Here is a 72089-nt window from a genome sequence, read left to right as displayed (position 1 = left end):
CTCTGGGTGAAATTCCCAGGGTGGCGTTGTCGGTTCCTTTCCCTAATTTGGTTGTTGGTCAAATTATTAGGTTTATTTTCACCTTCAGAATCAGAATGATGTTCAGCTCAGCGTTTAATACAATCGGGGCACCTCAGGGCTGTGTGGTCAGCCCCCTCCAGTTCACGCTGTACACCCATGAGACTTCATATCGGGAGGAAATCAACAATCTTGCAAAGGGGTGCACAGAAAACAACCGTCTGCTCAACATCAGCAAAACCAAGGAGCTGATTGCTGATTTTAGGAAAGAATAGGGCAGATAGGACAGCTGAAAATAGACAGGAAAGGGAGTAAAGAGAGGGGATGACGTGCAGCAAAGGTCAAATTCAAGCCAATGGCCGCTGCAGTACAGACTACTTTGTAGCCTCGGCGTGAGGGGAGCAAATTAAATTCAGTATGAAGGAGATGTTTAGTGTCACCAATGATGATATAACTTTCCTTTATAGAGCTGTGCTGTAAATGTTATCCATTGACTTTTGTTGGCGGTATCTTTCCTGCTGTTTTGACAGTCCTTGACAGCTAAACACAAGAATACTCTGTATCAGGCTGACATACATTTTTTCCAAGATGTTATAACTGAACCCAAACCCCTTCAGTTTGCTAATTAAAAACAGTCTTTGACTGGCTTTCTTCTGTATGGAATCAACATTGTTACTGGAACTTAATTTATCATCCATGTATGTTTCTAAATATTACAATTGATAATTGCCACTAATTGACCACAAATGTAAGCAATAGAGGTGGGTCTGCATGATTTCTAATGAGCTCCTTTGTTTTTAGAGCATTGATTGACAGGAAGCTGGGTTTACACCAGCCTGGAAACCTGGGCAAAGTAATAATCATTTATATGAAAAGGCAGTTCATACATATTTTATCCACCATAAAAAACAGAATTTCCTTTGTATTCTTTGAACCTGACTTTTGAACTCAAGTAGGCAACTCTACCCTAATGTCACAGCCAACGGAATAACTAAAATCTTGTCTCGATCAGTTCGCAAGTTAATAATAGCAAACCTGTAAGCATAATGAAAGCAAGCATAATGAAAGCAACCATGAAGGCTTTATCCAATGCAGTAAACACCCAAAACAATTTTCTCAATCAATGGTCGCATTCAAATTTGCGTAAGCAACAAGCACACCTCAAAATAAACTTCTGGGAGAACGGAACCTGATTCTAGTTTTACATTTTCCATCTCACTCCCACCATTCCCCACCCACCTGCCCAACTATTCCCAGAACCAGAACCACCAATCAATCCCACGTTACACCTGTTCTTGTGTTCCTCCATTGGCTTCCTGTAAAATTCAGAAACAGCAGCAAGATCTTGCTGATTACATATAAGGCATGAACCTGCTTTACTAACTTCCTTCCTTCCTTACTTACTTACTTACGCATTAGCCTTGCAGCATATCAGCCTGTTCCCATTCAGTCTCCATCAGATCATCTTAAGTACTTTCCAGCTCTCATCTCTGCCTGCCAGATTCTTGCCAGCATGAACTGCTGACTGCTTACAAGTTTGCCTAACCCTCCTTTGCTGCCTGTCATCTCCCTTATTCTTCCCCCTGTCAAATAATAATGAATCAGATTCCTGACATCAAAATACTATGTGAAGTTTAGAGTATCAGTAGCAGTCATTCACCCTGTCTTCTGTCCTTCTCTGATGTCTGATGTGATTCACTGCCTGCAAGTAGTATTAGAGAGTGGAGGGAATAGTTTGTCTCAGACAGCAGCTCAGTTCAAAAGTAAAAAAAAATTAAGATATGTGTTATTCTGCAAAATAGATTAGGGAACAAGACCCTTTTTTACTAGAGATATTACAGTTGATTAATCCAGTGAAGCCGAGCCGACTCCAATGTGCTTCACTGCACTGTCAGAAACTTCTGAGAGTTAACATAAATATGACGTAACATCCCGCCTCCCGCTCTCAGCACGTTGATGACGTGCTGAGAGCGGGATTGCAAGCTCAACGTACACGTTCAAAACAGATAACATCACAGCAATAGCATGTCTTCATAAACCACCCTTGTTCGTCTTCATAAAATATGTTGGGAAGTTGCAATAAATATCAATACAATATGTTCTATATCCCTTTGTGTTGTGTCTCCTTCGTCTGTTAAGATAACTGAACATTTTGTGAGTCTCGAGGCATTGTCAGCCTTTATATCTCATTTGTAAATGCTTAATAAGCCATAGATAGTGCTCACTTTAGATGAGCTCGTGCAAAATATTTAATTAACGAGTAGTAAGTGCTTTGTAACTGCCTCAATTCATGAATTCCTGCATTAATAACTGTTTATAGGCCATCATTAGAAAATTAATTTGTTGTGAGTTTTTATAGAACATCTGCTAACGCAGTCACTAATCATTAATACATGTCTGAATAGTGGATGTGCAAGTGCATGCAGAAATGTACAGTACAATGAAGAGTAAAAAAATTCTAACTGTGATTATAAACCACATAGTAATGACTATTTACAGCAGAAACATGATTTATAAATGATGAATTCAGTATTTACTAATCCATAACTAATGTGCTTATCAATGATGAATAAAACATTTTTAACTGTGTTTATAAACTACATACTAATGTGTATTCATGCGTTATAATTGATGATTTCATTATTTATTCATGCTTAACTAATGCTTAATAGTGTGTACTCATTATAAAGTGTTACCCAGTATTTCAATCAATGAAAATAGAGTCCCTGCCAGAGCTTTAGTTTGGCGGTGTTTAAAACTATCTTGTGGAGAATCCCTTACACTGCCGCCAGAATACAAAAGGACAGACTAGGGATGGTATTGGCATACAGCTGAGTCTCACATACACACAAACCCTTGTCCTTATTTTATTTTTGTGCTATAGGCTATATTGAGCTTTATTGTCCCTTGTGTTTTACCTCAGCTGTAACACAGCTGTTTTTACTCGCGAAGCCACTGTTTGCTCTTCCCAGAGACACATTTAATAGCACAAATCCAAAATCACCATCTCTCTGGGTTTTCTTTTTCTGACAGGATTCGGAGTACAACCCAGGTTTTCCCCATGTCGGTCAGTGCATCCAATCACACAACATCTATCTGGCATTTTGGCTAAACAAACATGGTGTGTGTCAAAATCACTACCATTAAGTTAACTGGCGAGCAGCAGAAGAAAGCCTTGTTTTGCCCTCCAAGTGGGTGCTCCTATGAGGAGAATGAATAGCCAAATCTGAACCTATGTGACACACTAATGCATCCAGTGATGATGTAGGTGCAGTGTTCCAGCATCACAAGTTGCAGAGAACCGCACTGTACTAACAAAGGAAACAACTTTCTGTTCTTGTGTCTCATCATTCATTGAGATTTTTGTAATTTTGGCTAATAGTTTAAGAGAATATGAGTAGTAGAGTTTTTAGACTTACTTAGAGGTTTTAGGTTGTCTTTGTTGCCTCTTGTTTTTCAGTAATAAAGACCTTTTAATTGTCAATCGGTGACATTTCTATTCAGTCACATGTGTTGCTGCAGATCAGTCACTGAAAATTAAAGGTGAGCGATAGTTACTTTAAAACTTTAGGCTGCTAAATTCTTTCTGTAAATAATCTGTTTATTTAATCCATCTGTTCAGCACCTTTGCACAGTGTCTCCAGCTACTGTATAGTGAAGGTTGTCAGATATGGTTGATGAGCACAGGTTTTGGTGGTAATTTGAACAGAACAAAGCTAGCCGTTTCCCCCTGAGTCCTCCAACTCTTTTGTTAAGCTAGGCTAACTATTTCCTGACTTTAGCTTCACACACAGATATGACACTGACATTTCTGTTCTTCACATACTTTTGGAAACAATACAAATAAGGATATTTTCCAAAAGATTGAATTATACCTCTCATGGGAAGATTGTGAGTATGAGGCTGATGATGATTCTGATTTAATTTTTGAATGTCACACAGTTTGCATTGGTCAGTTAACCAGGCATTATTCAAATTAAAACTGCACTGCACATTTGCAAAGTACTATTTTCATTATAAACCTTAAACACAAGAGCTAAATAACCCAGACTCACAGTGATAGGATCTGGGCTGTAGTTGTGGAGGATAGCCTTAATTTCCAGCTGCTCTCCACGAACAGCAGAGAACGGCAGTTTGAGATCAATGAAGAAATCCTTCCGGACAATGACCTCTAATGGATCAGCCACACAGATACCTTAAAGTCAGGAGGAAAAATAAACATGACAGAAACTAAAGGATAAGAATGAGGGGAAGATGAAGGTAAAAGTTTAAAATCTGAATCTTTATTAACTGACAAAATCTCCAGATATCAAAATCCTCCTCCAGAACCTGACAAATTGGAGATGTTACCTCTGCCCCTGGGACATTATCTTCTGTTCCCCTTCAAACCTGATGTCACTGTTGGAGCACCTCTCTCCCTGTGTGTGTATTTGTGTGTGTGTGTTTGCCTGCAGCTGCATCTCATCACCATAATATATACAACACAAGACTGGGACAGAATCAAACCAAAAACATTGCAGTTATCTGCTCCAAGAAATCCCTTATAACCACAATTAATGTAAAGAAGAACACCAGTTCGGTGTTTGTCGAGGGCAAGCAGGCAGTTTGATATCTGTCCACAGCCAACTAGGAAGTGAAAACTGTTGTCATCCTCCCACCTAAAGTGTCATACAAAACATTTTTATATCCTGTACTGTAATGCAGAGGTTCAGTGAACATGTCGTTATCAGGTCATTTGAGCTATGATTCTTACTTCTGACATTCCTTATAGTGCCGGCTCGTTTTCTCCTGCTGGGGGATGGACACTTCAATTCTGGAATGAAATCAAAAACAAAAGACTAGTTCCTAAACCGAATGGTTTCTGTGATACTTAAAATAATGGAGAAGTCATCTGACACAGTAGACAGAGTAATGTCATGACACTAGTCAGGCATGGTCCAAAGTGTTGTGTGTAGAGATGTGACAACACTGTTGTCATTCCACCAATTTTAACGTCCCTGCATTGGCAACCTGTTTGTTTCAGAATCAATTTTAGGATCCTTTCATTGGTTTGAAAAGTTTTTAAAGGTCTTAGTCCTACTTATTCATCAGCCTCTATGACCCTACCTTTAGATAGTGGCCTTTTAATTATCCCTAAAGTCAGAACAAAGACCCACAGTGAGGCATCCTTTTATCACTATGTCCACGTCTCTGGAACAGCCTTCCTGAGGAGGGCAGCAGAGTGTGTTGATATTTTTAAAAACAAACTCAAGACCTACTTTTGTTTTGTCTTTAATTGATTCATATTTATTTACCTATTTGTCTATCTATTTATGTTTTTTTATTTCTATTTAATTGTTATTATAATTTATTTAATTGTTTATGTTTTATCCTTTTTTTAATCTGGCATTGAGTCTTCCATCCTCTCCTCAGCACTAATCCACCAGCTCCTGGTACTTGCACCACTTCATCTCATTTGCCTGCTCCATCCAGTCCTTAGGACTGTCTGCTCAATAAGGAGCACTTGCTTTCAAGAGTGCATTATGCATTAAGACAGCACCATGTCTGGCCTCAATCAAGCTGTCCTGATGTAAAACTTGAGCTCTCCGTCTCTCTCTCCCTCTCTGTGTTTCTCTGCAAAATGCTTAAATGGGTCACTGGACATTGAAGCTGGGTGACTCGTCCAAGTGAAGTCTCAAGTGGGAGACATATTTAGAATTTTGTCACATGCTTAATTGAACATTTGTACAAAGGTTCTAAATAAATATGAGTAACAACCTTTTATCTGTTGAATATATAATAAGAAATAGGCCTTTCCCTATAGTATCTTTATTTATTCATTGAAACTACAGAAAATGTGGGTTTGGAAATACCTGTACTGGGACATGAGACTGCGCAGCCCTATGTCATAGGTCTTTGTTATTTTTACATTGAATTCCTTGAGCACCACATTGACCTGTTTGCAGATAAGGCAGATCCATTTACTGTCTCCTGAGGTCCAAAGTAAGGGTTTATTCATTTTAGCTTATTTACTCCTCAACCATACAGAATTCTGTCATTGGCAGCTTTTTCTCTCTCCAACAATAACTGTTGTTGTCCACCAAAACTGCTAACTTTAGTTAACAGCACTCGCACTGATGACAGAACATAATTCCTTGCACTTGCAATGTGCCAGTAGTTGCCATGAAAGCAGTAACTTTCTACAAGTTGTCAATCCTAACCTGACAGACGCTTGTTGACTAAAGCCCTATTCGCACAGGACTAGTATTACCTGGGGACCTCATGTGATTTAGTAATTACCCCACCACGTCTGTGTTTCGTGCGGCGCATTCGCACGGGATAAGCAAAGTCTGTGTTTTAACTCAAATTTACTGACATTATCCCCCAGATATGATGTCAAGGCTCTGTCTAACCTATGCGCAACAGTCTGTTACTGATCTGACGTTACCCTTGCTGGTACCATCGGGCCCGTGGAGCACCGTGCACTCCTCTATGCTGCCGAACGGCTCGAACATCTTTCTCACATCAGTGTCCGTCTGCTGTTTTCCCAGCATGCCCACAAACATCAGAATGCTGTCAAAACTTTCATTTATAATGGCCAACACAGCCTCCATAATTCTCGACCGGGAAAAAGGCAGAAAAAGGAGCGGAAAACACAAAAAACCTTAAAAAAAACAAAAAATGACCCCAAATCACAGAGATGCCGATTCGTACGGGACTAATATTATCACATGACCTCTGTGTTTGGCGAAATATGGTAGGTCATTTGCGGAGGGATTTTTACTTTACAAATTACGGACATGGCAGATTCGCACAGGATTAAGATCACAGACGACCTCCGCAATTATTACAAATTACATGAGGTCCCCAGGTAATACTAGTCCCGTGCGAATAGGGCTATAGTGTTTTAAATGTAGGCTATTGAAAGTGACTACTGAAATGGATTGCAAATTCAAATATAATGCATGCATTTCTGTCACATTTGGGAGCTGTACAACATTTTCTGAGGGCCACACTTTGAGAGATTATGCTACAGAGTGACTAATAAATCCTTGCTAGTGGCAAACATGGAGAGGACACAAGCAAGCCTCCACAATGTTGCAATAATATTATTATTAATTATACTTTTACTTTTACTTCTAATACTTTTCTTTATCATTTCAGCAGCATGTTATTCTGTAAAAATAAAGAAAATGTTTGACACCTGAAAAAAATTTACTAGTAATTAGTTCAGCCATAATTACACATTCTGATTGCAATACTTTTCATTACAAGACTAAAGAGGAGTACTGTTGGTGGAGCGTTTGCTTATTTGACATGTGACTAAAAGACATTTAGTTGTGTGGCTGCCACTTGCTGGCCCTTACATCCCTTAGAGACACTTTAGGGGCGGCTGTGGCTCAGAGGCAGAGTGGGTCCTCCACCAATAGAAAGGTTGTTGGTTTGATCCCCGGCTCCTCCCGCTCAAGTATCCTTGAGCAAGATACTGAACCCCAAATTGCTCCTGATGCTGTGCGTCGATGTGTGAATATGTATAAATGCATTAGTTTTCGCTCGATGGTTTGACGTGAATTTGTGTAAAAGGGCGAATGTGGCACGTAGTTCCCCCAATGTTACTTCAGGTGTAATAACATCTCACAATTAGTGCTGCACATTTAGGGGGTCCTGTACATGGTGGTTACGCAGCACTGCCACCACCATCACCACTGGCGTTACTATTTGATGTTAGTTTAGGATGTTCCTCACCTATGTGGATGTAATTGTTGCTTTTGGTGGTATATGGGAGAGCTACCATGGTGGCTGATGTTTGTCTTTCAGGCGTAAAACGACGATCACTGGTCTTTGCCTACAATAAAAAACACACAGTTCAGCATAGGGTTAGGGTTTTATATATATATATGAAGTTATAAAGGCTTTATCTTAGCCAAGCCTTGCCTGCTTTTAGCCTTTACATTATGACAACAAGTAATTGACCTATAAAGACAAATCAACACAGAATAAAATAAGTAGAGACAAAAGATTACAACACAATATAACACACAATTACATTTAAAGATCCTCGACACGTGTATGCATACATACATACATTCAGTAAATGCAGCTGAACCATAACAATGAGCTAAGGAAGCAAAAAATCTGCATAGAGCTGCAGAGTTGGATGATTGATTGGATCGAAATCAACAATGAATTAAAGCTGCAAGCAGCGTTGAGCGGGACCTCGCATTCCGCGCAACTCGGGGCGTGCTGCGGCCGCGTTGCGTGCCGTCGTAACACGTGCGGACCACAACATGAAAATCTCAAAATCAGCTCCAAATCGCCATGCAGCGCTTACTGCCTGTTGCCAGTGGGTGGCGCTATCACTATGTCTCAACATTGTCATGTAGACAAGTTCAAGGCGGGACTGTTGTAACACACGTGAAGTTTCATTGAGATTGGACCACGTAGTTCAGCCATAATTACACATTCTGATTGCAATACTTTTCATTACAAGACTAAAGAGGAGTACTGTTGGTGGAGCGTTTGCTTATTTGACATGTGACTAAAAGACATTTAGTTGTGTGGCTGCCACTTGCTGGCCCTTACATCCCTTAGAGACACTTTAGGGGCGGCTGTGGCTCAGAGGCAGAGTGGGTCCTCCACCAATAGAAAGGTTGTTGGTTTGATCCCCGGCTCCTCCCGCCACATGTCGAAGTATCCTTGAGCAAGATACTGAACCCCAAATTGCTCCTGATGCTGTGCGTCGATGTGTGAATATGTATAAATGCATTAGTTTTCGCTCGATGGTTTGACGTGAATGTGTGTAAAAGGGCGAATGTGGCACGTAGTGTAAAAGCACTTTCAGTGGTTGGAAGACTAGAAAGGGGCTATACAAGTACAGGTCCATTTACCATTTACCATTTATAGATAATGATGAGCAGTAAACTGGAGAGTGTCACCTTGTCTGATGGGAGTCCCAGAAGCACTGGACTCGAACAACAGCCCAGCATCATAGAACACACTCATGCTGTCCTTCCCTCCACCTGGTGTGCAGCCTGTGTCGTACTTCTCTACAATGTCCCACACCTGAGCAAAGTAGAGGTCATACACACACAGAAAGACAAACTTGAACTTGACTAAACCAGAGCATGTTCATTGATGTTGCAAAATCTTCTGGGAGTAAATGGTCTGGAACACACAAATTTCCAGAAGCGGGCTGTAATGGTGAGAAATCCAGTGGGAGCGGGATTAAGCAGGGCTCTGCTGCACACAGAAAGGCCCCATCCAACCAGTGGGCTAAAACAACATTGTCACCTAAGTCAACACAATGTGTGGGTTCAAAGGGGACAGATTAATGTCGGATGTTCATATTAAACGTGACCAAAGTTTCAAGTCATTTGGTAAATGTATGTAAAAGTAAACCCTGTGAGGAAAATGTCTAGGTTTAAGTCTGCTCTGAATGCAATATTTCAAACATTTTTTCTAATTTACGCAATGAACAAAGTACAGGGGCATGCCCATCCACCCATTTAGATTATAGCTGGACAGCTAACTGAGCTAATTCTAAAAGCAGCTGCAGGGCAGTTATCAGCTATAGTGGCTCACTGCTAAAATTAAGAGAAGTTATCCGTCCATCAGGATATTCCATAAATCACTGAAAGTTGAAGCAGTGCAACCAGAGGACATCAGAGAGACTAGAAAATATTTGCTCCATAAAACATGATCCAGTTTCACTAAAATCAGTGAATGAAGATAAGTTGCGAGCTTTTGTACAGTAATGATGTCTTTCCAACCTAATTCTTGTCTAATTTTTTCAAATTTGCCTCAAATTTTTCAAGTGTGCCACATGGCTATTGTCCAGGTAAGTTATAGCTGTTAGACTTTGTCAATCACACCGACAACGGAATGAAGCGGTGCTCACAATCATTTGCTGTTGACCCTCGAGAGGCTTTCAGGGAAGTTGGTCAATGAGAATAAAGTGGCCTTTTAGGGAGTGTTGTATTAAAGAGACAGGAACTAAACCGACTTGTTTCAGACAGAGGATGAACTGAGGGGCTGTATATAAGGCCAGTAAGGTAAATAAGGTTTTTTTTTGGAACGGTGAATCATGCAAAACTACTCTATTAGAATGCCAGAAAAAAAACAATAGAGCTGGAAATTAGCATAGGTTGTTCTTAAAATTATATTCTTTCAAAATATCTTAACTGAAAGAAGGTATAAAGAAATGACCTTTTTCTGTGTGAGGCGGTGCTTGTTGTTTAGGACGTAGACCCCTTTGCCAACTACCACCAGACCCACTGTGGCTTCTCAGTCTCCAGTGACCTTCAGACCAAACATCCTGCGAGGTTCATACGATGGATCGGGTCTCAATGGTTCCAGCTTCAACTAAAAGAGGAAGGAAGAGCAGATTTGTATCTTCTAAAGTAGTTCAAATTAAAATAGAATAAGGCATATTTGTAACTTCTGACTCTGCTATATCAGTGTTGTCTGTCTCACCGAGCCCATGCAGGAGTCCTTGACATCCACCCACACAGAGTCTGATACCACTTCATTGTCATTTGTATGGTAGTAGGCTAAGATGCGGAACGATGGCAGCATTTCTTTGGTGACAGGAGCTACCAGGGAAATCAGTACTTGGCCTCTCGTCTTATAACGGCCATATTTCAGCAGCTCACCTCTGTTCAGGATCTGGGAACAAGTAGTTATCAAGTATGAGTATATACTACACTGACTGCTGAAAGCAACACAAACACTCAAGCATGTATGCAAGCAAACACATACACAGGTACAAAACATCTCCTACCAGGTATGTGACGTCCTTTTGTATAGGGCTGTTGAGGATGAAGTTAAACCTCAGGTTTTCCCCCAATGTTACTTCAGGTGTAATAACATCTCACAATTAGTGCTGCACATTTAGGGGGTCCTGTACATGGTAGTTACGCAGCACTGCCACCACCATCACCACTGGCGTTACTATTTGATGTTAGTTTAGGATGTTCCTCACCTATGTGGATGTAATTGTTGCTTTTGGTGGTATATGGGAGAGCTACCATGGTGGCTGATGTTTGTCTTTCAGGCGTAAAACGACGATCACTGGTCTTTGCCTACAATAAAAAACACACAGTTCAGCATAGGGTTAGGGTTTTATATATATATATGAAGTTATAAAGGCTTTATCTTAGCCAAGCCTTGCCTGCTTTTAGCCTTTACATTATGACAACAAGTAATTGACCTATAAAGACAAATCAACACAGAATAAAATAAGTAGAGACAAAAGATTACAACACAATATAACACACAATTACATTTAAAGATCCTCGACACGTGTATGCATACATACATACATTCAGTAAATGCAGCTGAACCATAACAATGAGCTAAGGAAGCAAAAAATCTGCATAGAGCTGCAGAGTTGGATGATTGATTGGATCGAAATCAACAATGAATTAAAGCTGCAAGCAGCGTTGAGCGGGACCTCGCATTCCGCGCAACTCGGGGCGTGCTGCGGCCGCGTTGCATGCCGTCGTAACACGTGCGGACCACAACATGAAAATCTCAAAATCAGCTCCAAATCGCCATGCAGCGCTTACTGCCTGTTGCCAGTGGGTGGCGCTATCACTATGTCTTAACATTGTCATGTAGACAAGTTCAAGGTGGGACTGTTGTAACACACGTGAAGTTTCATTGAGATTGGACCACGTACGCTGAAGTTATGAGGACGTGTTCAGGGCGAGACTATTACAGAATATATTAAGTTTACTGGAGATTGGACATTGCACACTGAAGTTATGAGTGCTGTTTTATGGCGAATCCGCTGAATTCGACAAGTCGTCACTGGCACGGTCATTTCACGTAACTCAGCTCAAAATTGCCACGCAGCGCTTACTTCCTATTGCCAGTAGGTGGCGCTGTCACTATGTCTGAATATTGTCATGTAGACGTGTTCAGGGTGGGACTGTTATCAAACACGTGAAGTTTCATTGAGATTGGATCATGTACGCTGAAGTTATGAGGACGTGTTCAGGGTGGGACTGTACACTGAAGATATGAGTACTATCTGTTTGATGGCCAATCAGTGGAATTCGACACGTCGTCACGGGCACACGGTTAAACATACAGTCACAAATAGCACAAGTTTTGATAACCAATGTGTGTAGATTGAAGTGATCGAATTTGAAGTCAATCTGATAAAATCTGTAGGAGGAGTTAGTTAAAACAGAAGCCCTTAAATGCCAGAAATAGCATCACAGTTTGACATTCGATTCAACCTGGCCAACTTTGAGGGAACACCACGGACACGCCCTTTAACGTACAGTCACAAATAGCACAACTTTTAATCAGCACCATTTTATGACTGTACTGACTAATTTTGAAGCAGATCTGATAAATTCTCTAGGAGGAGTTCGTTCAAATACAACGCAAAAAAATGCTGAAAATCATAGCAAAAAAATCTAAACGTCTGACTTTGATGCCACGCCACGGACACGCCCTTTAATGTACATGCACAAATAGCACAACTTTTTATCAGCACCATTTTCTGATTGTACTGACTAATTTTGAAGCAGATCCGATAAATTCCCTAGGAGGAGTTCGTTCAAATACAACGCGAAAAATCACAGAAAATTATCAAAAAAATCTAAATGTCTGACTTTGATGCCACGCCACGGACACGCCCTTTAATGTACATGCACAAATAGCACAACTTTTTATCAGCACCATTTTTTGACTGTACTGACCAATTTTGAAGTAGATCCTATAAATTCCCTAGGAGAAGTTCGTTCAAATACAAGGCGAAAAATTCACAGAAAATGCGCACGGAATTCACTATGGCCAACTTTGAGGGCACGCCACGGACACGCCCTTCAACGTACATGCACAAATAACACAGCTTTTAATCAGAACCATTTTTTGACTGTACTCACAAATATTGAAGCATATCCAATTAATTCCCTAGGAGGAGTTTGTTCAAATATAACGCGAAAAGTTAGCTGAAAGTGAAACTTTAAATCAAAATGGCTGACTTCCTGTGGGGTTTTGGGTATGGGTCCAAGAGGCACGTGCCTACCGAGTTTCGTACATATCGGTAAAACGTGGCGCCGGGGCTGCTATTTTTTTATCCTGTAGGGGGCGCTACACACACGACAAACACGATTTTTGGTATGTGAGCTTCAGGCCCCACTCTACACGTGCCCTGTGAATTTCATATTCATAACTATTACGGTCTCCGCACAGTGATTTACCATGCCACCAGAGCGCCACCTAGAGGCGGATTGTTGACACATTTTTTAGCAAGCTTCAGGGAGCCATGGGGAAGCGTTGTACCAAGTTTCATCTTAATCACACATACCATTGTAGAGATATAAACTTCTACATTTTAAAGAGCGCCACCTAGTGGCGATGGCCTGAAATTGTGCACGATGCTTAAGGAAGACATGTGGAACTATGGACCCAAGTTTGGTGTCAATCGGACATAGCAATGTGGAGAAATGGTCCACTTCCTTTTTTGACGAAAAATCTACAGGAAGTTGGAATTTTATAGCGTTTTCATTTTTTGAAATTTCAAAAATGTTCAAATTACTCTTTTTGCCAGGGCGGTCCCCAGGTGCTAGGTGAAAAATTTCATGCGAATCGGAAAAAGTGTGTAGGTGGACCACGAAAAAGTAGTTTAAGGACATTTCGCGCGAAAAAAAATTATAGGCGGAAGTGGGCGGGGCCTATATGGGGAGATTCAGCTCCATTCACCGAACGCGTGGATATAAGGTTTATGAATGTGCGACAAACTATGCAGAAGTTATTAGCCTAAACTCACTTTTTATGATAGTAGCGCCACCTAGTGGCCAACCCGAAAGTGACGCATATCAGGGATATAATTAGTTAACAGTAACTACCAAAACAGAAAAATAAAGTGTCTTAATGACAGAAACTGTCTGATGTCAGAAATATGATATTCATTGAGGTAGCTGTATATGTCAGACCTGTCCTCTTTGATAGAGGCAGACTGGAAGGACACTCAAACCTCTATTTATTTATTGTTTTCTATGTAACGACATTCTCTCTAGAAAATTCTTATGTCCACTTGGCTTTATTCTGAACATCCTAAATAATAACTAATTCATTAATATCTGTGGATAGGAATGTAACAATTTAACTCAAACAATTGCAGATATAATAATACCAGGAAATCTTAGACATTTTTCATGTTTTAGAGTCTTCCAGAGATGTGTTTTTGTAGCACTGCTAAAGGCCAAGCTGTACAACACATACTGTTTAAGACAGAATGACCAATCAACTGACAGACATAGAGCTCACCTGCACTCTCTGAAGAGAGCTTGGAAAGCTCTTCTTTGCCCTCTTGTATAACCCCAAATACCACGTAGGCCATACCATTCACCTCTTCACCAAACAGATACCTGAAACCACAAGAAAAGGTTTAATGTTTAAGCCAACAATTAAGTAAGTCGTGACAAATAAAAACAGGATGTAACAACAACAAGGAATGACTTAAATAGGAAGAACCTCAACACAACCTCTTAACAATATCCTTCATTTTTCCTCCAATCAATGTAGCAATCAATCCTAATCTCTTAAACCACAAAACAAAAACCTTCACATACGTAGCTTTGATGTTGACTCTTCACTGTCCACATAGAAGAAGGAGCTCACAGGTATCAGTTTCACCTCAAAACTGGGCAGCACTGAAAAATTAAATACATTTTTTGGTGTGTCCTATGAGTTCAGCAGTAAGTGAATATAATATTTATATAGATTTTAACAGTGCAGTTAATGAGGAACTTACCATATTCTTTGACCTCAAATTCTGCATAGTAGCTCTGCTGCGGGTTGCTCTGAAACTTCGCCACCACCTTCCACAGTCCGGGACTACACAAACAAGAACGAAGCAAAACATTTAAATATTCATAACATTTAGAGACTAAAGGTAGCTCAGGAATCAGGCTTCAGACAGCATGAAGTAATTTATCTTCAGAATAATAATAATGAGCTGATGCAGAGAACTTGATGTTAATACTGTCCTACACAGAGCATTATCTAGAGAAACACTGAAGTTGGGAATTAAACTGGTATAGTTTAACTGTTTTTATTCAACTATCGCTGTCTCATAGTTCAGGATAAATTGAAATACCAAGATGTAATTTTATCAAAATTGATATTTTTGAATTACAGCAATCAAATTGAAGATATATTACTACTGTTTTTGATTATATCACTAATACAGTCAGACAAACTGTGTCCTTTCCCATTGAGTTCTGCTTAACCAATATTTACCCTGTTGTGAATGAATATGCTAACTTGCAACTGAGTGTGACCGTGGTTAACTCTCGTCAGAGATAACGATGCTCATGCATACAGGAAAACAGTGGAAAACCATCTCATTAAATAAATGAGCCTCAATCAATATTTATTCATTAATTCATCTGTTGGCCGGAATGAATCAACTGAAAAGTCTTGAAGGATTCAGTGTCTTCACACTTTATACACTGTATGAATTGTTTTTTAATTGTAGTCAAAACACTAAACTAACAATATGAAAATTAAATTGTATAAAACTTAACATATTGCATTTTAAAATATTGAGGAATGTTTAGAATTCAATTCACCTGTTATTCTTTTTAAAATGTTCTCTATAAACAACAACAAACCAAATTAAATTAACATTATATAAAAAACTTACCTGACAATTGCACCAAGTTGGTAACGTCCAGAGTGGATCCCTGATTTCAGAGAGACCGGATCAAGTGATAGAATTATGTCTTCAGGGGTCTAAAAATAAACAATATCTATTAAGGGTTTGAAATTCCCCAGTCTCACAACATATGGGTAATTTTGTGTAAGCCCTGTCTACTATTCAGAAAGTTTGGTGTACCGAGTTACAGCTGATTATATAAAATGACATTTATTTTGTGTTTATCAAAGATAAAATACAATACCACAATATCAATGGCAATATAAGTGTCAGCTTGGGTCTCAGGGTCCCTCTCTACAGGCTCCATACGGGGTGACAGTGCAAACATCCTGTAATAAACTGACACACGGTTCATTTTGCTGGTGAAGGAGGATCTATTTTGAGGTATGTGACTGTTAAACAACTTATGTCAAAATAAGGGTGAATTTTCCTGCATTTTACTGTCAATCATTAATTTTAAAAAATGGTAAATGTCCATGTCAAATAGATAGTGTGGTATATTTCCTATGGTAATATCTTTTCTTACATATTGAGACACCTTCTCAGAGAAGTAGGAGAGTTTTTTTCAGCACTGATGGAGCATTGAACTCACCTTTGCTGTTGGGGGTATAGAGGGTCTTGTCAGTCTGGATGAAGATATACCCAGACTGGAAGGACACTAAGACGACTTTCTCTAGCAGTCGGTCAGGGAACTGAGCTTGCAGGTACACATACTGTTTAATGCTGGGATCTTTGCTGGAGTCACCAGCAGGGATCTGAAACCAGCATGTAGAGACACAGGCAGTGCATGTAGAGCGGAACGGGGTCTGACAGGTTATAACATGTACATTTATGGATTCTAGACCTCTTGTTGGTGGTCATGATAGAAAATGAAGCCAGTAACACATACTGTACATATTATACAGTATTTCATTTACCTTTAATTGTCCAAACTCCTGGAAGTTGTTTGCTGTAGTGAGGGTCACAGATGTGGTTGCCAGTTCTTTGGTTTTGGTTGGATGATTCATCACTTTGATATCGACCCTGATGTCTCCTCCTGTGCAGTCTTGACACTCCACAAAGATGTTTTCTGGTGTTCCTACCCGCAACAAGTTGGGGGCAGACATCACCTCCCTGCAGAGCAGCGAGACGAGAGAGAGATTAAGAATGAAGTTACTGTTTTTATTTAGTTCTTCCTCTACAGTTGTTTGTATTTAAACAACATATTTGCTTCTGCTCTAGCATGGACTTCATACATAATAAGTGATCTATTGATTATCTTGACTAAGATTCTGTACTGGTTCAACAAAATATTTCATCTTCTCTGTTTGCTGTGTCTGATGTAATGCATCACTCTGCAAACTCAAGATTTAGGCCAGTTTACTGGCATAATTTAACCTTGATTTATGTGACGAAAACCTTCAAACTAGAGTTAAACTACTTTTTTACCATCAATGTACACTTTGCCAATTTGTGCCTCCCCTGAGACATTTTTGTTCCTTAGGTTTTCTTTGCCTGATGTTCTTGAGATTTGGTCATGATAGTCATGATTGTCATGGTAATGACTGTGTGTGTAGATGCGGCAGCAAGTAGCTCCATAAAACCTTGATACTTTTGTTTTATTAATTACCAAGATTTCATCAGCATGTCAACATCCCCACCAGAGGACCTAATACACTGGACTGTGCCTACACAAATATCCCTGGCAGCTATACAGCCCTCCCACACCTCCACTTTGGTTTATCAAACTATATTTCCATGATTCTCCTGCCAACTTATACCCAGCTAAAAAAAGGATCAAACCATCAGTAAAAACTGCACAGAATGGCACAGGTTCAATCAGGAAGGAAATACATCATCAGTGACATCAATGTATAAAACCACCTAGAAGATCATTAGCATTCAGCTACCCAGCATCAGTGATATTGGTAAGGTGAGGTGCCTAAGCAGAGCCCAAAGGATATTAAAAGACAGTAGTACCCGACCCAGCCACAGCCTGTTCACCCTGCTGACATCTGGGAAGAGATCCAGTGTACAGTAAAGACAATGTCTCAATACATCTCCACATAAAATGGGAACCAGAACTAGGAATGGAAATATAAAATGTATTGGACATATTATTAACAGTATTTGTGCTTCCTGCACAATACACACAAATCTTTTTGCATGTTTCAGCTACCCTTTACATGCATGCATGCAGCACATACACATCTTCCTCCAACTGACTCTGTCCTGTCTTTTTCCTTCAACCTCCTCTTTCTCTTTGAACAGACATTCAAGGAATTGTGTGAAAAGCTAAGCCAGGTCAACTTACAATGGTGATCCATCAGCCAGAGAAGTCAGAGAGGAAAAGACCAGAAAGGCCAACAGCCCCGGCTGAGTCCTGACCAACCTTCCTGATCCCATATCTGCTGTTATTGGAGAGTCCAGCTCTGCACACTCTCCTTTTATACACTCACCTCCCTCCTCCTGCACCTTTACATCCGCCCACTCTTGTCTCATCCAGTTAAACTCAAAGAAACTTAACCCTTGTGCCCTCATCAAATGTATTGCCCTCTGGACACCTTTGTGGCAATAATGTACACGCACAACAAACTGCTATTAAATCATCTTACATCAATATTTTGCATATCTTGTGGGCCCTGGCATGATGCCGGTGGGTGTTTTTGAGTAAAGGCAGGAGGCCTTGTTTTCAGCCATGAAATGATCAGTGCGTGATTACAGATTCACTCTCTCTCTCTCTCTCTCTCTCTCTCTCTCTCTCACACACACACACACACACACACAAAGCAAACGTTTTATATTTTATGAACAATCGTAATACTACCACTAAAGACACTAGTGGTTTCTTCCTATTTCATAAATACAAATCACGTTGCAACATTATTAGGACAAAAAAAGTATGAGATGAAGTTAGTTAGTTATGTTAGCTGCACAATTAGACATCGCTAAAAGGCGCTAGGGTGAAAAACTGAACAAATAATACATTTCCGTTTTGCAGGTCCATCTCCAGGGTAGCTGTACAGCTAGATGGAATTATTTGTCTAGCTGTATGTTTACAGCTGTATGTTTACAGCTAGACGGAATTAATTATTTGTCTAGCTGTAAACATACAGCTAGACGGAAATGTATTATTTGTTCTGCCTGAGCCTTTTAGCGCTCGGGTGAAACTTTGAAAACTTGCCCGTGAAAGAGAATGCCGTTTCCACTGTTGTTGTCATAATTACATAAGTTAACTTATGTACTCTTCGTGATAAACAGCAATTAGGTTTGTTGGCTGTTTATCTGCTGTAATTTTTTTTGTTGAAGCCATCTTGACTGTGACTACAAACCAACGATAAAGGTGTATGCACTGTTGTGTGCAGGGTGGCAGTAGCTCAGTGTGTAGGGACTTGGCTTGGGAACTGGAGGGTTGCCGGTTCAAGTTCCACAGACATTGGTGGTTCTATCTTCAGAATCAGAATCAGATTTATTGCCAGGTAGATTTTTACACATATGAGGAATTTGTTTTGGTGCAATGGTGCTTAAAATATATAATCACACAAAAAATAAAAATAGATTAATATATAAATCACACAAAAATATACAAGTCACACAAAAATCACACAAGAATAAAGTACTTTACAACACAAAGTATATGAAAAAATATAGATAAATAAAGATAAGAAAGATAAGAAAAGATAGGAAAACTGTACAGAAGACGGGAGTGCATTAATGTAATGCATATATACAGGGTGGGTATAAGAGTCAGTGACAGTGGGGGGTCCGGCCTTGTTGATGAGGCCAGCTGCAGACGGGAAGAAACTGTTTTTGTGGCGAGAGGTTTTGGTCCTGATGGACTGTAGCCTCCTGCCAGAGGGGAGAGGTTCAAAGAGTTTGTGGCCGGGGTGGGAGGGGTCAGCCACAATCTTGCCTACACGCCTCAGGGTCCTAGAGACTTACAGGTCCTGGAGGGATGGTAGGTTGCAGCCGATCATCTTCTCAGTGGAACGAATGATGTGCTGCAGTCTGCCCTTGTGAGGATGGACTCGATGGCGGTGTAGAAGTGCACCATCATTGTCTTTGGCAGGTTGAACTTCCCCAGCTGCCGCAGGAAGTACATCCTCTGCTGGGCTTTCTTGGTGATCCTGGGTGATGATGGTACCCAGGAAGCGGATGGACTCCACAGAGTCAACTGGTGAGTCACACAGGATGATGGGGGTGGGTGGGGCTGGGTTCTTTCTAAAGTCCACAACCATCTCCACTGTTTTTAGAGCGTTTAGCTCCAGGTTGAGAAGAGGAGAAAAGAACCAGTGCTGATGGTCTGGGAGTCAGAGACATTTGACTCCCGGACCTGAAGTCCACAAACAGGATCCTGACGTAGGTTCCTGGGGAGTCCAGATGCTGGAGGGTGAAGTGCAGGGCCATGTTTACTGCATCGTCTACAGACCTGTTGGCTCCGTAGGCGAACTGCATGGGGTCCAGGAGTGGGTCCGTTATGGCTTTCAGGTGGGAAAGCACAAGGCGCTCAAAAGACTTCATGACCACAGAGGTGAGGGCAACAGGTCTGAAGTCATTTAGTCCTGTGGTCCTTGCTTTTTTGGGGACAGGGGTGATGGTGGATGACTTGAAGCAGGCTGGCACATGACATGTCTCCAATGAGGTATTGAAGATGTCCATGAATACCGGAGACAGCTGGTCAGCACAGTTCTTCAGGGTGGATGGAGAGACAGAATCTGGTCCGACTGCTTTGCGGGGTTCTGCCTCTTAAAGAGCCTGTTGATGTCCCTCTCTTGTAGGCAGAGAGTCGTCGCTGTGGTGGAGGAGGAGGGATTCACATAGGTGTGAAGTTGTGGAGTGGCCCGGGCTCCTGCTGAGCTGGGGGGGGGACTGGTGAGGTGGGGCTGTTGAAGGTGTAGGGGTTACACTACTATTTAATAAGAAATTAATAGGTAATTAATCACTGGTAATCACTGGTGATTAATAATACACTCGTAAATGGGGCACCTCCTCCGTTGTTTAGCTACTGGAATAATCCAGAGGAAATTATTCCTCATTTTCTTTCAGCCTGGTATGGTTGAATGAGTTTACAGTACAAAATGTCCAATTCTTAATCATTAAGCTTATTCAGTTGTCCAGTATCAGTGCTAAAGACAAATGAGATACACTAGAAAGATGAAGTCTCACTCTTTTTGATTTCATCCCACATCCTGCTACATAAACCAGTGAAAAGTGTGTGAAAGTGAAATATTATTTTAAATATTTTTTAAACTAATCAAGATTTGCTAGATTTGAGTTTTTGGCCTGTGAGAGCCCAAGCTGAACCTCTTTGCTCTCAATGTATTTTATGTTGTAAGGAAACCACTGATGAGACTAATAATTGTTTTTGTCCTTACAGATCAGTGCAGAGTTTATACGACTGGTTTCGACTGAACTCCACGGGTCTTCTTTGATGGACTGGACAAATATGTCCCGAGCCTGCTCGAAATGTACAGAGCGAAGTAGCACCAGTGCAGACCTGCGTACCCTGCTTCAGCCCCTTGACATACGAGTAAGGACAGTAAAGATTTTTACTACATTGTGCAGGGATGTTCACAAGTCTTTTTTTGCAAGTCAAAGTCAAGTCTGAAGTCTTTGGTCACGAGTCCAAGTCAAGTCTCAAGTCTCTGAAAAATAAAAGTCATATGTCTCTTCTGGTTGTAATGAGCCTTCTGTCATCTGCTGCTATCCAGTCTACTAAGAATACTGCACAGTTATATCTAAGAAATTCAAAGCATTTACTGTATTATTATCACTCCATTATCTATTAGCATACAGTATCAGTACACCCTTTCACATATTTTCATTTCTGATTACATTATTTAGATTATATTTAATTACATTATTTACATCATATTAGTTTGATTTTATTCATATTTATTTTCTTTATTCTATTTATAAGGCCAGTTAAGGAGTAACCAGGAGACATTTCACAGTGTTTGTGACAAATAAAGTAATCTTGTAATCTTGTAAATCTAACATTATTAATCATGCATAAATAACTAATTATCCAATCACAGTTATAGTAAGCTACATCTGCTGGACACAAAATTAACACCATTCAGATGCTAGTAAATCATGCAAGTGGCTGGTACTGTATGCTGCACTCACCAGCCAAAATAACCATGGTAATCTATTGAGTAGCTGGTAAAATTTCAACATTCACTAGTCTAGCCATTTTGCCAGTGGACAAAAAAGTTTGCACTCTACAACCATATTGTTTAATTACACTGGGTCTCTAATGACACATTCCTCTATCCTCTCACTCAAACTCAGTGTAATGGTAACCTGGTAAACCTCTAACATTAACGTTACGTGGTCAACAATTAACCTGTAACCTGCCTGTAAGCCGACACTATAACTATGTATTTTTCTAGGGTTAACGTTATTACGCACCCTAATGGTTACAGTGGTTACCATGAAAGAAAGGAAGGAATCACATTAAGCTCGTCAGACGTTTCAGAATTTCCTCAATATTAATACGCCAAAAAAGAAAACATAATGATTGTTCACGAGTCCCAAAACACGAGTCCGAGTCGAGTCTGAAGTCTTTTGAGCACGAGTCCAACTCAAATCTGAAGGCTCTGTGTGTGCGACTTGAGTCCGAGTCGCCAACTCGAGTCCCCATCTCTGACATTGTGTTATGACATATGAGGCTTTATAATGCTACAATGTCATGTAAAAAGTTAAACATCTTAAAGTGTCATTTTGACAGAGCAGCCATGTCCCATTTTGCATGTACCAGATTGTAAATCTGTTCTAAACCACAGTTTAATTTGTCTCTAAGTGACACAGCAGCAATCCCAGTGTTGTCAGAATTGACATGTGCATGCTTGATTCCAATTTTTCTTCTTTTGTTGTTGTTGTGTTATGAGACTTCAAATCAGAAGAGAAGAGCAGTTGCTTTGCTTGGACTTCCATACTACCTGAAGGAGGATCCTTCCAGTTTCGTCTGAGTCTGCGAGGTGTGTGAATTAATTTCATTGGCATGGGAAACTCTAATTATGGTGAAAAACAACAACAAACATTGATATTTACACATGTTAAAGGTATGTCAGACTTAAGGGACTCTATTTACAGAATATGGCATAAATTAATTATAATATTCATAAGTATGTTCATTAGTGTATAATCACCTGAAAATGTCTTAAAGTGAGCCTTTAAGACATTGACATAGACCGAGACTCCATGTTTTTTTCTGTTAAAATGATCTTGACTAAATACATTATACAAATCAATGTATACATTTATACACATTTACCAAATTGAAATAGTGAATTGGTAAATTGATGGTATATGCTTGATTTCTGACTGATCTTTATTATGTGCTTTAGCCTGGCAGTTCAGAAGAGGAGGTCACAAAAGGAGTGGACATTGGCCTTCTCATTGTTTCAGAGGAAGGTGGAAGCAAGCAGGAGTTGCTGGCAAAAGAGGCTGTTGATGTTGCTGTTGTCCTGGAGGAGCACATCATTCTGCACGATCTAAGAGATGTTGCTAATGCCTTCGCAACAATGATGGGTGTGCTTTATTGCCTCACACATCTTCAGTGATGTTCCTGGAATCATCGGGTGTTTCTGGTCTTTCAACATCATACACCCTCATCCAGATGACCCAGCTGGGGCTGATCAGACCCCAGCTTGTGTCCAGTTGGCGAATCTAGCTACTCTGTTGCATCATTCCAATTGTCCTGCAGGACACAACTACCTTTATACCATGAACATTCTTGCATGGTAAACCATAATATTAAGGTTTTACAGTTTTATTATGTAAATGTTCACAGCTAAACATGTTAAATATGTGAGACTTGTCATAATTCTGCATTGCCTCATGGTAGTAAGACCAAAAAGGCCACCCAGTTTTGAAATTCAATAAAATGGCATTCTGAATGGTTATTTATGTTGAAGAACAGTTTTTATGTCGTACTATAGATTTAAGTTGTGTGGGTAAAAGATGCAGTCCAATTTTTATTGAATGAACCTGGCTGCCTTAAAAAAATAAGTTAATTCAGCCAAATGCTTAGTTGAGTAAAGTTTTATTACTATGTTTACACAACAAGAAATTCTAAGTTAATTGTACAACATGCTTAGTTTGTACAACTCAAGATATCAAGATATCATTGCAAGTTTGTTGGTTTTACTGGTCATTTTATGTTGTCTAAACTAGGATTTAGGTTTGTACAACTTTAAAATATCTTGTTGGTATCACAAAAAAAAACTTGATTAAACTTCAAATCTAAAGTTGATTAAACTAATTTGACAGCTTCACCTTTGTCACCCCAACTATTTATTCTAAGTTTAAGAAACTCAGATATATGTTCAAACAACTTAAGTTACTTAGTTTGCCAAACTAAACAACTTAAGCCTTAAATTGTTGCCCAAAATTTATTTTTAAAGTTTAAAGTTATTTTAAGTTGAACAAGCCAATTTTTTTTTACAGTGTATCCCATTAAAGAGAGACACAGCCAGGCTCAAGGGTGGGACAAAGAGGAGAGGACAACACATGACTTTTTAGCTAAATATTCATTTCCACAAAGTGAAATAATGGTAATATAAAGTATGTCAGTCAGTACATCAGTAGTGTTTGGAGTGTTTGTGTGAGTGACTGTCAAACAATATCTAACCTAAACAACAAAACCATATGTACAGGAAAAGAGGGACAAATTGACTGACTCCTCCTGCTTATATAGTTGAGGAGCAGCAGGTGCTAATTAATGATGCACTTCCTGTTTCCTTCCTTAAAGACAAAGACCGCCCAAACAGGAAGTCAAGGGGCTGTCACAATACCTATAAAACAATGTCTTATCTTTGTCAATATTTAGAACACCAGTCTTATGAACACCAAGAAGAAGCTGGCCGTGTCCAGGTTCAGTGTGAAGTGGAGGATTCATATACATAATATTGATGTATTATTTATAATTACTTTAAAGTGAGACATGGAGTTGATGCTGTTAAAGGTGTGAAAAGACTACCCAAACTTTTCTATTCTTCATCATATATACACTTGTATCTGTATAGACGGGGCACAATGTGACCAGACTTAAGATCTGTGGGACAAGCTGCTCAAAGTCAAAGCTTACAAGAGACAGGCTGAGTAAGTCAAATGTTTTTTAATCTACATAGGTAGCACAAATCAGTAATGACATAAAGAAACTAAACTACGCACAAAAAGTAAGGAAATTTGTGTTTGATAGATTATTTCTGCTTCTTGGCAACAAATCCTTTTGAATGGTGCTACAATTGTAAGGAACATGCATTTGTGTGATGAGCAGCAGAGCTGAGTATGTGGGTTGCACCCATGAAAAAAATTTGCTTCTCTGCCAATGCTGAACAGCTTTTCTTTGCTGTTCGGTGTTGTTTGGTGGATTGGATGGTTGAAGTCTGAAGTCACAAGACATATTGGCAATTTAACACTGCATTCATTTAACAAACAGAAGCCTCAGTAGCGTGTGGAAGAACCATATACAGCCACAACAGCATGGCACCTCCTCCTCATGCTGGTCACCAGCCTGGTCACACACTGCTGTGGGATGGCCTCCCATTCTCCAACCAGCATTTGTCGCAAGTCAGCCAACGTGGTTGTGTTGGTCACTCTGGCACGAACAGCACGCCCAAGCTGATCCCACTTCCAAATTCTGGAGGAAGTCTCTGATAAACCCCAGACTGTGGGGAGGAAGGTTGTCATCTTGGAGGATAGAGTTTGGTCCCAGACTGTGGAGATATGAATTTCATCTCAATATCTCTCTGCATTGAGATTGCCTACAATGATGACAAGCCTTGTTTTGTCACCTGATTTTCAGCACCTAGGGGTACCAGAAGCTCAAAACAAGAGTCAATAGCAACAGCAAAGAAAAGCTGTTTGGCATTGGCAGAGAGGATCTGGCACATTTTTCATGGGTGCAACTCACATACTCACCTCTGCTGCTTATCCCACAAATGCATGTTCCTTACAATTGTGGCACCATTTAAAAAGGACACAATACAATATTATTTATACCAATATAGAAAATAATCAGGTTTTCCAATGGTATAAGATGTATTGCCAAGAAGCATAGACACAACAAAGAAATAATCTAACAAAAACACAAATTCTCTTACTTTTTGTGTGTAGCTTATATTGTGTCAACACTGTCCACACGCTGATACAGATCCTGCATGAGCAGTAAGAAGTTAAGGAGCACGCTGAAATCGCTGAGCCCCAGGTCAACAAGCTGAGAGCCAAGAGCCGTGATGTTCATCATCAGTCACTACTATTAGTGTAGTTGTTCCTACTGTTGTTGCTGTGCACCTCTGTCTGTCTGTCTGTCTGTCTGTCTCTCTCACCCCAACTGGTCGAGGCAGACGACCACCCACCTAGAGCCGAAGGGTCTGTCCTAGGTTTCTGCCTTTTAAAAAGACAGGTTTTCCTTGCCCCCGTCGCCAAGTTCTTGATCATGGTGGTACTGTTGGGTCTCTGTTAATAATGTTATAAGGAGTTCGGTCTAGACCTGCTCTATTTGAAAAGTGTCCTAAGATAACTTCTGTTATGAATTACAAATAAAATGGAATTGAACTGATATTGGAAAGGTATCTTTGTTATTTGAAATGCATACTTATGCATATTGTCCACAATTCTTTGACAGTTACCTTGGTAGTAGTCTTGAGTGGACAATAATATTAAAAAACATTTTTCTTGATATACTCTTGACACATTTAAGAAGTAGTTTCTTTTTCTTAAAAATAAAATAAAATAAAAACCACACACAATTAATTAGTTTGTACTGACATCTAATACACACCCTGTGTCATCACACATATACACTTAATGATCATTAAAATCAAGGCTATTTCACAGGTTTGGGGGCAGTTGAGGAAATGGGAGAGTACTGAACTTTAATGATTCAACTGAGTCATGACCATATATTATTCAAGTCTGAAGACATTTAGCCACCTTTACCCTCTAATGCTCTAAAATTTAAATAATAAAATAAAAAAAACTGAAACAAGTTACTGTACTCTTTTTATAGCATCTTGCCACGCACAGGGCACCACTCATTCTCTTTTGGAACAAGCTGAGGTAAAAGATGTCGCCATAAAAACACGAAATCTCAACCATCAGCTATATCATGTTGATATGTTAACACTATGGTGGATTCTTTATTTTTTCAGTCTCCCCTGAAGTGTGACCATGAATACAGATGCAGAGATGGAGGCCTATGGCCCAGCCGCCATATATCTCCGGAAACCAGAGAGGGAGAGGATTGAGGCACAAGCTGCTCCATTTAATGCCAAAAATTGAGCATAGCGTTAGTTCAGGCAGGGCACGAAGTCAGGCTTAGCTTTCAGTTACAGCTATATCATACGAGCCCACAGCTAGTCATAAACATACATCAGCTGATTCCTCTAAGCTTCCCATTGGATACCATACACAGTCAGCTGACAGCTCACCTGATTTCCTCAAGCATCCAATTGGCAAACATCTACATGGCGCCTTATTTAAGCTGCTTTAGCCTGCCTGCCTATCTCCGCTGCTCCCTCTACAAGCCTGTTTGCCAGGATGTTGTGTGCGTTACTTGTGGTTTGTCGTTTGTTTCTACTTGTCCTGTCTGCGGTGAGTATCACGGCGGGTCGATTGCATTGTGAAGTCTCAGCAGCGATCTCGGCTGTTTGGGAGAGTGTCGCTTTGAACAACACCCGCCGTTGTGTCCGGCTGCTCTGGTTCTGGAGGGTCCGCAGAAGGGGGGAGGATTGCTCCTGCGGCTCCGGTTCCGGTTCTGGCTCCGGCTCCGGCTCCGGCTCCGGCGCTGCGCTGCGCTGCCTTCCAGGGGAGCGCGGGTCCCAGGCGCAGCGGCCGGCTACACCTGTCTTGCTTGTCAGTTCTGTCCAACATCCGGTTGTCGCTTGCCGTCATGGGTTCAAGGGTCCAGGGTTCGGGTCGGCACGTCAGGCCGGCCAGTCTTCGTCCGCAGTTGGCCTGTTTCCCTCTTCGCTGTCTGCAGGTAGAGCGCATGGTCCCACAGGTGCAGCGCTTGACGATGACGTCACAGCAGCTTGTTTTGACGGCGTCACATTCCCGCCGAGAATGCTCGGAAGTGCAGTCCCAATCACCATAGGGAAGAACGTGCTGCCTCTCATGAGAGATCAGCCTTCAACCCCAGTAAACGTCCCTGAGCTGGGGAAGGAGCTAAGAAAGCATCTAAATGCTGTTAGTGAATTATCTGTTATAGGGCTGGTTCATGGTTCTTAGCTGGGCTGACTTGGTTGCAAAACCTACAATCTGCTTTGAAGAGCTGAGATAGTTGATGCTTTACTGAAGAAAGGATAACAAAGGTTCATATTGGTCCATTCATAAATCGCCTTCTCAACAAGCATTAAGGTATAGCTACCAGGAAATATTCAGGGAAAATAAATAAACATAATTATTAATTTATCTGCTCTTGCAAAGGCGAAACTAAGGCATAAATAGTTTAAATCCTCTGGCACTTTTTCCTTATTTTATGCTATAATCTACAATGCCATCAGTTGATTAAAGAAGCATGTAGAGGCGCATGGCTAGCCAAGGCAGATGTCACATATGCATTTAAGTCATGTATTACACCTTCACATTGGTATCTGTTTGGTTTAAATGAAGAGAAATTTACTTCTCAGTTAGGCTCACCTTTAGTTGTTACAGCAGCCCCACATATTTGACACTTGTCAGAGGCTCTCTGCTGGATTCTTTTAATGACTGCAACTGCTTTCGTGCTCCATCTCGTAGACGATTTTCTGTTAGTTGACTATCAATTCAAAATCAGACCATGCATTTTTGCTCCTAAATATACCTTTAAAACATTAGGTCTTCTGCTATCCAAGGAGAAACATCAGGCCCTGTAAGGCTAGAGTTCTAGGCTTCACTCTAGATAGTGTACTGATGCAAATCGCATCAGAGAGGTAATGAAAGCAGCAGGCAGTAGTAATTTCCAAAAGAGAACTGCTCTCCTTGCTTAGACATCTTAAATTGGCATGTGTGATATAAGGGAAGTTCCCTTATATCCAGGCTTCTGGACCTCTCCGATTTATAGAGAACTCCATGATATGGTGAGCTTGGATGAGGGCTGCAGATCCGAGCCCCAGTCCCGATCTCTTCTGTGTGATAATGGTATGGCATCTCCTTCTTTTACAATGAGCAGCTAGAATCATCATTTGCCATTAATTATAAAAGATGCAGCATATTGAGTACATATAAATGAATCGAACACTGTGTGCCAGTTCACCCTGGGAGCTTTATGTCAACAGCAAGGTCTAATAGTGTGACTGCTATGATCTACTAGATCACTAATGGACAGCTTTGCTGAGCTTAGAAGACAGGGAGCAGACACGAGGGGCATTTAGGGAAGAGCAATGGATCCACAGTTTTCGGTGTTGTGTACAGACATAATGGAGATATAATTAATTCAAGCATACAGTAGAAGTGGCATGATTGACCTGTATGATAACCGCCCTTCTGTAGGTTTTGGGGGGGTATTTTAATAATCAGTGGTTCACAGACATATGGCTAAAATACTGTCATCTCGCCAGCTAATGCCTCTTCTACCTTTTTAATGAATGTACATTGTTGTTTCATGTTTCTGTGGGGAAAAGACTGGTCAAGGAAACATCATGTTTTTTGCAACAATGAGGCAACTGCCAACATCATTTACAAGGGCGTTCTTCAGTTCCATTCATTAATAGATTTGTAAGGTGCCTCACTTGGTTATCTATGTTGGGTAAATTCATTATTAGAGCATCTCATATTCCATGCTTGGATAACAATTGCTGATTTTGTCCCGGTTTGATTGCAGAATTTCGCCAGCTGTGCCCGGAGGCAGCGCCATCCAGCCTGACTTGCCCCCCATTTTTCTAAACACAACCATGCAATCCTACAGGCTATCTACTGCTCAGTATATGCGATCTGGCTTAGCTAATCTACATTAAATAACTCCTCCATTCAATTCGCATAGGAGCAGCAACAATGCAGCATCCGTAGCTCCTGTCTCGACGCTAAGGCTATGGGTAATGTTCATTATCTGCTTACGAACGATATCTCCGGCCTGAGGCCAAGCAATTCTTGATGCTCAAAAGCAATGAGTGCCCTGTAATTTCCGGCTTAAATTCATTAATGTATAGCAATTTCTGGGGATATCTCTAGTATACTTAGCCATGTACTTCAACTCGTTTTCTGCTTAGACGTATTGATTTATAGTCCTGCTGGCTCCTCTTACTGGCACTTCCATGTAGCTCATGGAAGGGAGGTTGCCTGGTATGGTTCTTTGGGGGTCTCTGCTGCCGCTCTCCTTGTCTTAAGCTTTTCCATGTATGCACATGGAAGGGCAGGGAGGTGTGCTCTCCCTGCCTTAAGGTTTTCCACGTAGGCACGCAGAAGGACAAGGAGGTCCCAGAACAGAGCCATACCGCCAAATGTAATTCTGCTTGGAATATAAGATATTTTGACGAAAGTGGTCCTGACTGAAATTGAGCATAGCGTTAGTTCAGGCCGGGCACGAAGTCAGGCTTAGCTTTCAGTTACAGCTATATCATAGGAGCCCACAGCTAGTCATAAACATACATCAGCTGATTCCTCTAAGCTTCCCATTGGATACCATACACAGTCAGCTGACAGCTCACCTGATTTCCTCAAGCATCCAATTGGCAAACATCTACATGGCGCCTTATTTAAGCTGCTTTAGCCTGCCTGCCTATCTCCGCTGCTCCCTCTACAAGCCTTTTGCACCCACCTCCACCCCAGCTCCTCCTTTTTATGTTGTTTCTAATTAATCAATGTCATTTTCTGATTGCCATTGATGCTGCTCTGTTCTGTACCCTGGGGGGTCTCTGCTGCCGCTCTCCTTGTCTTAAACTTTTCCATGTATGCACATGGAAGGGCAGGGAGGTGTGCTCTCCCTGCCTTAAGGTTTTCCACGTAGGCACGCGGAAGGACAAGGAGGTCCCAGCACAGAGCCATACCGCCAAATGTAATTCTGCTTGGATTATAAGATATTTTGACGAAAGTGGTCCTGACTGAACTGCCTTCTTCGTGGTTGATGACGCTGAGATGTACCTCAAGGGTAAACTGGTAAAGAGAGAGGGAGGCAAAGCCACAGTGGAGACGGACACTGGAAAGGTACATTACTCATTTTATTTTTCTCTAATAAAACCAGCCAATCAATTTCCATCTTCTGTATAGGAGGATATCATTAAAACAATATCTTAGTACAACATTTAGTGAAGTATTTGTTTATCATTGTATTTTAAGATGATTATTCAAGATGACACTGTAAACAACAATGGCATCCATCTGATAAACCTTTTTATTTGAAATTATTTCTTAGTAAAAACGTTAAACTATATTTCATACTCAGACAGTCACTGTAAAAGAGGATGACATCCATCAAAGGAATCCTCCAAAGTATGACAAAATTGAGGACATGGCCATGATGACCCACCTCAATGAGCCTTGCGTGCTGTATAATCTCAAAGAGCGTTATGCATCATGGATGATCTACGTGAGTTCCCACTATACAATAAAAATGCTATGTGTATATACGTATGTAGATATATATATCTAAATGGTAACACAATATTCATGCTCTCTATTACAGACCTACTCTGGGTTGTTTTGCGTTGTCGTGAATCCCTATAAGTGGCTTCTTGTTTATGATGCAGTAGTTGTGGGAGCATACAGAGGCAAGAAGAGGATTGAGGCACCACCCCACATCTTCTCCATCTCTGACAATGCCTATCAGGCCATGCACACTGGTAAGACCAAAGTTACTAATGTTAGAGTGTATGTATACATAGGGTGAATTTACCTTAATCAAAAACGTATTGAAATAACAAAAATCTTGGTAAGAATCTTGATAATGTGTCTCTCATACCCCAGTGGAGAATCTAGTGCAGGAAAGACTGTCAACACCAAGCGTGTCATCCAGTACTTTGCAACAATTGCAGCTATTGGAGCTAAGAAGGCTGAGCCAATACCTGGCAAGATGCAGGTAAAATTAGTTGTTTGAGATAGAAGTGTTTGTCAAAGAAAATTTAATTTGATGTTATAGCTCATGTAACAAAAATTTTCTCTTGCAGGGCTCCCTTGAGGACCAGATTGTTGCAGCCAACCCTCTGTTGGAGTCCTATGGTAATGCCAAGACTGTGAGGAATGACAACTCCTCTCATTTTGTAAGTAATAGTGTGAATATCTTAATACTTTTTTTGTTGCTAAATTACAAAATCTGATGTTTTTAATAATCTGGTTGTCCAGGGTAAATTCATCAGGATCCACTTTGGCTCTACTGGCAAGCCGGCTTCAGCTGATATTGAAACATGTAAGTTTCAGCTTTGGTGTGAGTCAAGATTCATCTGGATTGAAAGCTGGTCTCTGATAATGTAATAAAGTAATCTTGAAGTTTATGTTAGATCTGCTGGAGAAGTCCCGCGTCACCTTCCAGTTGTCTGCTGAGAGGAGCTACCATATTTTCTATCAGCTGATGACTGGCCACAAGCCTGATATCCTAGGTATGTTACTACACAAGTTTAAAAGAGAAATTCAAACAATATCAGCAAAAACTCAAAACAACACTGTTGTGTCTCCTGATCACCACCAACCCCTATGACTACCCAATGATCAGTCAGGGTGAAATCACTGTCAAAAGCATTAATGATGTGGAGGAGTTTGATGCAACTGATGTAAGACAACAATTTAAATTGATAGTATATTGGGCAAAATGTTTTACTTACCAATAACTTTTCTTCATTTAAATTGCAGACTGCAATTGACATCTTGGGCTTCACTGCTGAGGAGAAGTTAGGCATCTACAAGCTGACTGGAGCTGTGATGCATCATGGCAACATGAAATTCAAGCAGAAGCAGCGCGAGGAGCAGGCTGAACCTGATGGCAATGAGGGTAATTGCTAAAAATGTACATTCTGATTATCCAAGTTTTTTTGTTTGTCAAAAAATGCAAGAGTTAATGTGTATTTAGTACTTTTTCTAATTTTTCTACATATAAGAGGCTGATAAAATCGTGTACCTCTTGGGCCTGAACTCAGCTGATATGCTGAAATGTCTGTGCTACCCAAGAGTCAAGGTCGGAAACGAAATGGTGACCAAAGGTCAGACTGCGCCACAGGTACTAAAAAGAAAATTCAATTTTTGGAAAATTAGGGAAACATTTTCATTTTGATAAGAAAATAGTCGGAGAAATCTGAACACTAAAATCCTTATTTCTAGGTCAACAATTCTGTCAGTGCTCTGTGCAAGTCCATTTATGAGAAAATGTTCTTGTGGATGGTCGTTCGTATCAATGAGATGTTGGACACAAAGCAGGCAAGACAGTTCTTTATTGGAGTGTTGGATATCGCTGGATTTGAGATCTTTGATGTGAGTTGTTGAAAAATATATGAGCAGTTTTAAAGTTCAACCTTATTTTGCCATGAAATTATAAATACCCTTTTGTAATTACAGTACAACAGCTTGGAGCAACTCTGCATCAACTTCAGCAATGAGAAACTGCAACAGTTTTTCAACCAACATATGTTTGTCCTGGAGCAAGAGGAGTACAAGAAAGAAGGTATCGAATGGGAGTTCATTGACTTCGGTATGGACTTGGCTGCCTGCATTGAGCTTATTGAGAAGGTAAAAAGTAACCACTCTGGTAGACGTGATTTCTTTATTCACGTGTAAATGATTGCTTCTTCAGTTTAACTTTTGATATGACATGTAAATTCTTCTCAGCCAATGGGCATCTTCTCCATCCTTGAAGAGGAGTGCATGTTCCCCAAGGCCTCTGACACAACTTTCAAGAACAAGCTGCATGACCAGCATCTTGGCAAGACCAAGGCCTTTGAGAAGCCAAAGCCTGGAAATGGCAAGGCTGAAGCTCACTTCTCCCTGGTTCATTATGCTGGTACAGTGGACTACAATATCACTGGCTGGCTGGAGAAGAACAAGGACCCTCTGAATGACTCAGTCGTTCAGCTCTACCAGAAGGCTTCCCACAAACTTCTGTGTATGTTGTATGCAGTTCATGCTTGAGCTGAAGGTAAGAAATGAGCAGAGAAGACTATACAGAGACTCAGGATATACGATACAGATGTTTTTACCTGCTAAACTATTTTCTGCTATTACAAATATTGAGCAACATTGCCCTTTATTTATTAGCTATATAGTCACAGTTTAGTAAATTTGTAGTGAAGGGAAGAAACTTTAACTTGGGCTAGGCCTAGTTAGAAGCTAATGACAACAGAGAAGAAAACTTACAGCACTTATTACAGTGTTAATTATTCAATTACATTAATGAAATTAAATTATTTTGCAAAACAGAGGCTGCTGGGAGCAAGAAGGGTGGATAGAAGAAGGGTGGTTCCTTCCAGACTGTGTCTGCTCTTTTCAGGATACCGATACCGGAGGAGCTGAGGAGACGGTGAGGCTGCAGAGCGGGGGTTAAATGGAGGATGAAGAAGAGGAGCTTTAAACTCTACATCCCTGCAATCATCGAGCAGATACCGGACTCCATCGTCACCATTCCCGGCTTCCAGACGGTTCGAGCCGACAGGGACACCACCGCAACCGGCATGAAGAAAGGAGGGGGACTGTCCGTGCTCATAAACAACAGGTGGTGTAACGCCGGGCACGACTGTGTGAAAGAGCGTCTGCAGCCCGGACATTGAGCTCATCGCCGTCGGACTTCGTCCGTGTTGTCTGCCACGGGAACTTTCCAGTGTTATCACCATCACTGTCTATATTCCTCACAGTGGTCTTCATCATCACCATCACTGTTTACATTTATGATGTCCTATTTATTCTCCTGTGCAGCACTTTGGTCAACTTTGGTTGTTTTTAAAGTGCTTAACAAATAAAGTTGGATTGGATTGGATGAATGTGAAGAACTGGCCGTGGCTGAAACTGTACTTCAAGATCAAGCCTCTTCTGAAGAGTGCTGAAACTGAGAAGGAGCTCCAGCAGATGAAGGAGAACTACGATAAGATGAAAACAGACCTAGCTGCTGCTTTGGCCAAGAAGAAGGAACTGGAGGAGAAGATGGTTTCCCTGATGCAGGAAAAGAATGACCTGCAACTGCAAGTGGCAGCAGTAAGTAGAGACCAAAAGAAAGTGTGATTCTTTCACATAAACACTTTACTAATGGAACACTGTTGCTTACATTTACATATATCTAGTTGGGATAAGAAGTCTTCTTATTATCTATGTGTCTTAGCAAAGTTGTAGATCAACTAAAAGGACAATTAACTAAAACCAATGAATATTTAAATCTTTAACTAAGAAAATAAACTAACAAACTTATTGTATGTTCAAAATGTACTATAGGAAGGTGAGAGTCTGGGTGATGCTGAGGAAAGATGTGAAGGGCTCATTAAGAGCAAGATCCAGCTTGAGGCCAAACTCAGAGAGACAACTGAGAGACTGGAGGATGAAGAGGAAATCAATGCTGAGCTGACTGCTAAGAAGAGGAAGCTGGAGGATGAATGCTCTGAACTGAAGAAAGACATTGATGACTTGGAGCTCACATTGGCTAAAGTGGAGAAGGAGAAACATGCCACAGAAAACAAGGTTCAAATGATTTTACATACAACATTCTACATACATTTGTATAAGCATATAGACTATGTGGACATAACATGATGGAACTAATGCACTTTTCACATAATTTTAGGTGAAAAACCTGACAGAGGAGATGGCATCTCAAGATTAGTCTATTGCCAAGTTAACTAAAGAGAAGAAAGCCCTCCAAGAGTCCCACCAGCAAACACTTGATGATCTCCAGGCAGAGGAAGACAAAGTCAACACTCTGACCAAGGCCAAGACAAAGCTGGAACAGCAAGTGGACGATGTAAGAAAAAATAGTGTGCTCTTAGTGTGAAGTAGCTTGTGTTTTAAAGTTGACCTTCCATAATACAAGTTCAAACCAATAATGTAAACATTTCATGATTTTCTTAAAGTCTTGATTAAATGATATTGATGTTGTCTAATGAACCGCTCAAATCAACTATCATTACTGTCATCTGATAGCTCGAGGGATCACTGGAGCAAGAGAAGAAGCTCCGCATGGACCTTGAGAGAGCCAAGAGGAAGCTTGAGGGAGATCTGAAACTGGCCCAGGAGTCCATAATGGATCTGGAGAATGACAAACAGCAATCTGACGAGAAAATCAAGAAGTACGTTTTTGGTTTGTTTAAGGTTATCAGTCCTCCTTTCAATATCTTACATATCAAATTCGACAGTACAAACTCTAACAATAACAGCTTTCTTGGTATCTTCATCAAGGAAAGACTTTGAGACTAGCCAGCTCCTCAGCAAGATTGAGGATGAACAGTCTCTTTGCACTCAGCTTCAGAAGAAGATCAAGGAACTCCAGGTAACGTGTTTGAGGTGAATAGTAAACCCAGTGAATCAAAAAGAACTTGCTGGGAGTGTGTCACAGTTAAATAATCTTCTTGATATTACTATATTCAAATCCAGGGTCGTATTGAGGAGCTGGAAGAAGAGATTAAGGCTGAGAGAGCTGCCAGGCTAAGGTTGAGAAGCAGAGGGCTGATCTCTCCAGGGAGCTTGAAGAGATCAGCGAGAGGCTTGAGGAAGCTGGAGGAGCAACAGCTGCTCAGATTGAGATGAACAAGAAACGTGAGGCTGAGTTCCAGAAGCTGCGTCGTGATCTTGAAGAGTCAACCCTGCAGCATGAGGCTACTGCAGCAGCTCCGCAAGAAACAGGCTGACAGTGTTGCAGAGCTGGGAGAGCAGATCGACAACCTCCAGCGTGTCAAGCAGAAGCTGGAGAAAGAGAAGAGCGAGTACAAAATGGAGATTGATGACCTCTCCAGCAACATGGAGGCTGTTGCCAAAGCTAAGGTATGGGGTTTGTTTATATGCAATGCTCAGATACATAAGCTAATAAATATGTCAATAAAAATACTGAACATACATCATGTTTTGTTGTTTATAGGGCAACTTGGAAAAAATGTGCAGAACTCTTGAGGACCAGTTCAGTGAACTTAAAGCCAAAAATGATGAGAATGTCCGCCAGCTGAATGACATTAATGGACAGAAGGCCAGACTGCAGACAGAGAATGGTAAGTCACCTGTAATAAAAACAAATACTGGAAAACAGTAATGACCATTTTGAGAAAAAACATTTACATATTTACATTTAGGTGAGTTTTCCCGCCAACTGGAAGAGAAGGAAGCTCTTGTATCCCAGTTGACCAGGGGCAAGCAGGCCTACACTCAGCAAATTGAGGAGTTAAAGAGACACATAGAGGAGAAAGTAAAGGTATGACTAGTTCACATGTCCTGTTATTAGATGTTGACAAGAGCTGAACTGAGTTCTCCTTTTCAAATGTAGTCATTAAAAAAAACTTACCATAAACCTACCATAATACCGCAGTAAGAATTCAAAACATCAAACCTCAATCATCTAGTCACATAGCAATAATCTGTGCAACATAATCTATACAGATGTATTGCAATTATTGCTAAGTGAAATCTTTTTAAAAACTACATTTTGTCAGATAATGAAAAGAAAGATTAACATCACTTGATGCTTAGTAGCATATATATATATATATATATATATATATATATATATATGATATGATCCAAAAATTACTAAATCATGTTTCAACTTGAAAAAGTACATTTGTTAGAATCTGACCTGTTGCCCTTTGCTGCGTATCATCCCCTTTCTCTCTCCATTTCCTGTTTTTCTTCAGCTGTCCTAGCCAATAAAAATCCCCCAAAAATGTATATAAAGAAAAGAAAAAAAGTAACAACCTTTTTGTTGGCTTCACAGGTAAGTTACTAATGTTCAACAGGCCAAGAACGCCCTAGCCCATTCTGTTCAGTCGGCCCGCCATGACTGTGATCTGCTCAGAGAGCAGTTTGAGGAGGAGCAGGAGGCCAAGGCTGAGCTGCAGCTAGGAATGTCCAAGGCCAACAGTGAGGTGGCTCAATGGAGGTCCAAATATGAGACTGATGCTATCCAGCGCACAGAGGAGCTGGAGGAAGCAAAGTACATAAAAGCTTTCTACTATTTCTTTCATAAATAGATTTTTAATTCAGTATTTTCACATGTTTTTGCTGAATTCAATTTGAAAATACTTGACTACAGGAAAAAGCTTGCCCAACGCCTGCAGGATGCTGAGGAAACCATTGAGGCTGTGAACTCAAAGTGCGCCTCTTTGGAGAAGACCAAACCGAGGCTGCAGGGTGAGGTGGAGGACCTCATGATTGATGTGGAGAGAGCTAATGGTCTGGCTGCCAACCTTGACAAGAAGCAGAGGAACTTTGATAAGGTAAAAGGAAATCAAGACCACATTGATTCGAGGGAATCAAAAATCTTTCTTAGCAAGTAATCAGTGTTACTTATCTATATAATTCTAGGTCCTGGCAGAATGGAAACAGAAGTATGAAGAGGGCCAGGCAGAGCTGGAAGGAGCCCAGAAGGAGGCTCGCTCTCTCAGCACTGAACTGTTTAAGATGAAGAACTCTTATGAGGAGGCTCTGGATCATCTGGAGACCTTGAAGAGAGAGAACAAGAACCTGCAACGTATGCCAATCTCACTGGATTTGAAAATGTAACTAGTCTTGTGTGGGTCCTTCTCTCACCCTTACAAGAGTAGTTTATGAACCTGAATGGTGTTCAAAACTCTCTTGTATGAACTTAAACTATTATTGCCCAAACAACATTCCAATACTGAGGAGACACTTATACCTTTTGAATTTGGCTTAACCCCTGGGCTCATCACTCTGAATCAAAGGGATAAATATTCCTTTTAAAGTATGTTCTTCTTTAATTACTAAAACATATTTTCCTAACTATCTTGCAGGACAGTTTCCGTAGGTTGCTATTAACTATATTCTGACTTTGGTTGCTCTATAGAGGAGATCTCAGATCTGACTGAACAGATTGGTGAGACTGGAAAGAGTATCCATGAGCTGGAGAAGGCCAAAAAGACGGTGGAGACTGAGAAGTCTGAAATTCAGTCGGCACTGGAGGAAGCTGAGGTAAACTCTTGATTTCAGTATCGGACCACTTATATGATGAAATACATTCATTTTGATTTTGTTTCTGCAAGAAGTAATTTTGCTGTGTTTGTGATTTTTTAAGGGTACACTGGAACATGAGGAGGCCAAGCTCAACCAGATCAAAGGTGAGGTTGACAGGAAGGTGGCAGAGAAGGATGAGGAGATGGAGCAGATCAAGAGGAACAGCCAGTGGGTGATTGACTCCATGCAGAGCACTCTTGATTCTGAGGTGAGAAGCAGTAATGATGCCCTGAGAGTCAAGAAGAAGATGGAAGGAGACCTGAATGAGATGGAGATTCAGCTGAGTCATTCCAACAGGCAGGCTGCTGAGGCCCAGAAACAACTGAGGAATGTCCAGGGACAGCTCAAGGTGAGGTTTATATGATAATTTATTTAAAAAGCAATAAAAAGAGTACAGATGGTTCACTGTTTTTCTTTTGTTGTCAGGATGCCCAACTGCACCTTGATGATGCTGTCAGAGGACAGGAAGACATGAAGGAGCAGGTTGCCATGGTGGAGCGCAGAAATGGCCTGATGGTGGCTGAGATTGAGGAGCTGAGAGCTGCTCTGGAGCAGACAGAGAGAGGACGCAAAGTGGCTGAGCAGGAGTTGGTTGATGCCAGTGAGCGCGTCGGACTGCTTCACTCTCAGAACACCAGTCTTATGAACACCAAGAAGAAGCTGGATTCTGACCTTGTCCAGGTTCAGGGTGAAGTGGAGGATTCAGTTCAGGAAGCAAGAAATGCTGAGGAGAAAGCCAAAAAGGCTATCACTGATGTGAGTCCTCTTTTAATGTAAAAAAACTACTTCACCAAATTCTTCCTGACACTTGACCAATAATGTCAAGACTTAAAATTCCAATTCCAAACTGCACATCTTTTCAGGTTGCCATGATGTCACAGTCAAGGACCTCCAGCATCGTCTGGATGAGGCTGAGAACCTTGCTATGAAGGGTGGCAAGAAGCAGCTCCAGAAACTGGAGTCCAGGGTATGAACTGCATATACTATAAATGGCTTTTTTCGGAATGTACATCTGACTTACACTGAGTCAGTTCAATTCTAATTTATCTCTATGCTTTATATATATATATATATATATATATATATATATATATATATATATATATGAACTGAAATTCTTTTATAAACTTTTATTTATCACATTTCAGGTGCGTGAGCTGGAGAGTGAAGTTGAAGGTGAGCAGAGACGTGGAGTTGAAGCTGTTAAAGGTGTCCGCAAATATGAGCATAGAGTGAAGGAGCTGACCTACCAGGTGATTTATTATTTAACTAAAAACTACTGTGAGTTCTTAATGTCTTAATTATGTATTTATACATCATTGGAATTTCTTTATATATATGTACAGACTGAGGAGGACAAGAAGAATGTGACCAGACTTCAGGATCTGGTGGACAAGCTTCAGGTCAAAGTCAAGGCCTACAAGAGACAGGCTGAGGAGGCTGTAAGTCAAGTGTTTTGTGATCTTACATATAAGTAAGTTAATTCATTAATGACGCTATAAGAAACTATAGTCATATGATTTAAAAAATACTCTTAATTCTAAACACTTCACAGGAGGAATCGGCTAGCATGGTTCAGCATGAGCTGGAGGAAGCTCAGGAGCGTGCTGACATCGCTGAGTCCCAGGTCAACAAGTTGAGAGTCAAGAGCTGTGATGCTGGAAAGGTATGTGTGATCAGAATTCACAGAAAATGACTACGTGGGCAGTTCAGTTCAATGTGAATGTTTAACTCAATTCATGATCTAAATGTATTCTTTATACCATTATTTATTTACTTTGCATAGAGGTGTGTAGAGACTTGATATAGTGAATGTGAAATTAATTTTAAGAAGCTTAAATGTTGGTAATACATGCTGAATATTTTTTTTCCCTTCTTTTTTCCAGGTTGAGAGTGCTGAATAGGAGAAAACATCCTTTTGGAGCCTTTTGACAGAGTGCATAAAATATGAACTAGCTGTTGAAATGTTTTATTATAATGTCAATAAACTGCAATAATCACATTTTATCTGTATTATTTACTCTATATTATACTTCTGCTTAGTATCCCCATAGCTGATTTTAGCATGAGTACAGTTCTATGCAAAAGTTTGGCCACCCCTTGAAAAATACAAACAACACATTTTGGATCATTTGTTTTATTTCATAAATTGAACAAATATATAAAATATAACAACTTAATTGAAGCCTAAGAAACCTAAGAGTTCTGCAGATTATTTTTACATCAGCTCATTAGGCCTGATTTCAACCCTTTGCAAATACTCTGACTCTTCAAACCTTGTGGGAACACTCAGTACCTATAGATTCCTCTAAGCAGCTATGTAAGACTCTGAAAAAAAAATGAAGGGGCGGGGGGAAACTGTGGAGAGTAAGATGAGATCTGGAAGAGCAAGAGAACTCTCAGAGAGAACTGCTTGTATGCTGGTTTGAAAGGCAAATCAAAAACCCCACGGGAATGCGAAAAACCTTCAGAAAGATTTAGCAGACTTAGGATAACTAAGTACTGACAGTGTATGTTGTCTAAACTTTGCACATGCCACACTGATGTTTTTATATTTTTTATGTAAAAATCAACTAAATGTGTTATTTGTCAAAGTGTGGCCAAACTTTAACACAGAGAATACCTTTAATGAATCTATGATCTAGAAAACAATCATATACAACAGGACAGAACATAGCTGCACATATTTCAAGAATATATTACAGTAAGTTTACTTGAATATAAACAAAATTAATATTACAAAATACAGCAGATAAAGCTAAATATGTTTCAATTGGCTGACTTTGACCACTTACTCACCATTAATATAGCATGACAGAAAACATCAATTCCGATAAAGGAGTACACATGTTTAATGCAAATTGTCAAAAAGGGACAGATTGAAGTTTATTACAAAGCCTGAATGGGTCAATCTAACAATGAGCACACACTATATCTGGGCAATCTTCCCCATAGTTGCCTTCTCACTCCTAGCTTGTATCCAGTTAGTGCTAAAACAGAAAAACAGGAAAACAGACAAAATCCAATTGAAAGTTGCTATTCAGGGTAGGACAAGTGAGGAGATAACTTAACTGTTACTGATATTAAAGTAAAGTTAATGTCTAACTTTTTACACAGTCAGTCCTTGTCCATTATGGTAAATCTAAATCCCTAATACAATGTACCATGGTGAAATTTTGACAAAAAAAGAATCAGTTTAGTTTATCTCATAGCAAAAATACCAACTGTGCAGTCTATAGCTAATTTAGGAACAATATACATTAAAATTTGACAGTAATGTCCTTCTACCAGTCTCTTAAAGTAATATGCCATACTACCAAAACAATTTCAGAGCGGTCAGCCTTAAATACTTACAGAGTCCCTTATCAAAGTGAAAAATAGGAAACGTCCATTCATTGTTATCACATTAATAAAACAAAGCCAAAACATATGTGCATACATCATGCAAAGGCTTCTTTAAACACTTACTGTAATACAGTATCCATTGGCTTTACACATCATTGTCATGTAGTAAGGCAGGACATATAGTTGGGGTTTAACAGAAGTCACACATTACTGATGAAACAAACTACATAGCCAACTACACAGGCATATATCTCCTTATGTACCACTCCAGAAGTCTCTGCCATCGTTTTACTGACTGACTTTATACATGATGGCAGACTTGCAGATGCCTTTCTATTTTTGATCATGCCTTCCCTTAAATGGAAAAAAGTTGGCAGTCATCAAATAAATAACACAGGCCTCTGATAATCTGATATCTCCCTCAGAGCACGTCTCATACCCACATTACGTTTGTTAAACGTAGAGATTCAAAATAAGTTCTATTTTAATTTAACCAGTAATTAAAGCCAGCGATTTAAATGCACAAAACACTGCAGCTAGCAGTCTGTACAGTACTTATCATGCTTGTCAGTCTTTTAACTCTTGGACCATTTCATCTTAAATTATGATCCTTATGACCATGGTAATTTAAGAATGTTGTTACAAAGAATTTTATACATAAATATATAATATATAATTGACATTTTGCGCTGTGTCTTACAATAACAACTCAGGGTTAAGAAAATGCCACGGAAAATGGTAGCTTCGGCCCAGGTCATTTTTGGAGTCTGTTAATATTTTTTAATCTTGTATCTTGTTGTAATCTTGTTATTTTTTAAAAAGGCCACATGATTTTGGACACCGTCTCCCACTGACTGCTGTGGTGCCATTTGACATTTACCTATCACAGGCATTGTTTATCACAGACATCAGGACCTGTGTGCGTGGTATAGATCAATAATACAGGCCTACATCTGTTTCAAGCAACAGGCACAGTTTGTGTTGGTTCAGGTGGCTGACTGAATCTCTTAGAGGCTATAGCAAAAAAATGCATCTAGGAATGTATGCATTTTTTACTTGTTTATATATTTCAAAAATGCACAGTTGAGTTAAAACTCAGATAATATAAAGTGTTCAAATAGAAAAGAGGATACACTATATAAAGGGGAGGGGGAAAAAATCATCTTTAAAATAGAACCATCAGAAAGTATCAAGAAACGATTCCAGAGAGAAATTAAAATTCACTTTCAGTTTCCAGGGGAACCTTTAGTCGGTGCACCTATGTGGACACTACGTTCAGAGAAAGACAAGTTACAGAGTATTTTCTGTTATGAGTTGACGAACATTGGTAATGAGTAATAAGTTATAAGAGTGGACAATGCTGCAGACAGAAAGTTTTACGTTTTTTTTAAGCATAAATTGATATGGTGGACTATTGTACACCTTATGATTCCTCTAGATTATGTTTTCTCTTTTAAAATTTTTTGTGAAGCCTCAACCTTAAAGTTCAAACTGTGCCTATGGTTTCCAGGAGTCCATAACAGTCTGCATGGCGCTGTTGTTACAAATAAGTTATTATCTGTATAGTTTTGTAAAGCTGTCATACATTTCCATAGCTGCCATTAACTGGACCTAAAATATTTATAATAATATATTTTCTTTTTTGGCTGTTATTGCCTTTATGATAGTGACAGCTGAAGACAGACAGGAAAGAGGGGCAGAGAGAGGGCATGACGCACATCAAGGGATCGCAGGTCAGATTTGAACCCTGGGCCACTGTAGCAAGGACTCAGTCTCAGTACATGGGTGGCCAGCTCTACCCACTGAGCTAACTGGGGACCCCTAACCTGCAAATGTATTTCACAACTGATCCAGTAAAGACTTGCTTTATACTTTAAAACTAATGAATGTGCGGAGGCAATAGTGGCTTAATAACCTCGAAAGCATCACATAAATTATTGAAGCTACTAAATAGGGATTGTGTTTATTACTGAACTCTTGATGCAGTGCTGGGAGATGACAGATAAGCCTGTTGATTTGTTATTCCTCTCTGAAAATACATTTTTGTTGCTACGGAGTGAAAGTAAAGTACTGAAAAAGGGTTATATTTGGTACCAGTACCAAATTCCAGGTACTGGTATAGATTCAAATGTGAACGGTACACAACCCTAGTCCATAGTCTTGGTCATGAGCACTAAAATCATCAATATGAATCAGCAGTAAAGCTCAAGCTTTTGACGCTGTTTATCATTATTGTGACTGAGGTCGATATCTGGTAATGTCTCTTTAAGAGAGGGTTCTGCTGTCGCGGTAGCTGTGGCTGTGTCTACTTCTGCTATAGTGTTGTCATCCTTACCCTCTCTGCATAGTGGATGAAAATCTCCTAGCCTAATGTCACTTGGAACTTGGAGGCCAGCATCAGTTCTGCTGGTACAGGTGCAAGTAAGCATGCTCCCAGAAGACCTTGGAAACAAAGTGGACCTTGCCCTAAGATACCTGTGTAGTCAGCTTCAAGATCTGGCACACCAACAGTGGCCTGAACCCTGGGTAAAACAGTCATCTGTGACATAGCAGGGACTACAACAGGAGATAAAGTGACAGTGTTGCAGCTCAGGAGAGCAGTCTAAGTACCTGCCTTCCCTTAAATCCACAACTGCATGATGTGCACGTAGGAAGTCCGAACCTAAAATCAATGGTTGTGTAACGTTTCTGACAACCTGAACAGTGTGGGTAAACGTGATGGTAATAGGAAGTGTGCCAAGACTAAATAGTAGGAAAAAGATCATAGCATTGCATAGCTTTTGCTCTCAGACATGGAATAGACATTAGTCTTCACTGGAGATATGTGTGAACCTGTGTCTAGGTAGACTGGCAATGTTCTCAATTATGGCTATTATATAGCATGTAGACTTTTTGTGTGAGGGGGGCAGCACCTGTTGTGGGGCCTCATCAGCAGTAGCAACCGACACTTGGACCACAGCATCTGCTACCATCTGTTTCCATGTCAGAGGGGTCTGCTTTAAAGCTCACAATAGCTCCTTTCCCTTTTTTTTGGGTGTCTTTCCTCAGTATAGATGTGAATCATACCTGGGTCTAGCTGACTCTTAAGAAAAGCATAAGAGGTGTCTCTATAGGAGTCATTTTGGTGTGCGTATCTTGCATTGAAGTGGTCAGAAGAGCTGTGTCTGTCTGGGCTGTAGTGCCTGTAGTGATCCTGACTGCTGGCATAATGATTGTAATACCTGGCTGGCCATAGATAATGTCTCCAGTACCAACCTTGTCAGTTCTGCAGCATATACTACTAAAGGTTCCTTAGGCAAGCGCTGCCTGGCATTCACAAAAGTCTGGAAGTGAAGCAAAAATCCTTTCCTTCAAAACACTCCACATTCCACATTCCACATAGCCCTGCCTTGTGTCTGGTGATAATGACAACCATAATGACAGTGCATCTCCACTAAGGCGGGTGGGAAGTATTGTGGCAATATCTAGCTGTTGTCCATCTGACAAGCTTTAACTGCAAGCTCCAGTGTAGTTTTTCACAGTGGAAAAACTTTCTTTGTCCTTAACATCCACATGGAAATATGGCAGTAATTCCACTCTGTAGTGAAATACTGTCTTTGTTGTGTCTCACTGCATCATTATCAGCTTGTCCTCAACATTTTCCACTAATGGCTGCAGCAACATGCTGGAAAGAAGTGTCAAACTTAAACTGCTGGGTGAAAAAACTATATACTATATGCACAATATACATTTGCATGGATGATGTGATCAAGTATAAAATAAAATGAAACCAACTCCCAGACCTGTAGACTGCAGCAACTCTCAACTAATTCCTGTTAGCTGATTGAATGTCTTGGTTAATTAAGTCAACAATGAAAAACCCCTGGCACCAGTCTGTAACCCTCGTTTCTTGACAGAGGCTGTGGGTAAGGATGGGCTAGAGTTCTTTATTTACTTTTCTTTTTTTCTTGCTTCGACACACTAACACAGCACAGCAGTAAAACTTACAGCAGGATGAACTGTTGCACATGTTAACCTGAGTCTGTAACACTCATAAGTGTTCCCATGAACAAGGAAGGTAGGAACTAAAATTACTCTTAACAAAAGAGCATGAATAGCAGCTAGAATGTTACACATGTACATATATATATATATATAAACAGGGTTGGCCAGTAAATCATTACTAGTAATTATATTACAGTAATATTATTACTTTTCCCAGTAACTAGTAGTGTAACTAATTACTAATAAATTTCAGTAATAATATTATAGTTATTCCTCCAAAAAATAATCAGTTACAATATTACTTTTATTGTCACCCTCTACTGATTTGAAATCCAACAACCAATCACATCCTTGAATTCATTTTTGTAATCGTGGAGGAAACTAGTCTGGAAGATGGAAACACTTATATTACTTTGACTTTAACAAACAAAACTGGATTTTAATCATCGTAAGTCTGAATTTTGGGGAGAGAGTCCTTAAGGGACTGTTTCTCATAGCGCTAGGGTTACAATGCAGAACCTTAATTGTCATTATTATTTCAGGTCTATAGCAAATTTAACTACAGCAACACTTGATGCTGCACACATGGCAACCAACCATATCATAACACTGCATTATCTGTAACATACTCTCCTTTAATACCAGGGATAAAAACAAGTGGAGCACCTGTTTTGGTTGTGACTCCTACTTAATCCTCTGTGTAAGCTCAGCACTTTTCTGGCAATTCTACCCGATCCTGAGACAACTACAATGAACAGACAGATTTTATTGCACTTAATAAATCCCTGGCAATGGCCTTAACTTACCAACTAATACATTATTATTTTCTAGTTAAATACATGTGAGATCTACATCGATCCACAGATCTTTTAAAACTTCAGATATGGTGTTAACATTTCTTAATGTGTCCTATAAATATATCCTTCTCTCTATTCCAAATCTGAATCACTCCATCCTTAGCTGGATTTATTTTTGACCATGGTGATACCCCGTGATCTGCCAGTAAGAAGGCAAATGATAAGCCAAGTCTGTGTAAAACTTGGAAATGAAAGCTGCCCCTGGAGATGATATCAGACTCCCTTCATTAAATCACTTGTCAGTCAGTCAGTCAGTCTATCAAACCTTTCCACTCAAAAACTGCATTTTCATTCCTCAACACAAAATATGAACGTTATTAACGGGGAACACATTTCTGGTATTAAATTATTTAATTTGGCAATCCTTCTTAAAGTCCGTTCCCAAAAGATATATAAAACTTGTCCAGCGTTAATGGAAAGACATCAGCCTGAATTTTTTATCTCCTGTAACTATACTCCAGTGACATTTGAGTGCCTCTCCAAATTTAAAATTCTCTTCACTGGCTGTGATATCAGAATTAACAGGGCATATATGCCAACCATAAACTGTATCAATGTAAAATTATTGAATTTTAAATAATTTTAAAATAATAAATGTAAAGTTTTAAATACTCTACAAACACTGCAGGGTACCACTGGGTATATTGTGGACATCACTATGTACTCAGTATTTATAAGCACAATCAAGTCCAAAAACTATCAACCTAATAATATTGTAATCTATTACTGGAAGTACTTTTTTAAACAGTGATAATGAGTGTTGTCAGAATACAGGGATTTTAGTTATATATCAACAATGTGGATATAAATGTCATTAAAGAAATTATATAATTAATTTGACACTGTACTTGTATATTTTGGTGCACATCATGAGACTATTCAATGGAATCCAACATTCCTTAATATTTAGATGGTGTTATAGTGTATTTTTTATGTTATAAAATATAGATCCAAAAACATAACTACAGTTTTAATAAAGATTTGTAAAATGTTAATTATATATGTAGAAAATGAAACATGCTAATCCATTTATACACTCTTATGCAATTATCTGCACAGCACATATCACTATCAAGCAGCAAGGTGTCAAGCATTCCTGACCAAATTGAGTGGGGCAGTTATGCTGAGAAGGCAGACTCGTTGTGTATAAAACCAGCAGCTCTGAAAATCTGCTCCAACTGATTGCCATTAGAGTTGGGTGAGTGTACAAACTGTTCCTATAGCATTCATAGTTTCTATGACATTATTATACTGTATCACTGTTAGTTAATAATTCTGCTGAATTAGTGTTTAACTTTTTAAGTTACTTTGCTTAAGTTAGAATACTCTTTATATTTGACTTTGTGTGTTAATTTTATTGTTGTAATTTTAGATGAAATTATGAAAACCTATATACTTCCTTACTATAACTTGTTTTTTGCACCTTGACAGATACAGGCTACCAAGAGTTTTCAGTTTGCATCATTTGAGGTAAATTCTTCAAAACAAAATCAATGGAAATTGATCAGTTGCAGGTTCTGTGACAAACGTATTATTCATGTTTGAATCTCTCATATTTTCAGTCTCCATTAAGTGCCACGATGAGCACAGACGCGGAGATGGAGCAGTATGGCCCTGCGGCCATTTACCTCCGAAAACCAGAAAAGGAGAGGATAGCGGCCCAGGCTGCTCCATTTGATGCCAAAACTGCTGTCTTTGTGGCTGACCCAAATGAGATGTATGTCAAGGGCAAACTTCTGAAAAAAGAGGGTGGCAAAGCTGAAGTTGAGACAGAGGGAGGAAAGGTAGGTGAATAGCTATAGAATATCTAACTGATACAACTTGATATGAAATGTGACAATGAAATGTCTTTCAATATCTCACTTTATTTTCTACTCAGACGGTCACTGTAAAAGAGGATCAAATCGATGCCAGGAACCCTCCAAAGTTTGACAAAATTGAGGACATGGCCATGATGACCCACCTCAATGAGCCTTGCGTGCTGTATAACCTCAAAGAGCGTTATGCATCATGGATGATCTACGTGAGTTTCCACTATACAATAAAAATTGAACGTGTATATACATATGTAGATATACAGTCAAGCCCGAAATTATTCATACCCCTGGAAAACTTTGACTTAAGTTACTTTTATTCAACCAGCAAGTTTTTTTTTGGGACCGGAAATGAAACAGGCTTCTCCCAAAAGATAATAAGACGATGTACAAGAGACATCATTGTGGAAAAAAATATTTCTCAGCTTTTATTTACATTTGAAAAAAAGGGGCATGTCCAAAATTATTCATACCCTTTGGAAACTGTCACGGTCTATGGGAAAATCCAAAGTTCTATACCATTCCAAAAGTCCAAGCTGTTCTAAAGCATCCTAATTACCCTGATTCATTGGGAACAACTGTTTTAATCAACTCATCAGGTGAAAAACAGCAGCTCTCTCTGCAGTTGGTTTGTGGACAGTCATGGCTAAGATGAAGGAGCTCACTGAGGACCTGTGGCTGCGCATTGTGGCTGCTCACAAGTCAGGAAAGGACTATGAGGCCATATCTAAATGTTTTCAAGTTCCAGTGGCTACAAAGTATCATTAAAAAATACAAGACGTTCCGTACTGTGGGGAATCTCAGAGGACGTGGTCGGAAGCCAAAAGTGACACCTGTGCTGGCCAGGAGGATAGTGAGAGAGGTGAAAAAGAATCCAAAGATCACCATCAAGGCCATCCTGGTGAATCTGGGCTCTGCTGGTGGCAACGTCTCAAGGCAGACAGCCCAACGGACACTGCACACTGCTGGCTTCCACGGACGCAGACCAAGATGGACACCACTTCTCCAGATAAGGCACCCAAAAGCCTGCTTGGCCTTTGCAAATGCTCATCTGGACAAAGAAGAACACTACTGGTCTTCTGTTTTATGGTCAGATGAAACAAAACTGAATTTGTTTGAAGGTTAAAGGCTTTTCTATTTATTATTGAGAAGGGTAGGAATAATTTTGGACATGCCACATTTTGTTCAAATGTAAATAAAAGCTGAGAAATATTTTTTCCACAATGATGCCTCTTGTACATCGTCTTATCTTCTGGGAGATGCCTGTGTCATTTCCAATCAAGAAAAAACTTGCTGGTTGAATAAAAGTAACTTTAAGTCAAAGTTTGCCAGGGGCATGAATAATTTCAGGCTTGACTGTATATATCTAAATGGTAACACAATATTCATGCTCTCTATTACAGACCTACTCTGGGTTGTTTTGCGTTGTCGTGAATCCCTACAAGTGGCTTCCTGTGTATGATACTGTAGTTGTGGGAGCATACAGAGGCAAGAAGAGGATTGAGGCACCACCCCACATCTTCTCCATCTCTGACAATGGCTATCAGTTCATGCTCACTGGTAAGACCAATGTTACTAATGTTAAAATGTGTACATACAAAGAAGTAGAATTAAATTTAAACATGGAACTCATGTAAAGCATGTTTGTATTTCAGATCGTGAGAACCAGTCAATCCTGATTACGTGAGTATAAAACAAACTGCTAAATATTTAAAAACTTTATGATAATGAAGCAGAATCTTGATAATGTGTCTCTCATACCCCAGTGGAGAATCTGGTGCAGGAAAGACTGTCAACACCAAGCGTGTCATCCAGTACTTTGCAACAATTGCAGCTATTGGAGCTAAGAAGGCTGAGCCAACACCTGGCAAGATGCAGGTAAAATTGGTTGTTTAAGATAAAACTGAGAGGACAGTTGTTTGGATGCTCAGTTGATGTAACTACAATCTTCTCTTGCAGGGCTCCCTTGAGGACCAAATTGTTGCGGCCAACCCTCTGCTGGAGGCCTATGGTAATGCCAAGACTGTGAGAAATGACAACTCCTCTCGTTTTGTAAGTGATCACATCCAGGTTTCTGAGACTTTTTCTAATTGCTCACTCATGAAATGTTATGCTAATACTGTTCTGGTTGTCCAGGGTAAATTCATCAGGATCCACTTTGGCTCTAGTGGCAAGCTGGCTTCAGCTGATATTGAAACATGTAAGTTTCAGCTATGGTGTAAATTGAGTTATCTGTGCAAAACATTGTGTTAAATGAATGGTAAATGTATGCTTGAGATGGTAAAAGTCTGGCAGACTGAAAATTTGCATTCAGGATGAATGAGAATGATTGCAATTTATTATGAAGGAAGAACCTTTTATTCATTATTTATTTTTGTTTTATTGTTGCAATGCAACTACAATGCAATATCTATAATTTTTTCCTCCCGGTTGTCCATGCTGTAATTTTTCTTTGTCAGTCGGTTCTGTACACATTACATCTGTTGCATGTCTGTAGTCCTGGATGAGGGGTCCCTCCTCTCTTCCTGTATCCTATAAAGATTGTAAAGCCCCTTGAGGCAAAATCATGATATTGGGCTCTACAAATAACACTGACTTGACTTGATTTGTTCATTCAGTAATAGCTTTGTTTAAGTATTATTTTAGACATGGTACAGCATAATATTAGACATCTTTAGGTTTAGATACAAGAGATATGATAGTTCAGTTTAGTTTTAAGAAGACAACTTGTTATGTTGTGGTGAAGCTTTAGAATGCGTATAGTGTGGTTGCAGCCAAGGTAATATATATCAGCAGGCAGCTGGAAAGTGATACATACATCCACACAGTGACTGCCTACCATCTGCTGGTCTGTCAGCACTGCCATAACACAGAGGAATTAGAGTGACTATGATTAAGTGAAGCTGGGGTGTGTGTATGATTTGGTGAAATATAGTTACCTATTTGTGGGAGCCTATACCAGCTCCCTACAACTCTATAAAAAGTAATGACAAGGGATGGATAGATACTTTCAATCACAGGTTTCAGAAGTAAGTAAAAAGGGAACTGCTGAACGGCTGCTGACATACTGGCTTTAAATATCAACAGTATGTTGTAATGCCAGAATTTTACAGTCTCCAATTGAATTTGTTATTCTTAGATCTGCTGGAGAAGTCTCGTGTAACCTTCCAGTTGTCTGCTGAGAGGAGCTACCATATCTTCTATCAGCTGATGACTGGCCACAAGCCTGAGCTCTTGGGTAAGTTAATAGTCAATTTGAACCTAGAAATTAGACTACTAGAAACAATGAAAAGACTTGTGTACTTTGTTTCTTGTCTTTCAGAGGCTCTTCTGATCACCACCAACCCCTATGACTACCCAATGATCAGTCAGGGTGAAATCACTGTCAAAAGCATTGATGATGTGGAGGAGTTCATTGCAACAGATGTAAGATCACACGTCACTGTTTTTAAAAAGAATAAACAATCAAAGTAAAAAAAAATCAAGCAATTGATATATATATATATTGTATAAATGTATTTCCTGTGTAATGCAGACTGCAATTGACATCTTGGGTTTCACTGCTGAGGAGAAGATGGGCATCTACAAGCTGACTGGAGCTGTGATGCATCATGGCAACATGAAATTCAAGCAGAAGCAGCGCGAGGAGCAGGCTGAACCTGATGGCACTGAGGGTAATTGCTAATATAATACATTCTAAACATGCCAGACATTTTTGTCCACTGGCCAAATGGCAAGTGAATGTTCAAATTGGACCATCCACCCAATAGATTAATTTTGTATTTTGGCCGATGAGTGAGGCAAGAACCAGAATTTGTCTGGTGGCTGGTGCTAATTTTGTGCCCTGCATGCAAGTTTTCTCATGTGCAAAATACGACACAAGTTAATGTGTACTTAATGCTCTTGCTCTCCATCAGTGGCTGATAAAATCGCCTACCTCTTGGGCCTGAATTCAGCTGATATGCTGAAAGCTCTGTGCTATCCAAGAGTCAAGGTCGGAAACGAGATGGTGACCAAAGGTCAGACCGTGCCACAGGTAATAAAAAGAAAATTTGATGTTTGAAATTAGGGAAATATTTCATTTAATATTTAGATATGAAAATATTCTGAGATATTTACGCACTAAAATCCTTATTTCTAGGTCAACAATTCTGTCAGTGCTCTGTGCAAGTCCATCTATGAGAAAATGTTCTTGTGGATGGTCGTTCGTATCAATGAGATGTTGGACACAAAGCAGGCAAGACAGTTCTTTATTGGAGTGTTGGATATCGCTGGATTTGAGATCTTTGATGTGAGTTGTTGAAAAATATATGAGCAGTTTTAAAGTTCAACCTTATTTTGCCATGAAATTATAAATACCTTTTTGTAATTACAGTACAACAGCTTGGAGCAACTCTGCATCAACTTCACCAATGAGAAACTGCAACAGTTTTTCAACCAACATATGTTTGTCCTGGAGCAAGAGGAGTACAAGAAAGAAGGTATCGAATGGGAGTTCATTGACTTCGGTATGGACTTGGCTGCCTGCATTGAGCTTATTGAGAAGGTAAAAAGTAACCACTAGACATGGTTTTCTTTATGCATGTGTAAATCTTTACTTTCTCAGTTTGGTTTTTCAACACCTAAACCAACGTAAATTACACTTCAGCCAATGGGCATCTTCTCCATCCTCGAAGAGGAGTGCATGTTCCCCAAGGCCTCTGACACAACCTTCAAGAACAAGCTGCATGATCAGCATCTTGGCAAGACCAAGGCCTTTGAAAAGCCAAAGCCTGGAAAGGGCAAGGCTGAAGCTCACTTCTCCCTGGTTCATTATGCTGGTACAGTGGACTACAATATCACTGGCTGGCTGGACAAGAACAAGGACCCCCTGAATGACTCAGTCGTTCAGCTCTACCAGAAGTCTTCCAACAAACTTTTGTGTATGTTGTATGCAGTTCATGCTGGAGCTGAAGGTAAGAAATCCGAGCTGAGTATCCAGAACTCAGTATTACCCAGTATAGTGGCAAACTTCAGCTTAATAATACAATTGCCCCAACCAATATCCATGGTTTAAAAAACATCATGAATTTTTCATTACATTATGTTGATGACTGCTCAGCAGTAATATATTCATTTATGTGACTTCGATAAAAAAAAGGAAATTCCACAGAGAAAAAAAAAACTACAGTACACTACAGTGTTATTTATTTAGTACTGTTAATTAAATTCAATGTTTTGCAAAACAGAGGCTGCTGCCAGCAAGAAGGGTGGAAAGAAGAAGGGTGGTTCCTTCCAGACTGTGTCTGCTCTTTTCAGGGTATGTATTGTTTCATATTTTTATAACAAATAAAACCCTTATCTTAAAATACCTCAGATTAAAATACTGATTACCTGTTACCTTTTGTTGCTAATCCACAGGAGAACTTGGGCAAGCTGATGACCAACTTGAGGAGCACCCACCCTCATTTTGTCCGCTGCCTGATTCCTAATGAATCAAAGACTCCAGGTAAGAAGCACATTACCCAGTTTTGTGCACTGCGTGTAAAAGTATAGTGTAAGAAAATGTCTTAATACAATCAGTTTGCAATGTGCAGGTCTTATGGAGAACTCCTTGGTCATCCACCAGCTGAGATGTAACGGTGTACTAGAGGGCATCAGAATCTGCAGAAAGGGTTTCCCCCAGCAGAATCCTCTATGCTGACTTCAAGCAGAGGTTACTTTTTATATTGATTGAAGTTATTATGATGTAAAACAGCAGGCTTAGAAGTGAGGTAAATATAAGTAACAACATTTTCTCTTGTAGATACAAAGTATTGAATGCCAGTGTCATCCCTGAGGGACAGTTCATTGACAACAAGAAAGCTTCAGAGAAGCTGCTGGGCTCCATTGATGTGGACCACACTCAGTACAGATTTGGGCACACAAAGGTACATTCTCATTGACTATGTTACTTTTGTTGTTCTGTTGTATGCATGTTTCCTTAAGTGTGTGTTTTTTTTTTTTTTTATGAAACAAAATAGGTGTTCTTCAAAGCTGGTCTGCTGGGTACTCTTGAGGAGATGAGAGATGAGAAACTGGCTACGCTGGTTACCATGACTCAAGCTCTTGCCAGAGGTTATGTGATGAGGAAGGAGTTTGTTAAGATGATGGAGAGGAGGTAGGATTCTCATACGGTACACTAAGCTGAACTGTGTCTATCACGATAACATCAATATACATATGCAAAACAATGTACACAGTAAAATGTTTGACAAAATAATACTGTCATCATAATATACTTATTTTTTATAGGGAATCTATCTATACCATCCAGTACAATGTCCGTTCATTCATGAATGTGAAGAACTGGCCGTGGCTGAAACTGTACTTCAAGATCAAGCCTCTTCTGAAGAGTGCTGAAACTGAGAAGGAGCTCCAGCAGATGAAGGAGAACTACGATAAGATGAAAACAGACCTAGCTGCTGCTTTGGCCAAGAAGAAGGAACTGGAGGAGAAGATGGTTTCCCTGATGCAGGAAAAGAATGACCTGCAACTGCAAGTGGCAGCAGTAAGTAGAGACCAAAAGAAAGTGTGATTCTTTCACATAAACACTTTACTAATGGAACACTGTTGCTTACATTTACATATATCTAGTTGGGATAAGAAGTCTTCTTATTGTCTATGTGTCTTAGCAAAGTTGTAGATCAACTAAAAGGACAATTAACTAAAACCAATGAATATTTAAACTTTAAACTTACAAACTCATTTTATATTCAAAATGTACTATAGGAAGTTGAGAGTCTGGGTGATGCTGAGGAAAGATGCGAAGGGCTCATTAAGAGCAAGATCCAGCTTGAGGCCAAACTCAAAGAGACAACTGAGAGACTGGAGGATGAAGAGGAAATCAATGCTGAGCTGACTGCTAAGAAGAGGAAGCTGGAGGATGAATGCTCTGAGCTGAAGAAAGACATTGATGACTTGGAGCTCACCTTGGCTAAAGTGGAGAAGGAGAAACATGCCACAGAAAACAAGGTTCAAATGATTTTACATACAACATTCTACATACATTTGTATAAGCATATAGGCTGTGGACATAACATGATGGAACTAATGCACCTTTCACATCATTTTAGGTGAAAAACCTGACAGAGGAGATGGCATCTCAAGATGAGTCTATTGCCAAGTTAACTAAAGAGAAGAAAGCTCTCCAAGAGTCCCACCAGCAAACACTTGATGATCTCCAGGCAGAGGAAGACAAAGTCAACACTCTGACCAAGGCCAAGACAAAGCTGGAACAGCAAGTGGACGATGTAAGAAAAAATAGTGTGCTCTTAGTGTGAAGTAGCTTGTGTTTTAAAGTTGACCTTCCATAATACAAGTTGAAACCATATATGAACATTTCATGATTTTCTTAAAAGCTTGATCAAATTATATTGATGTTGTCTAATGAACGGCTCAAATCAACTATCATTACTGTCATCTGATAGCTTGAGGGATCACTGGAGCAAGAGAAGAAGCTCCGCATGGACCTTGAGAGAGCCAAGAGGAAGCTTGAGGGAGATCTGAAACTGGCCCAGGAGTCCATAATGGATCTGGAGAATGACAAACAGCAATCTGACGAGAAAATCAAGAAGTACGTTTTTGGTTTGTTTAAGGTTATCAGTCCTCTTTTCAATATCTCACATATCAAATTTGACAGTACAAACTGTGACAATAACAGCTTTCTTGGTATCCTCATCAAGGAAAGACTTTGAGACCAGCCAGCTCCTCAGCAAGATTGAGGATGAACAGTCTCTTGGCGCTCAGCTTCAGAAGAAGATCAAGGAACTCCAGGTAACGTGTTTGATGAGAATAGTAAACCCAGTGAATCAAAAAGAACATGCTGGGAGTGTGTTACAGTTAATAAGTCTTCTTGATATTACTATATTCAAATCCAGGCTCGTATTGAGGAGCTGGAAGAAGAGATTGAGGCTGAGAGAGCTGCCCGGGCTAAGGTTGAGAAGCAGAGGGCTGATCTCTCCAGGGAGCTTGAAGAGATCAGCGAGAGGCTTGAGGAAGCTGGAGGAGCAACAGCTGCTCAGATTGAGATGAACAAGAAACGTGAGGCTGAGTTCCAGAAGCTGCGTCGTGATCTTGAAGAGTCAACCCTGCAGCATGAGGCTACTGCAGCAGCTCTCCGCAAGAAACAGGCTGACAGTGTTGCAGAGCTGGGAGAGCAGATCGACAACCTCCAGCGTGTTAAGCAGAAGCTGGAGAAAGAGAAGAGCGAGTACAAGATGGAGATTGATGACCTTACCAGCAATATGGAGGCTGTTGCCAAAGCTAAGGTGAGGGATTTCCCTCTTTACTATCTCAAGAATACAAAAGCAGAAATACATAGGTTATGGAAGAAATACTATGTATAAGAGAATAGCAAACATCTCTGTGTTTAAGTCATCACCAATCATTGAATTCAGTAACAATGGCTTTAATAAACTGCTAGACAGAGAAGTTTGCATCGTTGAATTTCATGTTTTTTAAAACATAATGTTTTGTCGTTTATAGGGTAACTTGGAAAAAATGTGCAGAACACTTGAAGACCAGTTCAGTGAACTCAAAGCCAAAAATGATGAAAACGTCCGCCAGTTGAATGACATCAACACACAGAAGGCAAGACTGCAGACGGAGAATGGTGAGTTAACTGTATTAGAGATATAATAGAGGTGTTTTATACACAAACACTTTAAATGGCAACATGTATGTTTTATTGTGTCCTGTATTGTAGAAATACTTAATTAACTATAATTAAAATGATAATTAATGACACATGAACATTTTGTCACGCAGGTGAGTTTTCCCGCCAGATTGAAGAGAAAGAAGCTCTAGTTTCCCAGCTGACCAGGGGCAAGCAGGCCTTCACTCAGCAGATTGAGGAGTTGAAGAGGCAAATTGAGGAGGAAGTGAAGGTAAGAAAAGTTCATCTCTTATGTTCAGACTGTTAAAGGGTATGAATCGGTTTCTCCATTTAGTAACATTTTCTATTACTAACAAACAAAATACGTGTGTGTGTGTGTGTGTGTGTGTGTGTGTGTGTATATATATATATATATATATATATGCACCAGCAAACATTGTTATACACACATTATCCATTATCCTTGTAATACTGAGAATGTCAAACTAGTTAAATCACGTGTATTGCTATAGAATTAAAAGTAACTAGACAAGGTTTGGAATTTATCGCAAGACTAATATTAAAGGGTCAGTTGATCACTGTTAAGAGTAACAGTGAAATTTGTCAAAGAGAAATTTAAATTCTTGAAAGGACATCTAAATTCATAAAAGAACATAAAAAGTAACAAATGATGCACTCAGAGACAATGCTCCCAAAACATGGCTCTTTGGAGTTTTAACTTCACCTATCCACAAAACATCTGGATGTAACATACATTAGGTCAATGTACCTCTGACATGGACTGTGTGCTTAACAGGCCAAGAACGCCCTAGCCCATTCTGTTCAGTCAGCCCGCCATGACTGTGATCTGCTCAGAGAGCAGTTTGAGGAGGAGCAGGAGGCCAAGGCTGAGCTGCAGCGAGGAATGTCCAAGGCCAACAGTGAGGTGGCTCAATGGAGGTCCAAATATGAGACTGATGCTATCCAGCGCACAGAGGAGCTGGAGGAAGCAAAGTACGTAAAAGCTTTCTACTATTTCCTTCATAAATAGATTTTTAATTCGGTATTTTCACATATTTTTTGCTAAATTTAATTTAAAAATACTTGACTACAGGAAAAAGCTTGCCCAGCGCCTGCAGGATGCTGAGGAATCCATTGAGGCTGTGAACTCAAAGTGCGCGTCATTGGAGAAGACCAAACAGAGGCTGCAGGGTGAGGTGGAGGACCTCATGATTGATGTGGAGAGAGCTAATGGTCTGGCTGCCAACCTTGACAAGAAGCAGAGGAACTTTGATAAGGTAAAAGAAATCAAGACCACATTGATTTGATGGAAACAAAAATCTATTTTAGTAAGTAATCAGTGTTACTCATCTATATAATTCTAGGTCCTGGCAGAATGGAAACAGAAGTATGAAGAGGGCCAGGCAGAGCTGGAAGGAGCCCAGAAGGAGGCTCGTTCTCTCAGCACTGAACTGTTTAAGATGAAGAACTCTTATGAGGAGGCTCTGGATCATCTGGAGACCTTGAAGAGAGAGAACAAGAACCTGCAACGTATGTCAATCTCACTAGATTTGAAAATGTAACTAGTCTTGTGTGGGTCCTTCTCTGACCCTTACAAGAGTAGTTTATGAACGTGTGTGTTGATGAACTCTCTTGTATGAACTTAAACTACTATTGCCTAAACAACATTCCAATACTGAGGAGACACTTATACCTTTTGAATTTGGCTTAACCCTTGGGCTGATTACTCTGAATCAAAGGGAGAAATATTCCTTTTAAAGTATGTTGTACTTTAATTACTAAAATATAATTTCCAAACTATCTTGCAGGACAGTTTCCGTAGGTTGCTATTAACTATATTCTGACTTTGGTTGCTCTATAGAGGAGATCTCAGATCTGACTGAACAGATTGGTGAGACTGGAAAGAGTATCCATGAGCTGGAGAAGGCCAAAAAGACTGTGGAGACTGAGAAGTCTGAAATTCAGTCGGCATTGGAGGAAGCTGAGGTAAACTCTTGATTTCAGTATCGGACCGCTTATATGATGAAATACATTCATTTTGATTTTGTTTCTGCAAGAAGTAACTTTTGCTATTGTTTGTGATTTTTTTTTTTTTAAGGGTACACTGGAGCATGAGGAGTCCAAGATTCTCCGTGTTCAGCTGGAGCTCAACCAGATCAAAGGTGAAGTTGACAGGAAGCTGGCAGAGAAGGATGAGGAGATGGAACAGATCAGGAGGAACAGCCAGAGGGTGATTGACTCCATGCAGAGCACTCTTGATTCTGAGGTGAGGAGCAGGAATGATGCCCTGAGAGTCAAGAAGAAGATGGAAGGAGACCTGAATGAGATGGAGATTCAGCTGAGCCATGCCAACAGGCAGGCTGCTGAGGCCCAGAAACAACTGAGGAATGTCCAGGGACAGCTCAAGGTGAGGTTTATATGATCATTTATTTAAAAAGCAATAAAAAGAGTACAGATGGTTCACTGTTTTTCTTTTGTTGTCAGGATGCCCAACTGCACCTTGATGATGCTGTCAGAGGACAGGAAGACATGAAGGAGCAGGTTGCCATGGTGGAGCGCAGAAATGGCCTGATGGTGGCTGAGATTGAGGAGCTGAGAGCTGCTCTGGAGCAGACAGAGAGAGGACGCAAAGTGGCTGAGCAGGAGTTGGTTGATGCCAGTGAGCGCGTCGGACTGCTTCACTCTCAGAACACCAGTCTTATGAACACCAAGAAGAAGCTGGAGTCTGACCTTGTCCAGGTTCAGGGTGAAGTGGAGGATTCAGTTCAGGAAGCAAGAAATGCTGAGGAGAAAGCCAAAAAGGCTATCACTGATGTGAGTCCTCTTTTTAATGTAAAAAAACTACTTCACCAAATTCTTCCTGACACTTGACCGATAATGTCAAGACTTAAAATTCTAATTCCAAACTGCCCATCATTTCAGGCTGCCATGATGGCTGAGGAGCTGAAGAAGGAGCAGGACACCAGTGCTCACCTGGAGAGGATGAAGAAGAACCTGGAAGTCACAGTCAAGGACCTGCAGCATCGTCTGGATGAGGCTGAGAACCTCGCTATGAAGGGTGGCAAGAAGCAGCTCCAGAAACTGGAGTCCAGGGTATGAACTGCATATACTATAAATGGCTTTTTTCTGAATGTACATCTGACTTACACTGAGTCAGTTCTATTCTAATTAATCTCTATGCTTTATATATATAGATATATATATAGATAGATATATATATATGAACTGAAATTCTTTTATAAACTTTGATTATTTATCACATTTCAGGTGCGTGAGCTGGAAGCTGAAGTTGAGGGTGAGCAGAGACGTGGCGCTGACGCTGTTAAAGGAGTCCGCAAATATGAGCGGAGAGTGAAGGAGCTGACCTACCAGGTGACTAATTTCACTAAAAAACACATTATTTGAATTCTCTTTTCTCTTTGACTTACAATCCTTTGTCTGCACAGACTGAGGAGGACAAGAAGAATGTGACCAGACTTCAGGATCTGGTTGACAAGCTGCAGCTCAAAGTCAAATCTTACAAGAGACAGGCTGAGGAGGCTGTAAGTCAACATTTATATGACCAATCATTTAATTTAGAATAAATAATACATCATTAACTGTCCTAAGACTAAGGCTATATAACCCCGATACCTTCACAGGAAGAGCAGGCCAACGGCCACATGTCCAGGCTGAGAAAGGTTCAGCATGAGCTGGAGGAAGCTCAGGAGCGCGCTGACATCGCTGAGTCCCAGGTCAACAAAATGAGAGCCAAGAGCCGTGATGCTGGAAAGGTAATCATTTCCATACTAATAATTTTTAAATGGATTGCTGTCCTGGTTTCTATATATGGTGCAGATAAATTCAGGTTTCATTGACATAAAATTCAATCAAGCTTGTGGAACGACTTCTAGAAGCACATGCATACAACCACATGTAGAAAAACACCCCTTGAAAGTTAAATAAAACCTAATAACTTGTTAAACCTTGAAATAATTACTTTTTTTTTCATTTTTCTTCCAGAGTGAGTCTGCTGAATAAGAGGCCACATCAAAATGAACCTATTACAGAGTTCATACAATATGAACCAAATTTAACTTTACACTGTAACATTTCAATAAAAATCATACATTCAATACCATTTGCTCTGTATTTTGTCTGAGTGAGTTCTGTGAAATCCATACTGCATTTTTTAGTAAGCAGTAATATTGTATTTTTGAGAAAGAAAACAGCATATTTGCTTTTAAAGAAGAATCACTTCATTAATCCTAATCCTACTTAACTGAACATCACCCCAAAAGTTTAACTTTACAATCACACAAAAAATACCTTGTATACATGTGCATAGAGCAGAGCCAGTCCTGACCTCCCTGGGGTTCTCTAAAGGGGCTCTCCTACCTAACCTGTAAACTATTTGCCTTTGCCACACAGTCACACCTGACACCCCAGTGCTCCCACTACAATCCTCCCTCCTCCTTAAAAAGTTTGCTCCGTTGGTCTAAGAATAAGTAGAGCAATACAGAAAAAAATGAGGTATAAACAAACAATATTTATTGAGTAGAATATTTTCTATTGAATATTAAGATAAGTGAATATTAACAAGATAAATAATAAATTGTATTAAATATAAAATAAAGAAAATAATTAAATATAAAATATAACAATAGGCTCTGGCTCTGCTGCCTGGTAAGTAGTCTAGTCCTCACAATATAATTAGCTTTGTCCATAAGCCTATAGGCTGGCTTTAAATCTCAGAACACTGACACGAAAGGGAGGCGGTGCCCTTACATAATTAGCGGTGCCCTATGCAGCTTGCAATGCGAACATATAGGGCCAGCCAGGACTGTCATAGATAAACACATTAAAAGCAGACGTTAAAATATGATAGACTTTCTTTAATTACACAACTTGAGGGCATTCACTCACCAACTTGTGACCCACGGTTCTCTAGGAGCCCACCTTTGGCCCAAACTGCCTGACTGAATATGCATTTTTTTGTTGTTTAGTTGAATATTTTAAATGTTTGCTTGTGTGTCTTGATTGTGGCAAAAAGTCAGACTCAGACCAGTCTGCCTGCTGCAGAGCAGAAACAAGCCCTGATCGCTGCCAAGGGGTTCTCAACAATACGCAGTAGCCAGCACCAGCGGCTGTGGCCTGCTGTATTGTTGCTGATTCCACCCCCTTAGTTCCCCCTTAATAGGACCCTGCCAGTCTATCTGGATATGCACAAGAACAACACCAGGAGTTTTAAAGGCTCACAGCCTGTCTGCTGTCTCTCTGTTTTTACTAACTATAAAAATGCGGGTAAAAAAGCCCAGAGAAAAGAGGATGAATCTTGTTGCCTCGTGTTCCTTCACAAACTCACTCAACAACTCAACCCTCCATGTCTGACAGAGTCCTGCTGTTAGCTCTACCAGCGAAACTGGTGAAAATGTGAAAAAAGAGCAGCAACTCAGCAGGTACCTGAAAGCAACTGTGATAATGACGATGATGGTGGTGGAATATGTTGTGTTTGATGTGTTTAAACGTGTTGGACTGTTTAGACATTTCATTCAGGCTACAGTGGATTTATGTCACTTTTGCTGGTTTGGATTTAAACTGACAGCTGCTGGATGATAACATCACTGGTAAGTTGTTTCATATTCATTATTTGTGAGGCCTGTCATAAATGCTGACTATAGGGCTATGTGAGCATCAAGCATCAGTGGCCTCCACTCAGTCACCTTGAGAGAAACAACACTTACATCAGAATGATGTTCAGCTCAGCGTTTAATACAATGTCCCCCGTGAAACTGATCGTTTGTTTGTTAATGTCAGATGTCCATACCAGACAGAAATAATAAACACAAGAATACTCTGTATCAGGCTGACATACATTTTTCCAAGATGTTTTAACTGACCCCTAACCCCTTCAGTTTGCTAATTAAAAACAGTCTTTGACTGGCTTTCTTACATATGGAATCAACATGGTTAGTCAAACTCAATTTGTCATCCATGTATGTTTATAAATATTACAATTGATAATTGCCACTAATTGACCACAAATGTAAGCAATAGAGGTGGGTCTGCATGATTTCTAATGAGCTCCTTTGTTTTTAGAGCATTGATTGACAGGAAGCTGGGTTAACACCCACCTGGAAACCTGGGCAAAGTAATAATCATTTATATGAAAAGGCAGTTCATACATATTTTATCCACCATAAAAAACAGAATTTCCTTTGTATTCTTTGAACCTGACTTTTGAACTCAAGTAGGCAACTCTACCCTAATGTCACAGCCAACAGGATAACTAAAATCTTGTGTCGATCAGTTCACAAGTTAATAATAGCAAACCTGTAAGCATAATGAAAGCAAGCATAATGAAAGCAACCATGAAGGCCCTGTCCAATGCAGTAAACACCCAAAACAATTTTCTCTATCACATGTCGCATTCAAATTTACGTAAGCAACAAGCACACTTCAAAATAGACTTCTGAGAGAACAGAACCTGATTCTAGTTTTACATTTTCCATCTCACTCCCTCTTGCCCTGCATTCCCACCATTCCCCACCCACCTGCCCAACTATTCCCAGAACCAGAACCACCCATCAGTCCCACGTTACACCTGTTCTTGTGTCCCTCCATTGGCTGCCTGTAAAATTCAGAATCAGAAACTTGCTGATTACATATAAGGCATGAACCTGCTTTACTAACTTCCTTCCTTCCTTACTTACTTACGCATTAGCCTTGCAGCATATCAGCCCGTTCCCATTCAGTCTCCATCAGATCATCTTAAGTACTTTCCAGCTCTCATCTCTGCCTGCCAGATTCTTGCCAGCATGAACCGCTGACTGCTTACAAGTTTGCCTAACCCTCTTTTGCTGCCTGTCATTTCCCTTATTCTTTCCCCTGTCAAATAATAATGAATCAGATTCCTGACATCAAAATACTATGTGAAGTTTAGAGTATCAGTAGCAGTCATTCACCCTGTCTTCTGTCCTCCTCTGATGTCTGATGTGATTCACTGCCTGCAAGTAGTATTAGAGAGTGGAGGGAATAGTTTGTCTCAGACAGCAGCTCAGTTCAAAATTGTGTTATTCTGCAAAATAGATTAGGGAACAAGACCCTTTTTTACAAGAGATATTACAGTTGATTAATCCAGTGAAGTTTTACATTATATTAACTTTAAATTTAATTGGGAAAACATTTGTAAAATAAACATACAATTTTGTTGTTGCCAAAATATCTAGATGCGTCTGATAAATATATCCATCTCTTTCTGCCAAACAGGAATCATTACTCCCTCCCTTAGCTGTTTTCATTTTTGACCACAGTGATACCTTGTGGTCTGCTGGCAAGATGGTAAATAATAAGCCACTTCTGCCCACAACTAATATAACAGAGTCTGACCAGAGTGTTTTTTATTCATCACATGTACCCTGCAACTGTACACCGGTGACATTCTGACACTTTAAGACTTGCACTGGCACTGGTTGTGCCAATAAAATTAAATGACCCTGACTGCCTATAATAAAGTGTGTCAACTGAAATCTTTAAATAAATCTCTGTATTTATTGGAACAAATAATTCACAAACCATGCACTGCACTCTCGCTATTTAGTATTAAGAAACCTGTGACTTGCATAGTAAATATTTTAATATAAATAAATAATATTTAGGTATGAGTCAGTTTTTATTTAATTTCAAAGCATCTGGAAAATATGTATATACAACTTTTAGACTGTATTTGTATGCTATGCTATCTGTGGATTATTATCACTTATCACTGTTCTTTGTTGTCATGAATCCATTAAGTCTTCCCATGTATGATGCTGTACGTGTAACAGTATACAGAGGCAAGAAGAGCAGTGACAAACCAACCAACATCTTCTTCATCTCTGACATGTCCATATAGCTCACCTGGTAGAGCTGGTGCCCCTTTACAAAGATCCTTGCTGCAGAGGCCATGGGTCTCCCACCTTTCCTGTCAATCTTCAGCTGTCTTATCAAATAAAGGTAAAAGCTCTAATATATATATATATATACTGTATATATATATATATTTCTTTGTTATGCATATAGGACCTCGAAATGATGAGTGTTTTTCTACCATTTCAGTGCACAATACAGAATATTGTAATAGTTAACGCAATGGTTTGAATTGGAGATGGAAATATATTCACTCAGAAATGGTTACATTGACACAACAGATGATTTCAATCTATTGGTCTGGCTGCACTTCCAACTACAATACCAAGGAATTACAATGACTATCAAGTGTGTTCATGTGTGTGTTTGTGGAGTATCTTAGTGTGAGAACATACTCCTGCTCTCCACAGTATTAAGCAGGATGAGCTGGCTGGCTGTAAAACTGGTGCTAGGTTTCATTGTAATGCTTCACAGTCACATTGTATTTGTTATTCTTAGATCTGCTGGAGAAGGCCCATGTCATTTGCTGGAGTGCATGTTTTCCAAGGCCTCTGACACAACTTTCAAGAATTTGCTGCATGATCAGCATCTTGGCAAGACCAAGGGCTTTGAGAGAAGCCAAAATCTTGAAAGGGCAAAGGCTATGGCTCACTTCTCTATGGTTCACTTTGCTGGTACAGTGGACAACAATATCACTGGCTGGATAAGGATCTCCTGAACAAATCACTTGCTCTCTAAATTAACTTTGGGCAGCTTATCAGAAAATTAAGTTTACAATGTTACGCGAGGTGCAACAAGTTTGTAGTGACAAGTAATTAACTGTGTGTCTGTTTCACTTGGATCGAGGCTAATGTAGCTCACCATTACCATTCTCTCCATTCTATTCAGACTTCAGTATCTGGTGGACAAACTGTAGCTCAAAGCCAGGGCTTACAGGAGACAGGCTGAGGAGGCTGTAAGTCAACTACAATAAGATGACCGATCAGTTACAGTGTAATCATAATGACACCATTAACTGTCTGTAAACTGAATCAGTAAAACTCTCAACACATCACGGAAAGGAGCAGGTCAACACTCACATCCAGGATCAGGAAGGTCCAGCGCTAAGGTCAATGGGACTAATAATGATATGCGTTACTATTGCCATTTGAAAACCTGAACGTAATGTGCCACTTTCTGGTGCACACAGGTGCTCAAAAAGTATTATATATATTGTTCTATAAATTTTTTTTTTGGTTCTCTTATTTTCTGTCTACACAGCTCAGTCATTTTACACCTTTCGTATCATTCATTCATCCACTAAATTACTATGTGTTACTATAATTTCATTGGCCAAGAAGGAATTCTGTTTCTGTTTCTTAAAATAAGTCAAATGTGAAAGAAAGAACACAATTTGAATGATTGTTAATTCACAGCACTTAAACTAATGATACTGAAAAATCTGCAAACCTGAGGGCTAATTAGCTGATGTCATGACTTTCAGATAATAAGAGTTCTGGTGTTAAGCCAAATAACAAACGCTATCTCTTAGCTTACCCTTCACGAAAACAAATATATTGATCAGCCATAACATTATGAGCACTGACAGGAGAAGTGAATAACACTGATCATCTGGTTATCATGGCACCTGTCAGCAAGTGAACATTTTGTCCTCAAGTTGATGTGTCAGAAGCAGGAAAATGGGCAGCTTGAGGATTTGAGCGACTTTAACAAGGGCCAAACTGTGATGGCTAGACGTCTCCAAAACTGCAGCTCTTGTGGGGTGTTGTGGTCATAATGTTATGTCTGATTGGTGTAGGCACCCCCTTCCGGCCTTAAAGGACCTTTAAACCTTCCACTTTCACATGTGTTTTTCCCTCAAAAAACAAAATTTAAAACATCACATAAACTAAACTAAACTTGATTTACATGCAAGTATATGATTAATAACATAAAGCAGGCAAACATTAAGTTTAAATGCTGACATTATCACGAGGGAGGTAAACACACTGGACATACACAGACACAATAAACTTAAGATTGACTCTGTTCGTCACTAAATATTTCTGGATGTGCCCATGATAAGGTACGTTTTGCCTCTTCTTAGATCTAAAGCTTCTCTGCAGTGTGGATAACTGAGGAATATGCGCAGCTAACCCACAGGACCCACATCAATGATAGGGAAATAAACCACATTAAAACCCACATTCATCTAGGGACAGGATCACTGTGAATGATCTCCAGTTACTCTGTATATTCAACGTCACTAACAATTTATTGATACAATTATTTCAAATAGAAAATGTATATACAACATACAACAAGGTACGACAAGGTAGGGACTGGGTCCGGACCAGTGCCAGCCCGTGGCATAGGCAGTATAGGCAAATGCTAAGGGCGCCGTCCATCTAGGGGGCACCACAATGGGGGAAGAAAAAAAAAAAAAACTTTCAATATTTTTATACTCAAACTAGTTGGTGCTATACTATTAGTATTAGTATTAGGGCCATACTAAGAGAAAAACATTTTTGGGGGGGTAATTACGAGAATAAAGTCCCAATATTACGAGAATAAAGTTGTAACATTACGAGAATATGGTTGTAATATTGTGAGAAAAAAGTCATAATATAAATAAAGTAGTAATTTTATGAGAACTGTCAGCCTGTTCACTCAGCCAGCAAAACTGTTTAACGACGAAATGATCAATACGTAAGCTTACCTGTTGACTGTAGCTACGGTATGACTGAGACAAACAGCGGCTGCTGGGTTCAGACTGACGCTGCTGTGAGAACATACTCCTGCTCTCCACAGTATTAAGCAGGATGAGCTGGCTGGCTGTAAAACTGGTGCTAGGTTTCATTGTAATGCTTCACAGTCACATTGTATTTGTTATTCTTAGATCTGCTGGAGAAGGCCCATGTAATTTGCTGGAGTGCATGTTTTCCAAGGCCTCTGACACAACTTTCAAGAATTTGCTGCATGATCAGCATCTTGGCAAGACCAAGGGCTTTGAGAGAAGCCAAAATCTTGAAAGGGCAAAGGCTATGGCTCACTTCTCTATGGTTCACTTTGCTGGTACAGTGGACAACAATATCACTGGCTGGATAAGGATCTCCTGAACAAATCACTTGCTCTCTAAATTAACTTTGGGCAGCTTATCAGAAAATTAAGTTTACAATGTTACGCGAGGTGCAACAAGTTTGTAGTGACAAGTAATTAACTGTGTGTCTGTTTCACTTGGATCGAGGCTAATGTAGCTCACCATTACCATTCTCTCCATTCTATTCAGACTTCAGTATCTGGTGGACAAACTGTAGCTCAAAGCCAGGGCTTACAGGAGACAGGCTGAGGAGGCTGTAAGTCAACTACAATAAGATGACCGATCAGTTACAGTGTAATCATAATGACACCATTAACTGTCTGTAAACTGAATCAGTAAAACTCTCAACACATCACGGAAAGGAGCAGGTCAACACTCACATCCAGGATCAGGAAGGTCCAGCGCTAAGGTCAATGGGACTAATAATGATATGCGTTACTATTGCCATTTGAAAACCTGAACGTAATGTGCCACTTTCTGGTGCACACAGGTGCTCAAAAAGTATTATATATATTGTTCTATAAATTTTTTTTTGGTTCTCTTATTTTCTGTCTACACAGCTCAGTCATTTTACACCTTTCGTATCATTCATTCATCCACTAAATTACTATGTGTTACTATAATTTCATTGGCCAAGAAGGAATTCTGTTTCTGTTTCTTAAAATAAGTCAAATGTGAAAGAAAGAACACAATTTGAATGATTGTTAATTCACAGCACTTAAACTAATGATACTGAAAAATCTGCAAACCTGAGGGCTAATTAGCTGATGTCATGACTTTCAGATAATAAGAGTTCTGGTGTTAAGCCAAATAACAAACGCTATCTCTTAGCTTACCCTTCACGAAAACAAATATATTGATCAGCCATAACATTATGAGCACTGACAGGAGAAGTGAATAACACTGATCATCTGGTTATCATGGCACCTGTCAGCAAGTGAACATTTTGTCCTCAAGTTGATGTGTCAGAAGCAGGAAAATGGGCAGCTTGAGGATTTGAGCGACTTTAACAAGGGCCAAACTGTGATGGCTAGACCAAAACTGCAGCTCTTGTGGGGTGTTGTGGTCATAATGTTATGTCTGATTGGTGTAGGCACCCCCTTCCGGCCTTAAAGGACCTTTAAACCTTCCACTTTCACATGTGTTTTTCCCTCAAAAAACAAAATTTAAAACATCACATAAACTAAACTAAACTTGATTTACATGGAAGTATATGATTAATAACATAAAGCAGGCAAACATTAAGTTTAAATGCTGACATTATCACGAGGGAGGTAAACACACTGGACATACACAGACACAATAAACTTAAGATTGACTCTGTTTGTCACTAAATATTTCTGGATGTGCCCATGATAAGGTACGTTTTGCCTCTTCTTAGATCTAAAGCTTCTCTGCAGTGTGGATAACTGAGGAATATGCGCAGCTAACCCACAGGACCCACATCAATGATAGGGAAATAAACCACATTAAAACCCACATTCATCTAGGGACAGGATCACTGTGAATGATCTCCAGTTACTCTGTATATTCAACGTCACTAACAATTTATTGATACAATTATTTCAAATAGAAAATGTATATACAACATACAACAAGGTACGACAAGGTAGGGACTGGGTCCGGACCAGTGCCAGCCCGTGGCATAGGCAGTATAGGCAAATGCTAAGGGCGCCGTCCATCTAGGGGGCACCACAATGGGGGAAGAAAAAAAAAAAAAACTTTCAATATTTTTATACTCAAACTAGTTGGTGCTATACTATTAGTATTAGTATTAGGGCCATACTAAGAGAAAAACATTTTTGGGGGGGGTAATTACGAGAATAAAGTCCCAATATTACGAGAATAAAGTTGTAACATTACGAGAATATGGTTGTAATATTGTGAGAAAAAAGTCATAATATAAATAAAGTAGTAATTTTATGAGAACTGTCAGCCTGTTCACTCAGCCAGCAAAACTGTTTAACGACGAAATGATCAATACGTAAGCTTACCTGTTGACTGTAGCTACGGTATGACTGAGACAAACAGCGGCTGCTGGGTTCAGACTGACGCTGCTGTTTGATTGAGCTGGTCAGATCTTGATAACTCTATCGAAGCTCATTTCTCATTTTTTTCTTGTATTATTATTACATTATTCTCGTAATATTACGACTTTATTCTCGTAACATTACAACTTTATTCTTGTAATTTCCCAAAAAATAAAATAATTTTTTTTCTTAGTCTGGCCCTAATACTCCGACGTAGTGCTATTATTTCTTAGTATGAAAAAAATAAGCCCACATTAATTTAACTGCATAACAAAGCCTATTAAATAATAATAAGACTTTATTAAGCCCCCCGCCCCCCCTCCTCCTCTGACTGATTAGACTCTACCTGCTCTCTGAGAGATGGTTGAGTTTTCTGACGTGACCCCAGAAACCATTAACAATGTCAAAAAGACCAAAACGTTCCGGTGCCCAGGGAAGGAAAAAAAGAAAAGAAGAGGAGTAAAAACGCAACAAAGACAGAGGTACAGTAATACGCCTGAGTATTAGGGCCAGACTAAAAAAAATATTTTTTGGGAAATTACGAGAATAAAGTCGTAATATTACGAGAATATTGTAATAATAATACAAGAAAAAAACTTTCTGGTGCCCAGGGAAGGAATAAAAGAAAAGAAGAGGAGGAAAAACTTGACAAAGACAGAGGTACAGTGAAAATCAGTGGGGGACCTTCATGGCCTTCTATGCCTTCAGAGAAGGCCTAAAAAAAATTTAAAAAAATAATACATTTAATAATAATAATAATAATAATAATAATAATAATAATAATAATAATAAAGTATTCAATAAACAAATATATTTTTTATTTCTATCTCATTTAATTAAATTTAATTAAATTTAATTATTAACACATTTTCTCTCATCTATGTTCTAAAGTTAAGCTTACTGTCAAATTCATGTCCTGAAAACATGTTATCCAATCAGAATCGTCTGTCTCTATTAAGCCCGGTTGGCTGGCTCATTAATTGATTAGGACTTCACAAATCCCGGGGAAGGCCAAGCTATGTGTTTTGGTCTGGAGAGTGACGGGCAAAATGACCAATCACGGTTTGATTTCAAGTGGGCGGAAAAAAGCAAAAGATCGTAGGTCTTCATGAAGTCCGAACATCGGAATCTCTGCAAAGTGGTGAGAGCGGTTGAGAGACAGAGTTAAATGGCGGAAGACGAGAGTGACGTGGCTAGCTTGATAGCATCGCCTTTTTCAAGGCGGCCTTTCACAGAAAAACTTCAAATAATAAAAAACAGAAGACCAACTCCAGAACTGGAATTAAAAGAAAAGGTTAAGAAAGTGGAAAGGCATTTCAAGACCGAAAATTATCAGCAAAAAGTATATCCATGGATGACGGGCTGTAAGAAAACAAAAAGGCTTTACTGCTGGAGTTGTTTACTTTTTACAACTGACAAGTCATCCACCTGGGTCAGCGGTGGATTTGTCAGCCTTACAAATCTGACAAAGTCAGCCCACCTACATCAAGATTCTGTGGCACACCTGCAAGCGACAGTCAGTTTGAAAACTTTTGGGGACACAAGAGTTGATCTTCAGCTAGATGAGCAGCGTCGTAATCATAATAAGGCCCACAACAACAAGGTCAGGCAGAACAGAGAGATCCTGAAACCTCTCATCAATGTCGTCACATTTCTTGGAAAGCAACAGCTGGCATTTCGAGGACATGAAGAGAGTAAAGATTCTGAAAACAAGGGGAACTACTTGGAGTTGCTGGAGT

General features: G+C 39.8%; 2 long non-coding RNA genes and 2 pseudogenes across 2 annotated transcripts; 3 read left to right on the top strand and 1 right to left on the bottom strand.

The window, feature by feature from the left end:
- The first annotated feature begins 21050 nt into the window (after window positions 1–21050).
- LOC127354417 (uncharacterized) lies at window positions 21051–23046 on the top strand. The gene is made up of 3 exons (XR_007881546.1): window positions 21051–21185; window positions 22549–22638; window positions 23008–23046. It is a non-coding gene; the product is annotated as an uncharacterized LOC127354417 (long non-coding RNA).
- Window positions 23047–26836: 3790 nt separating this feature from the next.
- On the top strand, window positions 26837–40623 carry LOC127355079 (myosin-4-like; annotated as a pseudogene).
- Window positions 40624–41547: 924 nt separating this feature from the next.
- On the bottom strand, window positions 41548–42335 carry LOC127354416 (uncharacterized). Its single transcript, XR_007881545.1, has 2 exons — window positions 42188–42335; window positions 41548–41709 (listed from the first exon to the last, which is right to left on the bottom strand). It is a non-coding gene; the product is annotated as an uncharacterized LOC127354416 (long non-coding RNA).
- A 5750-nt stretch (window positions 42336–48085) lies between these two features.
- On the top strand, window positions 48086–61474 carry LOC127354387 (myosin heavy chain, fast skeletal muscle-like; annotated as a pseudogene).
- The last annotated feature ends 10615 nt before the right edge of the window (window positions 61475–72089 follow it).

Source organism: Dicentrarchus labrax, unplaced genomic scaffold (assembly GCF_905237075.1).
Source record: "Dicentrarchus labrax unplaced genomic scaffold, dlabrax2021, whole genome shotgun sequence".
Lineage (NCBI taxonomy): Eukaryota > Metazoa > Chordata > Actinopteri > Moronidae > Dicentrarchus > Dicentrarchus labrax.
Note: the sequence above shows the minus strand (reverse complement) of the source record. Positions and strands in the feature narration are given on the sequence as shown.